At 46.0% G+C, this 72,089-nt stretch overlaps 1 protein-coding gene across 1 annotated transcript; it reads left to right on the top strand.

Moving 5' to 3' along the window:
* Positions 1-41,272: 41,272 nt before the first annotated feature.
* SAMD10 (sterile alpha motif domain containing 10) lies at positions 41,273-71,246 on the top strand. Its single transcript, XM_069751094.1, has 5 exons — positions 41,273-41,621; positions 50,197-50,378; positions 56,239-56,407; positions 67,900-68,040; positions 68,238-71,246. Exons 1-5 carry the CDS (start codon positions 41,537-41,539, stop codon positions 68,255-68,257), a joined length of 597 nt encoding a protein of 198 aa, XP_069607195.1. The 5' UTR covers positions 41,273-41,536; the 3' UTR covers positions 68,258-71,246.
* The last annotated feature ends 843 nt before the right edge of the window (positions 71,247-72,089 follow it).

The raw sequence follows: 72,089 nt of genomic DNA, 5'->3' as shown, positions 1-72,089 counted from the left end.
AAAGGAAGGGATCTTCCTGGTTTCAGTCAGAAGGACCTGGCGCCCATAAAGCTCAGAAGGGCTTAGGTGCCCGGAAACAAGATACCCCGCAATGTTGGTGCTTAAGCATAGTGGGCTGTTGTGAATTCTGTTGTCGAACTCCCTCCTGTGGTCGTGAATGGTACTTCCGTGAGTTCTGTCTATGGGCTCCCTCTGGTGGCTATGAGTGAAGCTGCTGCTTCTGAGGTTCCTTACACAGGTGACGTGGTTTATCCTTTGGTTGGCTGCTCTATTTAATTCCTCTCAGATCGTTACTCCATGCCAGCTGTCAATGTTTTTGCATTTGTTCAGTTCGCTCCTGGATCTCTCTGGTGACCTGCCTTCTCCTGCAGAAGCTAAGTTCCTGATAGTCATTATTTTTCACTGTTTTCTTGTCCAGCTGGTTATCATGATTTTGTCTTGCTAGCTGGAAGCTCTGGGATGCAGAGTGGCCCCTCCGCACCGTGAGTCGGTGCGGAGGTCCTTTTTGCACACTCTGCGTGCAGGGCCGTATTTGCCACTAGGCACTTGAGGGCACGTGCCTAGGGCGGCGGGATGCGGGGGGGCGCCCTTGAGCTAGGTTTTTTCCTTTTTTTTTTTTTTTTTATTTTATAAAACTCCGGGGTCAAGTTTCCGCCCCCCCTCCTCCCTCCACCCTTCCCGCCCCCCCCTCCTCCCTCCTTCCCGCCCCCTTCCCTCCCTCCCTGAAGACGTAATACTCACCTTCCTCCAGCGGTGGCTGCAACTGCGTCTCAGCGCCGTCCTGTCTTCAGCGGTCACATGGTACCGATCATTAAGGGTGATGAATATGCGCATATTCATCACCCTTAATTAGCGCTACCATGTGACCGCTGAAGACAGGAAGGAAGACGCTGAGATGCCAGGAAGTTCTGTGCTGCGCGCCGGTGAGAGGTAAGTATGACAGGGAAAAAAGTGGGGTGCCGTGCACACAGGGGAGGAGGATGGGGAGCCATGCATACAGGGGAGAAGGATGGGGAGCCGTGCATACAGGGGAGAAGGATGGGGAGTCGTGCATACAGGGGAGAAGGATGGGGAGCCGTGCACACAGGGGAGAAGGATGGGGAGCCGTGCATACAGGGGAGAAGGATGGGGAGCCGTGCATACAGGGGAGAAGGATGGGGAGTCGTGCATACAGGGGAGAAGGATGGGGAGTGTTATGGCTGGCAATCAGGCAACACAGCGTGCAGTAATCAGCGCACATACAGAGATCTGGCAATAACCCAAAACAATAGGACGAGCTCTGAGACGTGGAATCTCTGTAGACTGCAGTACCTGATCTATCCTCACACAACTGGAAGCAGCAGTGGATTGCGCCTATCAACTACCTATGCAACTCGGCACTGCCTGAGGAGCTGACTAGCCTGAAGATAGAAATACAAGCCTGACTTACCTCAGAGAAATACCCCAAAGGAATAGGCAGCCCCCACATATAATGACTGTTAGCAAGATGAAAAGACAAACGTAGGAATGAAATAGATTCAGCAAAGTGAGGCCCGATATTCTAGACAGAGCGAGGATAGCAAAGAGAACTATGCAGTCTACAAAAAACCCTAAAACGAAAACCACGCAAAGGGGCAAAAAGACCCACCGTGCCGAACTAACAGCACGGCGGTGCACCCCTTTGCTTCTCAGAGCTTCCAGCAAAAGATAATAACAAGCTGGACAGAAAAAACAGAAAACAAACTAGAAGCACTTATCTAGCAGAGCAGCAGGCCCAAGGAAAGATGCAGTAGCTCAGATCCAACACTGGAACATTGACAAGGAGCAAGGAAGACAGACTCAGGTGGAGCTAAATAGCAAGGCAGCCAACGAGCTCACCAAAACACCTGAGGGAGGAAGCCCAGAGACTGCAATACCACTTGTGACCACAGAAGTGAACTCAGCCACAGAATTCACAACAGTACCCCCCCCTTGAGGAGGGGTCACCGAACCCTCACCAGAACCCCCAGGCCGACCAGGATGAGCCACATGAAAGGCACGAACAAGATCTGGGGCATGGACATCAGAGGCAAAAACCCAGGAATTATCTTCCTGAGCATAACCCTTCCATTTGACCAGATACTGGAGTTTCCGTCTAGAGACACGAGAATCCAAAATCTTCTCCACAATATACTCCAATTCCCCCTCCACCAAAACAGGGGCAGGAGGCTCCACAGATGGAACCATAGGTGCCACGTATCTCCTCAACAACGACCTATGGAATACATTATGTATGGAAAAGGAGTCTGGGAGGGTCAGACGAAAAGACACCGGATTGAGAATCTCAGAAATCCTATACGGACCAATAAAACGAGGTTTAAATTTAGGAGAGGAAACCTTCATAGGTATATGACGAGAAGATAACCAAACCAGATCCCCAACACGAAGTCGGGGTCCCACACGGCGTCTGCGATTAGCGAAAAGCTGAGCCTTCTCCTGGGACAAGGTCAAATTGTCCACTACCTGAGTCCAGATCTGCTGCAACCTGTCCACCACATAATCCACACCAGGACAGTCCGAAGACTCAACCTGTCCTGAAGAGAAACGAGGATGGAACCCAGAATTGCAGAAAAATGGAGAGACCAAGGTAGCCGAGCTGGCCCGATTATTAAGGGCGAACTCAGCCAACGGCAAAAATGACACCCAATCATCCTGGTCAGCGGAAACAAAACATCTCAGATATGTTTCCAAGGTCTGATTGGTTCGTTCGGTCTGGCCATTAGTCTGAGGATGGAAGGCCGAGGAAAAAGATAGGTCAATGCCCATCCTACCACAAAAGGCTCGCCAGAACCTCGAGACAAACTGGGAACCTCTGTCAGAAACAATATTCTCAGGAATGCCATGTAAACGAACCACATGCTGGAAGAACAAAGGCACCAAATCAGAGGAGGAAGGCAATTTAACCAAGGGCACCAGATGGACCATTTTAGAAAAGCGATCACAGACCACCCAAATGACAGACATCTTTTGAGAAACGGGAAGGTCAGAAATGAAATCCATCGAAATATGTGTCCAAGGCCTCTTCGGGACCGGCAAGGGCAAAAGCAACCTACTGGCACGTGAACAGCAGGGCTTAGCCCTAGCACAAATTCCACAGGACTGCACAAAAGCACGCACATCCCGTGACAGAGATGGCCACCAGAAGGATCTAGCAACCAACTCCCTGGTACCAAAGATTCCTGGATGACCGGCCAGCACCGAACAATGAAGTTCAGAGATAACTTTACTAGTCCACCTATCAGGGACGAACAGTTTCTCGGCCGGACAACGATCAGGTTTATTAGCCTGAAATTTCTGCAACACTCTCCGCAAATCAGGGGAGATGGCAGACACAATGACTCCTTCCTTGAGGATACTCGCCGGCTCAGATAACCCCGGAGAGTCGGGCACAAAACTCCTAGACAGAGCATCCGCCTTCACATTTTTAGAGCCCGGAAGGTACGAAATCACAAAATCAAAACGAGCAAAAAATAACGACCAACGGGCCTGTCTAGGATTCAAGCGCTTGGCAGACTCAAGATAAGTAAGGTTCTTATGATCAGTCAAAACCACCACGCGATGCTTAGCACCCTCAAGCCAATGACGCCACTCCTCGAATGCCCACTTCATGGCCAGCAACTCTCGGTTGCCCACATCATAATTACGCTCAGCAGCAGAAAATTTCCTGGAAAAGAAAGCACATGGTTTGAACACTGAGCAACCAGAACCTCTCTGTGACAAAACCGCCCCTGCACCAATCTCAGAAGCATCAACCTCGACCTGGAACGGAAGAGAAACATCAGGTTGACACAACACAGGGGCACAGCAAAAACGACGCTTCAACTCCTGAAAAGCTTCCACGGCAGCAGAAGACCAATTAACCAAATCAGCTCCCTTCTTGGTCAAATCGGTCAATGGTCTGGCAATGCTAGAAAAATTACAGATGAAGCGACGATAAAAATTAGCAAAGCCCAGGAATTTCTGCAATCTTTTTAGAGATGTCGGCTGAGTCCAATCCTGGATGGCCTGAACCTTAACCGGATCCATCTCGATAGTAGAAGGGGAAAAGATGAACCCCAAAAATGAAACTTTCTGCACACCGAAGAGACACTTTGATCCCTTCACGAACAAGGAATTAGCACGCAGTACCTGGAAAACCATTCTGACTTGCTTCACATGAGACTCCCAATCATCTGAGAAGATCAAAATGTCATCCAAGTAAACAATCAAGAATTTATCCAGATACTCACGGAAAATGTCATGCATAAAAGACTGAAAAACAGATGGAGCATTGGCAAGTCCGAACGGCATCACCAGATACTCAAAATGACCCTCGGGCGTATTAAATGCCGTTTTCCATTCATCTCCCTGCCTGATTCTCACCAGATTATACGCACCACGAAGATCAATCTTAGTAAACCAACTAGCCCCCTTAATCCGAGCAAACAAGTCAGAAATCAATGGCAAGGGATACTGAAACTTAACAGTGATCTTATTAAGAAGGCGGTAATCAATACACGGTCTTAGCGAACCATCCTTCTTGGCTACAAAAAAGAACCCTGCTCCCAATGGTGACGACGATGGGCGAATATGTCCCTTCTCCAGGGACTCCTTCACATAACTGCGCATAGCGGTGTGTTCAGGTACGGACAAATTAAATAAACGACCCTTAGGGAATTTACTACCAGGAATCAAATCGATAGCACAATCACAATTCCTATGCGGAGGAAGGGCATCAGACTTGGACTCTTCAAATACATCCTGAAAGTCCGACAAGAACTCTGGGATGTCAGAAGGAATGGATGACGAAATAGACAAAAATGGAACATCACCATGTACTCCCTGACAACCCCAGCTGGTTACCGACATAGAGTTCCAATCCAATACTGGATTATGGGTTTGTAGCCATGGCAACCCCAACACGACCACATCATGCAAATTATGCAGTACCAAAAAGCGAATAACTTCCTGATGTGCAGGAGCCATGCACATGGTCAGCTGGGCCCAGTACTGAGGCTTATTCTTGGCCAGAGGTGTAGCATCAATTCCTCTCAACGGAATAGGACACCGCAAAGGCTCCAAGAAAAATCCACAACGTTTAGCATAATCCAAATCCATCAGATTCAGGGCAGCGCCTGAATCCACAAACGCCATGACAGAATACGATGACAAAGAGCACATTAAGGTAATGGACAAAAGGAATTTGGACTGTACAGTACCAATAACGGCAGAGCTATCGAACCGCCTAGTGCGTTTAGGACAATTAGAAATAGCATGAGTAGAATCACCACAATAGAAACACAGTCTGTTCAGACGTCTGTGTTCATGCCGTTCTACTTTAGTCATAGTCCTGTCGCACTGCATAGGCTCAGGCTTACTCCCAGACAATACCGCCAGATGGTGCACAGATTTACGCTCGCGCAAGCGACGACCGATCTGAATGGCCAAGGACATAGACTCATTCAAACCAGCAGGCATAGGAAATCCCACCATTACATCCTTAAGAGCTTCAGAGAGACCCTTTCTGAACAAAGCCGCTAGTGCAGATTCATTCCACAGAGTGAGTACTGACCATTTTCTAAATTTCTGACAATATACTTCTACATCATCCTGACCCTGGCATAAAGCCAGCAGATTTTTCTCAGCTTGATCCACTGAATTAGGCTCATCGTAAAGCAATCCCAGCGCCTGGAAAAATGCATCAACATTACTCAATGCAGAATCTCCTGGTGCAAGAGAAAACGCCCAGTCCTGTGGGTCGCCGCGCAAAAAAGAAATAATAATCAAAACCTGTTGAATAGGATTACCAGAAGAATGAGGTTTCAAGGCCAAAAATAGCTTACAATTATTTCTGAAGCTCAGGAACTTAGTTCTGTCACCAAAAAAACAAATCAGGAATCGGAATTCTTGGTTCTAGCATCGATTTCTGATCAATAGTATCTTGAATCTTTTGTACATTTACAACGAGATTATCCATTGAGGAGCACAGAGCCTGAATATCCATGTCCACAGCTGTGTCCTGAAGCACTCTAATGTCTAGGGGAAAAAAAAGACTGAAGACAGAGCTAAGAAAAAAAAATGATGTCAGGATTTCTTTTTTCCCTCTATTGGAAATCATTGAAAGGCTCCTTGTACTGTTGTGGCTGGCAATCAGGCAACACAGCGTGCAGTAATCAGCGCACATACAGAGATCTGGCAATAACCCAAAACAATAGGACGAGCTCTGAGACGTGGAATCTCTGTAGACTGCAGTACCTGATCTATCCTCACACAACTGGAAGCAGCAGTGGATTGCGCCTATCAACTACCTATGCAACTCGGCACTGCCTGAGGAGCTGACTAGCCTGAAGATAGAAATACAAGCCTGACTTACCTCAGAGAAATACCCCAAAGGAATAGGCAGCCCCCACATATAATGACTGTTAGCAAGATGAAAAGACAAACGTAGGAATGAAATAGATTCAGCAAAGTGAGGCCCGATATTCTAGACAGAGCGAGGATAGCAAAGAGAACTATGCAGTCTACAAAAAACCCTAAAACGAAAACCACGCAAAGGGGCAAAAAGACCCACCGTGCCGAACTAACAGCACGGCGGTGCACCCCTTTGCTTCTCAGAGCTTCCAGCAAAAGATAATAACAAGCTGGACAGAAAAAACAGAAAACAAACTAGAAGCACTTATCTAGCAGAGCAGCAGGCCCAAGGAAAGATGCAGTAGCTCAGATCCAACACTGGAACATTGACAAGGAGCAAGGAAGACAGACTCAGGTGGAGCTAAATAGCAAGGCAGCCAACGAGCTCACCAAAACACCTGAGGGAGGAAGCCCAGAGACTGCAATACCACTTGTGACCACAGAAGTGAACTCAGCCACAGAATTCACAACAGGGGAGCCGTGCACACAGGGGAGAAGGATGGGGAGCCATGTACACAGGGGAGAAGGATGGGGAGCCGTGCACACAGGGGAGAAGGATGGGGAGCCGTGCACACAGGGGAGAAGGATGGGGAGCCGTGCACACAGGGGAGAAGGATGGGGAGCCGTGCACACAGGGGAGAAGGATGGGGAGCCGTGTACACAGGGGAGAAGGATGGGGAGCCGTGCATACAGGGGAGAAGGATGGGGAGCCGTGCACACGGGAGAAGGATGGGGAGCCGTGCACACAGGGGAGAAGGATGGGGAGCCATGTACACAGGGGAGAAGGATGGGGAGCCGTGCACACAGGGGAGAAGGATGGGGAGCCGTGCACACAGGGGAGAAGGATGGGGAGCCGTGCATACAGGGGAGAAGGATGGGGAGCCGTGCATACAGGGGAGAAGGATGGGGAGCCATGAACGCAGGGGAGAAGGATGGGGAGCCATGAACGCAGAGTGGGAGGATGGGGGAGCCATGAACGCAGAGTGGGAGGATGGGGGAGCCATGAACGCAGGGGAGAAGGATGGGGGAGCCATGAACGCAGGGGAGAAGGATGGGGAGCCATGAACGCAGAGTGGGAGGATGGGGGAGCCATGCTTGCAGGGGAGAAGGATGGGGGAGCCATGAACGCAGGGTGGGAGGATGGGGGAGGCATGAACGCAGTGTGGGAGGATGGAGTATAAATATGGAGTATAAATACTGGGCCCTATAAGGGGGACACAGTGTGAGAGGACAGTGTGAAGAGGGGACTGGTATAGAAAGGAGAGGACAGTGTGAAGAGCATGTACCATAAGAGGGACAGTGTGGGGGTCATACTTTGTGCAGACAATATAGTGAGGGGCAATTTTTTATTTGGGAGCATTATAATGACACTTGTATCTTTAAGGGCGTCATGTGGAGACTTTCTGCAAAAGAGCGGCGAAGATGGAAGTCTGCAGAGACGGCTGTGGATGAGAAAACTCATCATGGGATCTGGACAAGATGAAGAAAAGGAGAACGGCTCCAGAGGCGACGTCATCTATCAGGTACCTGGATGTAAATGTTATTTGTGATGCTAACTCTCATGTTTTTATATATGTTAGGAGATTTAAAGGGACACTGTCACCTGAATTTGGAGGGAACAATTTTCAGCCATAGGGGTGGGGTTTTCGGGTGTTTGATTCACCCTTTCCATACCCGCTGGCTGCATGCTGGCTGCAATATTGGATTGAAGCTCATTCTCTGTCCTCCGTAGTACATACTGTACCTGCACAATCTGCAATCTTGCCTTGCGCAGGCGTGTACTATGGAGGACAGAGAATGAGCTTCAATCCAATATTGCAGCCAGCATGCAGCCAGCGGGTAAGGAAAGGGTGAATCAAACACCCGAAAACCCCACCCCTATGGCTGAAAATTGTTCCCTCCAAATTCAGGTGACAGAGTCCCTTTTAAAGGGGATGTCCAGGCTTGTGATGAGTCTGCAGTCATTCTTTGTGACTGCAGACTTCTGAATTCTCACAGTGCACACTGCACGCTGTCAGGATTCTCTCATGCTGGGGATTTACATTAATGCGATCACGTGCTGACTAGACATGCGTGACCTCCGTCAATGAAAATGAACTGAGCGAGGCCGGGCACATCTAGTCAGAATGTGGTCAGAAGTCTACAAATCACATACTTGTGCTGACATGACCGTCCACCGGCAAGGGAGAATCCTAAAAGTGCAGTGCATGCGTTGTGAGAATTCAGAAGCTGCGATGTCAGGATTCAGCTCTGCAAGTTCCAGTAGTCGTCACATGGACACGTCACTCATATGCGATTTTTCAGACTTAGGGTGTGTGTCCACGTTCAGGATTGCATCAGGATTTGGTCAGTATTTTACATCAGTATTTGTAGCCAAAACCAGGAGTGGGTGATAAATACAGAAGTGGAGCATATGGTTCTATTATAGTTTTCCTCTAATTGTTCCACTCCTGGTTTTGGCTACAAATACTGATGAAAAATCATGACCAAATCCTGATGCAATCCTGAACGTGGACACATACTCTTATGGTCCTGCGACATCGAGCTTCTCTTCTGCTTCTCTTAGTTTTTCACTGAACATTGAGAGCATTAGGGAGAGGAGCTCGTGGGCACATGACTGAGTGTGCAAATCACATATGTCCTTGGCGGAGGGGGGGCACCAAAATGAATTCTTTCCCCGGGTGCCAGAAACCCTAGATACACCTCTGCTGGTATGCTACTGCGAGCGGTGATTACCGGGTGCGGTGGAGGGTGGTCTGTGCACAGGCAGTGAGGCAGGGACTGAGGGTGTGCACAGAGAGGATGGAGACCCGGAGACTGCCCGTCCCAGTCTACGCCGTAGCCTAGAGCCCTCATTATCATAGGAATATGGCAGTTAATAAATTGCTTTTCTGAAGCTTTATAGTGTAGTTTTAGGTCAGGGAGGGTTGGATAGGGATGAGCTAGCAAGGTGCAGGGACAGGTAATGATGGCTACTTGCGAACATGTGCGGCAATTGCGGTTTTGCACTTACGATGATACATAAAACACTGCTAGTAGTGTTTTTTCTCATTGCTGCAAGTACCGCATTTGCCGGATGGCGGCAAAACCGCAAGAGCCGCACATGTCTGTAAGTCCCATAGGGAATGAATGAGGCCGAACGCAGTGTTGCCCTAAGTGATCCATTACGCGGCAGATGCGGAAAAACTGTCGGATCTGCTGCAAAAGGCGACTTTCACATCAGCGATTTTTGCCAAAGTCACTGCCGATAGTGTCATACTCACCAAAGGGGGAGGCAGCACTAAAAGTGCCTAGGGCAGCAGAAACTCTAAATACGGCCCTGTCTGCGTGGTCTTTTGTAGGTTTTTGTGCTGATCGCAAAATTACCTTTCCTATCCTCTGTCTATTTAGTAAGTCTGGCCTCCCTTTGCTGAAACCTGTTTCATTTCTGCGTTTGTGACTTTCATCTTTACTCACAGTCAATATATGTGGGGGGCTTCCTTTACCTTTGGGGAATTTCTCTGAGGCAAGGTAGGCTTTATTTTCTATCTCTAGGGCTAGATAGTTCTTAGGCTGTGACGAGGCGCCTAGGTCTGGTCGGGAGCGCTCCACGGCTATTTCTAGTGTGTGTGATGAGATTAGGGCTTGCAGTCAGCAGAGCTCCCACATCCCAGAGCTCGTCCTGTATGAGGTTTAACTATCAGATCATTCCGGGTGCTCCTAACCACCAGGTCATAACAGTACAGCTGGCCCAAAGTATTAATGCATCTCAATAGAGGGATAAGAGAACTTCTGAGACCATTTTTTTTTCTTTGCACTGAGTTTTGTCTTTCTTTTCCCCTAGACCTTTGGGTGGGGGTAGGTGAAGATATGGACATTCAAGGTCTGTCCTCTTGTGTGGATCATCTCACTGCAAGGGTACAAAACATTCAAGATTTTGTGGTTCAGAATCCGATGTTAGAGCCTAGAATTCCTATTCCTGACTTATTTTCTGGGGATACCGTATATACTCGAGTATAAGCCGAGATTTTCAGCCCAAATTTTTGGGTTGAAAGTGCCCCTCTCGGCTTATACTCGAGTCACAGTAGCGGTGGGGTCGGCGGGTGAGGGGGTGAGGGCGCTGAGGCATACTTACCTAGTCCCAGCGATCATCGCGCTGTCCCTGCCGTCCCACGTTCTTCTGTGCTGCAGCTTCTTCCCCTCTTCAGCGGTCACGTGGTACCGCTCATTAGAGAAATGAATAGGCGGCTCCACCTCCCATAGGGGTGGAGCCGCCTATTCATTTCTCTAATCAGCGGTAACGGTGACCGCTGATAGAGAAAGAAGCTGCGGCACCGAAGACAGCTGTGACAGGCGGGGAGCACCAGGATCGCTGGGACTAGGTAAGTATGTCATATTCACCTGTCCGCGTTCCAGCCGCCGGGCGCCGCTCCATCTTCCCGGCGTCTCTCCATCTTCCCAGCGTCTCCGCTCTGACTGTTCAGGTCAGAGGGCGCGATGACGCATATAGTGTGCGCGACGCCCTCTGCCTGATCAGTCAGTGCAGAGACGCCGGGACGAGACGCCGGAACCGGACGCTGGGAGCTGCAAGCAAGAGAGGTGAGTATGGCTTTTTTTTTTTTTATTGCAGCAGCAGCGGCCATGGCACAGATTTATGTGGAGCATCTATGGGGATATATGAACGCTGCAGAGCACTATATGGGGCACAGCTATGGGGAGATATGAACGCTGCAGAGCACTGTATGGGGCACAGCTATGGGGAGATATGAACGCTGCAGAGCACTATATGGCACAGCCAAGGGGGAATATGAACGGTGCAGAGCACTATATGGGGCACAGCTATGGGGAGATATGAACGCTGCAGAGCACTATATGGGGCACAGCTATGGGGAGATATGAACGCTGCAGAGCACTATATGGCACAGCCAAGGGGGAATATGAACACTGCAGAGCACTATATGGGGCACAGCTATGGGGAGATATGAACGGCGCAGAGCACTATATGGCACAGCTATGGGGAAATAATGATCTATTTTTATTTTTGAAATTCACCGGTAGCTGCTGCATTTCCACCCTAGGCTTATACTCGAGTCAATAGGTTTTCCCAGTTTTTTGTGGCAAAATTAGGGGGGTCGGCTTATACTCGGGTCGGCTTATACTCGAGTATATACGGTAGATCTAGGTTCTTGAATTTCAAAAATAATTGTAAACTGTTTCTAGCTTTGAAACCCTGCTCCTCTGGTGACCCCGTTCAACAGGTAAAAATCATTATTTCTTTGTTGCGTGGTGATCCTCAAGACTGGGCATTTTCCCTTGCGCCAGGAGATCCTGCATTGCGTGATGTTGATGCGTTTTTTCTGGTGCTTGGATTGCTTTATGATGAACCAAATTCAGTGGATCAGGCAGAGAAAATCTTGCTGGCTTTGTGTCAGGGTCAGGATGAAGAGGAGGTGTACTGGTGTTGCATAATCTGCATGATGTGGTCGTTTTGGGGTTGCCATGGCTACAGGTCCATAATCCAGTGTTGGATTGGAAATCTATGTCTGTGTCCAGCTGGGGTTGTCAGGGGGTACATGGTGATGTTCCATTGCTGTCAATTTCGCCTTCCACTCCTTCTGAAGTCCCTGAGTTTTTATCAGATTACCGGGATGTATTTGAAGAGCCCAAGTCTGGTGCCCTACCTCCTCATAGGGATTGCAACTGTGCTATTAATTTGGTTCCTGGTAGTAAGTTTCCTAAGGGCCGTCTGTTTAATTTATCTGTGCCAGAGCACGCCGCTATGTGGAGTTATATAAAGGAATCCTTGGAGAAGTGTCATATTCACCATTGGGAGCAGGGTTCTTTTTTTGTGGCAAAGAAGGATGGTTCTTTGAGACCTTGTATTGATTACTGCCTTCTTAATAAGATCACAGTCAAATTTCAGTATCCTTTGCCGCTGCTGTCTGATTTATTTGCTCGGATTAAGGGGGCTAGTTGGTTCACGAGGATAGATCTTCGTGGTGCGTATAATCTTGTGCGAATTAAACAGGGTGATGAATGGAAAACGGCATTTAATACGCCCGAGGGTCATTTTGAGTACCTGGTTATGCCATTCGGGCTTTCTAATGCTCCATCTGTGTTTCAGTCCTTTATGCATGACATCTTCTGAGAGTACCTGGATAGATTCATGATTGTATATTTGGATGACATTTTGGTCTTTTCGGATGATTGGGAGTCTCATGTGAAGCAGGTCAGAATGGTGTTCCAGGTCCTTCGTGCGAATTCCTTGTTTGTGAAGGGGTCAAAGTGTCTCTTTGGAGTTCAGAAGGTTTCATTTTTGGGTTTCATTTTTTCCCCTTCTACTATCGAGATGGACCCTGTTAACGTTCAGGCCATTTACGATTGGACTCAGCCGACATCTGTGAAGAGCTTGCAGAAATTCCTGGGCTTTGCTAATTTTTATCGTCGCTTCATCGCTAATGTTTCCAGTATTGCTAAACCGTTGACTGATTTGACCAAGAAAGGTGCTGATGTGGTCAATTGGTCCTCTGCGGCTGTAGAGGCTTTTCAGGAGTTGAAGCGTCGTTTTGCTTCTGCCCCTGTGTTGTGCCAGCCACATGTTTCGCTCCCTTTTCAGGTTGAGGTTGATGCTTCTGAAATTGGAGCAGGGGCTGTTTTGTCGCAAAGAAGTTCTGATTGCTCGGTGATGAAACCCTGTGCCTTCTTTTCTAGAAAATTCTCGCCTGCTGAGCGCAATTATGATGTGGGCAATCGGGAGTTGTTGGCCATGAAGTGGGCATTTGAGGAGTGGCGACATTGGCTTGAAGGAGCTAAACATCGTGTGGTGGTCTTGACGGATCACAAGAATTTGACTTATCTCGAGTCTGCCAAACGGTTGAATCCTAGACAGGCTCGATGGTCGCTCTTTTTCTCCCGTTTTGATTTTGTGGTTTCATACCTTCCGGGATCTAAGAATGTGAAGGCTGACGCCCTGTCGAGTAGTTTTGTGCCTGACTCTCCGGGTGTTCCGGAGCCGGCGGGTATTCTTAAAGGGGTAATTTTGTCTGCCATTTCCCCTGATTTGCGGCGTGTGCTGCAAAAGTTTCAGGCTGATAGACCTGACCGTTGTCCTACGAAGAAACTGTTTGTCCCTGATAGATGGACTAGTAGAGTTATCTCTGAGATTCATTGTTCAGTGTTGGCTGGTCATCCTGGAATCTTTGGTACCAGAGATTTGGTGGCTAGATCCTTTTGGTGGCCTTCTTTGTCACGGGATGTGCGTTCTTTTGTGCAGTCCTGTGGGACTTGTGCTCGGGCTAAGCCCTGCTGTTCTCGTGCCAGTGGGTTGCTTTTGCCCTTGCCGATCCCGAAGAGGCCCTGGACGCATATTTCTATGGATTTTATTTCTGATCTCCCTGTTTCTCAAAAGATGTCGGTCATTTGGGTGGTTTGTGATCGCTTCTCTAAGATGGTCCATTTGGTACCCTTATCTAAATTGCCTTCCTCCTCTGATTTGGTGCCTTTGTTTTTCCAGCATGTGGTTCGTTTGCATGGCATTCCAGAGAACATCGTCTCGGACAGAGGTTCCCAGTTTGTTTCGAGGTTTTGGCGGTCCTTTTGCGCTAAGATGGGCATTGATTTGTCTTTTTCTTCGGCTTTCCATCCTCAGACTAATGGCCAAACCGAACGAACTAATCAGACTTTGGAGACATATCTGAGATGCTTTGTTTCTGCTGATCAGGATGATTGGGTGTCCTTCTTGCCTTTGGCTGAGTTCGCCCTTAATAATCGGGCCAGCTTGGCTACTTTAGTTTCTCCTTTTTTCTGTAATTCTGGTTTCCATCCTCGTTTTTCTTCAGGGCAGGTCGAGCCTTCGGACTGTCCTGGTGTGGATGCGGTGGTGGACAGGTTGCAGCAGATTTGGACTCATGTGGTGGACAATTTGACATTGTCCCAGGAGAAGGCTCAACGTTTCGCTAACCGCCGGCGTTGTGTGGGTCCCCGACTTCGTGTTGGGGATTTGGTTTGGTTGTCATCTCGTCACGTTCCTATGAAGGTTTCCTCTCCTAAGTTTAAGCCTTGTTTCATTGGGCCATATAAGATTTCTGAAGTTCTTAATCCTGTGTCATTTCGTTTGGACCTTCCAGCTTCTTTTGCCATCCATAATGTGTTCCATAGGTCGTTGTTGCGGAGATACGTGGCGCCTATGGTTCCCTCCGTTGATCCTCCTGCCCCGGTGTTGGTCGAGGGGGAGTTGGAGTATGTGGTGAAGATTTTGGATTCTCGTGTTTCGAGACGGAAACTCCAGTACCTGGTCAAGTGGAAGGGTTATGGTCAGGAAGATAATTCCTGGGTTTTTGCCTCTGATGTTCATGCTGCCGATCTTGTTAGTGCCTTTCATTTGGCTCATCCTGATCGGCCTGGGGGCTCTGGTGAGGGTTCGGTGACCCCTCCTCAAGGGTGGGGTACTGTTGTGAATTCTGTTGTCGAACTCCCTCCTGTGGTCGTGAATGGTACTTCCGTGAGTTCTGTCTATGGGCTCCCTCTGGTGGCTATGAGTGAAGCTGCTGCTTCTGAGGTTCCTTACACAGGTGACGTGGTTTATCCTTTGGTTGGCTGCTCTATTTAATTCCTCTCAGATCGTTACTCCATGCCAGCTGTCAATGTTTTTGCATTTGTTCAGTTCGCTCCTGGATCTCTCTGGTGACCTGCCTTCTCCTGCAGAAGCTAAGTTCCTGATAGTCATTATTTTTCACTGTTTTCTTGTCCAGCTGGTTATCATGATTTTGTCTTGCTAGCTGGAAGCTCTGGGATGCAGAGTGGCCCCTCCGCACCGTGAGTCGGTGCGGAGGTCCTTTTTGCACACTCTGCGTGGTCTTTTGTAGGTTTTTGTGCTGATCGCAAAGTTACCTTTCCTATCCTCTGTCTATTTAGTAAGTCTGGCCTCCCTTTGCTGAAACCTGTTTCATTTCTGCGTTTGTGACTTTCATCTTTACTCACAGACAATATATGTGGGGGGCTTCCTTTACCTTTGGGGAATTTCTCTGAGGCAAGGTAGGCTTTATTTTCTATCTCTAGGGCTAGATAGTTCTTAGGCTGTGACGAGGCGCCTAGGTCTGGTCGGGAGCGCTCCACGGCTATTTCTAGTGTGTGTGATGGGATTAGGGCTTGCGGTCAGCAGAGCTCCCACATCCCAGAGCTCGACCTGTATGAGGTTTAACTATCAGGTCATTCCGGGTGCTCCTAACCACCAGGTCATAACAGTGGGCAGCACGGTGGCACAGTGGTTAGCACTGCAGCCTTAGAGAGCTGGAGTCCTGGGTTCTAATCCCACTCAGGACAACATCTGCCAAGAGTTTGTATGTTCTCTCCGTGTTTGCTTGGGTTTCCTCCGGGTACTCCGGTTTCCTCCCATATTCCAAAGACATACTGATAGGGAATTTAGATTGTGAGCCCCAACGGGGACAGCGATGATAATGTGTGCAAACTGTAAAGCGCTGCGGAATATGTTAGCGCTATATAAAAATAAAGATTATTATTATGATAGTGCCCAGCCATCCAGCACCCCCATTACCAGCTTGGCCAGAGCCATGCCAGCGTCAGCAGCTTCTGGACAAAAGCTTTATTTACCAGTAGACATGGTAGGAAAGACGGGCAGGTTGCTCACCATGTGGCAGATGATTGCGTGGGCTGATGCCCTTAGAGCCGAGGCTGCTGAGGGAACCCCACATGAGGCAAGAAAACTGGACAGGGAGGAAGCTGAAATACCATATGAGACTGTAGGCCCCGGACTCGAGCTGTGTGAGGAGGAAAGGAGTGAAGGGAAAGCTGAAATGACATGACATGCAAACTCGGCTTTGGGAAAATGGCCGCCGCGATCTCTTCTGTGCACGTGCGGAATCCCGCGGCCATTTTCCTGAAGCCCCGTGCAGCAGAGCACTCCATCTGTTCACGCGTGGCCTCAGGAAGATGGCCACCCCCACCGATGACAAGGGTAATAGCGCAGATCGCGCGCTTTTTCTTCACCTGCGCGCAGTGGATTCGGCACTTGGACATGCGCACACCACTACGCCACCAACGGAAAGCTGGGGAAGAAACAGCGATGTCACCACGCCCACCCGACCTGACCAGCCTGATTGACAGGCGAAAACGGCGACTTTGGTAATGTATTTCGCAGCATAGGTGGGGAATCAGGGTACACTACATACACTATTGTAACGCACAGCGCAGGCCCTATTTAACAGTATTTTTATCTCAATCTGAAAAAACGGGGTGACAGGTTCCCTTTAATGGCAGAGTGGCCCGACGGAAGCCTCTCCTCAGTGCAAGACATATGAAAGCCTGCATAGAGTTTGCTTAAAAAACACATGAAGGACTCCCAGAGTATGAGAAATAAGATTCTCTGGTCTGATGAGATGAAGATAGACCTTTTAGGTGATAATTCTTCACCTGCCCAATCCCAACAGTGAAACATGGTGGGGCAGCATCATGCTATAGGGGTGTTTTTCAGCTGCAGGGACCTGACAACTCGCTGTCATTGAAGGAAACATGAATGCGGCCAAGTACAGAGATATCCTAGATAAAAACCTCTTCCAGAGTGCTCTTGACCTCACACTTGGCTGTAGGTACACATTCCAACAAGACAATGACCCTAAGCACACAGCTAAAATAACAAAGGAGAGGCTTCAGAAGAACTCTGTGACCATTCTTGACTGGCCCAGCCAGAGCCCTGACCTAAACCCAATTGAGCATCTCTGGAGAGACCTGAAAATGGCTGTCCACCAACGTTCACCGTCCAGCCTGAGGGAACTGGAGAGGATCTGCAAGGAAGAATGGCAGAGGATCTCCAAATACAGGTGTGAAAAACTTGTTTGATCATTCCCAAGAAGACTCGTGGCTGTACTAGCTCAAAAGGATGCTTCTACTCAATACTGAGCAAAGGATCTGAATACTTATGACCATGTGATATTTGTTGTGAATTCCGTTCTTGGGCTCCCTCCGGTGGTTGTAAATGGCACTTTTGTGAATTCTGCCCTTGGGCTCCCTCTGGTGGTTTTGAGTGGAACTGCTGCTCCTTGGGTTTAGCTTTAGCAGCTGCTTTCACTAATCATCTCTCCTGGCTCTGCTATTTAACCTGGCTCTAGTCTTCAGCCTATGCCACTTGTCAATGTTTTCTGGCTGGATTCACATCTCTGCTTGGATTCTCCTGGTTTCCTGACCAGTTCTGCTAAGATAAGTTCTGGCTTTGCTCATTTCAGTCCACATGTTGTGGACTTATTGTTCTGTGCATTCTATTTTTGTCCAGCTTGTCATTATGGATTTTTTCTGTTAGCTGGAAGCTCTGGGAAGCAGATTTACCCTCCACACCTTTAGTAAGGTGTGGAGATTTTGTAAACTCTGTGTGGATTGTTTTGTAGTTTTTATACTGACCGCACAGTATCCTTTCCTGTCCTATCTATCAAGCTAGACTGGCCTCCTATGCTAAAATCTGATTTCATCTCTGCGTATGTTATTTTCCCCTCCTCTCACCGTCAATATTTGTGGGGGGCTATCTTTCCTTTGGGGATTTTCTCTGAGGCAAGATAGGTTTCCTGTTTCCATCTTTAGGGGAAGTTAGATCTTAGGCTGTGCCGAGGGGTCTAGGGAGCGTCAGGTACCCCCCACGGCTATTTCTAGTTGCGCTGCTAGGTTCAGGGTCTGCGGTCAGTACAGATACCACCTCCTTCAGAGCTTGTCTCATGTTGTTCCTAAACCACCAGATCATAACAGTACAAGTGGCCAAAAATGAATTAAATGTATCTCAAAAGAAGGAAAAGAAAGTTCTGAACCATTTTTTTTTCTGTGCTCTGGTTTGCCTCTTTTTTCCTCTTGATATCTGGATGGTGCAGGATATATGCTCTGGCATGGATGCTCAGGGTTTGTTTTCTCGTGTGGATCAACTGGCTGCAAGAGTACAGAGTATCCAGGACTATGTTGTCCAGACTCCGGCTTTAGAGCCCAGAATTCCTACTCCGGATTTGTTCTTTGGGGACAGATCCAAGTTTTTGAACTTTAAAAATAACTGCAAATTGTTTTTTGCTTTGAAACCCCGTTCTTCAGGTGATCCCATTCAGCAGGTGAAAATCATCATATCCTTGCTGCGTGGTGATCCGCAAGACTGGGCTTTTTCTCTTGAAACAGGGGATCCGGCATTATTGAATGTAGACGCATTTTTTCAAGCGCTCGGATTATTATATGATGAACCTAACTCTGTAGAGTATGCTGAGAAAACACTGTTGGCCCTGTGTCAAGGTCAGGAAGCGGCAGAGTTATACTGCCAGAAATTTAGAAAATGGTCTGTGCTCACTATATGGAATGAAGAGGCTCTGGCTGCTATTTTCAGAAAAGGTCTTTCTGAAACCCTTAAAGATGTTATGGTGGGCTTTCCTACACCTGCCGGTTTGAACGAATCTATGTCTCTAGCCATTCAGATTGATCGGCGTCTGCGCGAGCGCAAAGCTGTGCACCATATGGCAGTATCCTCTGAGCATAGTCCTGAACCTATGCAATGTGATAGGATTTTGACTAGAATAGAACGGCAGGAATTCAGACGTCAGAATAGGCTGTGTTTTTACTGTGGTGATTCGGCTCATGTTATCTCTGATTGCCCTAAGTGTACTAAGAGAGTCGCTAGGTCTGTTACCATTAGTACTATACAGCCTAAATTTCTCTTATCTGTGACCCTGATTTGCTCATTGTCGTCCTTGTCTGTCATGGCATTTGTGGATTCAGGCGCTGCCCTGAACTTAATGGACTTAGAATTCGCCAGGCGCTGTGGTTTTTCCTTGCAGCCTTTGCAGAGCCCTATTCCTTTGAGGGGCATTGATGCTACACCCTTGGCCAAGGATAAACCTCAGTACTGGACACAGATGACTATGTACATGGCTCCTGCACATCAGGAAGATTGCCGTTTTCTGGTGTTGCATAACCTGCATGATGTTGTTGTGCTGGGATTTCCATGGTTACAGGAACATAATCCGGTGCTGGATTGGAAAACTATGTCTGTGACTAGTTGGGGTTGTCAAGGGGTACATAGTGACGTTCCTTTGATGTCAATTTCCTCTTCCCCCTCTTCTGAGGTCCCTGAGTTTTTGTTGGATTTCCAGGATGTATTTGATGAGCCCAAGTCCAGTTCCCTTCCTCCACATAGGGACTGTAATTGTGCTATTAACTTGATTCCTGGTTGTAAGTTCCCTAAGGGCCGACTTTTCAATCTGTCTGTGCCAGAGCATGCCGCCATGCGGAGCTATGTTAAGGAATCTTTGGAGAAAGGGCATATTCGGCCCTCTTCGTCACCATTGGGAGCGGATTTATTTTTTGTTGCTAAGAAGGATGGCTCCTTGAGACCCTGTATTGATTATCGTCTTCTTAATAAGATCACGGTCAAATTCCAATACCCCTTGTCTTTGCTTACTGATTTGTTTGCTCAGATTAAGGGGGCTAGTAGGTTTACTAAGATTGACCTCCGAGGGGCATATAATCTTGTTCGTATTAAACAGGGTGACGAATGGAAAACTGCATTTAATATGCCCGAAGGCCATTTTGAATACCTTGTGATGCCATTTGGGCTCTCTAATGCTCCATCTGTGTTCCAGTCTTTCATGCATGATATTTTCCGCAATTATCTTGATAAATTCATGGTCGTATATTTGGATTATATTTTGATTTTTTCCAATGATTGGGAGTCTCATGTGAAGCAGGTCAGGATGGTGTTCCAGATCCATCGTGATAATGCTTTATTTGTGAAGGGGTCTAAGTGCCTATTCGGAGTTCAGAAGGTCTCTTTTTTTGGGTTTTGTTTTTTCTCCCTCGTCTATAGAAATGGATCCTGTTAAGGTCCAAGCTATTCATGACTGGATCCAACCCACATCTGTGAAGGGTCTTCAAAAATTTTTGGGCTTTGCTAATTTCTATCGCCGTTTCATTGCCAACTTTTCCAGTGTGGTTAAGCCCCTTACTGATTTGATGAAGAAAGGCGCTGATGTGACGAATTGGTCCTCTGAGGCTGTTTGGGCCTTTCAGGAGCTTAAACGCCGATTTACTTCTGCCCCTGTGTTGCATCAACCGGATGTTTCTCTTCCTTTTCAGGTTGAGGTCGACGCTTCTGAGATTGGGGCAGGGGCCATCTTGTCTCAGAGGGAGTCTGATGGTTCTTTGATGAAACCGTGTGCTTTTTTTTCCAGAAAGTTTTCGCCTGCGGAACGCAATTATAATGTCGGCAATCGGGAGTTGTTGGCTATGAAGTGGGCATTTGAGGAGTGGCGACATTGGCTTGAGGGAGCTAAACACCGTGTTGTGGTCCTGACCGATCATAAGAATCTGATTTACCTTGAGTCGGCCAAGCGGCTGAATCCTAGACAGGCTCGATGGTCCCTTTTTTTCTCCCGTTTTGATTTTGTGGTCTCGTATCTTCCGGGATCTAAGAATGTTAAGGCTGATGCCCTCTCTAGGAGTTTTTCGCCTGATTCTCCTGGAGTCCTTGAGCCGGTTGGCATTCTTAAGGAGGGGGTGATTCTTTCTGCCATCTCCCCTGATTTGCGGCGGGTGCTTCAGGAATTTCAGGCTGATAGGCCTGACCGCTGTCCAGTGGGGAAGCTGTTTGTTCCTGATAGATGGACAAGTAAGGTAATTTCTGAGGTTCATTGTTCAGTGTTGGCTGGTCATCCTGGGATTTTTGGTACCAGAGATTTGGTTGCTAGGTCCTTTTGGTGGCCTTCCTTGTCTCGCGATGTGCGTGCTTTTGTGCAGTCCTGTGGGTCTTGCGCCCAGGCCAAGCCTTGCTGTTCTCGCGCTAGTGGGTTGCTTTTGCCTTTGCCGGTCCCTGAGAGGCCCTGGACGCATATTTCCATGGATTTTATTTCGGATCTTCCTGTTTCCCAGAAGATGTCTGTTATCTGGGTTGTTTGTGACCGGTTCTCTAAAATGGTCCATCTGGTACCTTTGCCTAAGTTGCCTTCCTCCTCAGATTTGGTTCCATTGTTTTTTCAAGCATGTGGTTCGTTTGCATGGCATTCCAGAGAATATTGTGTCTGACAGAGGTTCTCAGTTTGTCTCTAGGTTTTGGCAGGCCTTTTGTGCTAGGATGGGCATTGATTTGTCTTTTTCTTCGGCGTTTCATCCTCAGACTAATAGCCAAACTGAGCGAACTAATCAGACCTTGGAGACCTATTTGAGATGCTTTTTGTCTGCTGATCAGGATGATTGGGTGGCTTTCTTGCCGTTGGCCGAGTTTGCTCTTAATAATAGGGCTAGTTCGGCTACTTTGGTTTCACCTTTCTTTTGTAATTTTGGTTTTCATCCTCGTTTTTCTTCGGGGCAGGCTGAGCCTTCTGATTGTCCTGGTGTGGATTCTGTGGTGGACAGGCTGCAGCAGATTTGGACTCATGTGGTGGACAATTTGACGTTGTCTCAGGAAAAGGCTCAACGTTTTGCTAACCGCCGTCGGTGTGTTGGTCCCCGGCTTCGTGTGGGGGATTTGGTTTAGTTGTCTTCTCGTCATGTTCCTATGAAGGTTTCTTCCCCTAAGTTTAAGCCTTGGTTTATTGGTCCTTATAAGATTTCTGAAATTATCAATCCGGTGTCTTTTCGTTTGGCTCTTCCAGCCTCTTTTGCCATTCATAATGTTTTCCATAGATCTTTGTTGCGGAGATATGTGGTGCCCGTTGTTTCCTCGGTTGATCCTCCTGCCCCTCTGTTGGTTGAGAGAGAGTTGGAATATGAGGTTGAGAAAATTTTGGATTCTCGTTTTTCGAGGCGGAGGCTTCAGTATCTTGTCAAGTGGAAGGGTTATGGCCAGGTGGATAATTCTTGGGTTGTTGCCTCCGATGTCCATGCCGCCGATTTGGTTCGTGCTTTTCACTTGGCTCGTCCTGATCGGCCTGGGGGCTCTGGTGAGGGTTCGGTGACCCCTCCTCAAGGGGGGGGGGGGGGTACTGTTGTGAATTCCGCTCTTGGGCTCCCTCCGGTGGTTGTAAGTGGCACTTTTGTGAGTTCTGCTCTTGGGCTCCCTCCGGTGGTTTTAAGTGGAATGGATGCTCCTTGGATTTAGCAGTCTGCAGCTGCTTCCACTGATTGTCTTTCTGCTCGGCTATTTATGCCTGGCTCTTTCCTTCAGCCAGTGCCACTTGTCCATGGTTCCTGGTTGGATTCACATCTCTCTTGGATTTCCCTGATATCCTGACCAGTTCAGCAAAGATAAGTCCTTGCTTTGCTCTTTTCTGTCCACATGTTGTGGACTTATTCGTTCTGTGCATTCTATGTTTTGTCCAGCTTGTCAGTATGGATTAATTCAGTTAAGCTGGAAGCTCTGGGAAGCAGATTTACCCTCCACACCTTTAGTCAGGTGTGGAGATTTTTGTAAACTCTGTGTGGATTTTTGTCGTTTTTAATACCGACCGCACAGTATTCTATCCTGTCCTATCTATCTAGCTAGACTGGCCTCCTGTGCTACATCCTGGTTTCATTCTGTGTATGTCTTTTCCATCTCCACTCACAGTCATTACTTGTGGGGGGCTATCTATCCTTTGGGGATTTTCTCTGAGGCAAGATGGTTTTCCTGTTTCTATCTTTAGGGGTAGTTAGTTCTCAGGCTGTGACGAGGTGCCTAGGGAGTGACAGGAGCATCCCACGGCTACTTCTAGTGTTGTGTTGAGCTTAGGGACTGCGGTCAGTACAGGTACCACCTCCTTCAGAGCTCGTCCCATGTTGCTCCTAAACCACCAGTTCATAACAGGAAAGGTCTTTAAGGGGATTTGTAATGTCTATGTTCGTGATGCCACCTGTGGTTTTCGGTCAGCAGAGACCGATGCTGCTTAAAGGGGTCCTCTGGGGTGATGCTATGCAGCAAGATGGTGACGCTTCCCACAGGTGAAGCGGGTCTCCAGGGCTTCCCAGGTGTAGGGCACCGATGGTGTGGTGGATGCTATGGCAAAGAACGAGGACACAGGTTTCCAGTCTTTACCTGGTTTACTAATGATAGCAGTCCTCAGTCCAGGGTACCAAGTGCAGAGTAGCTTTGGTCCGGCCGGCAATAGGGGATCCCTCTCCTAGGTGAGGTCCGTAAGCCTTTCCTACTTGCACTACTTTAGTTGGCGAGGTCCCTTGTTATGTTTGCTAATGACAGGTGTTATGAAGGTAATCCAGAAACACAGTGTGCTTAGCGATCAGAGCGCACACAGTGATCTGACAAATACCCAAAAATACAAGAACGAGCTCTGAGACGTGGAAACTCTGTAGACTGCACACCTGATCCTATCCTAAACACAACTAAAAGCGGCTGTGGATTGCGCCTAACAACTACCTAGGCAACTCGGCACAGCCTAAGAAACTAGCTAGCCTGAAGATAGAAAAATAGGCCTGACTTGCCCCAGAGAAATTCCCCAAAGGAAAAGGCAGCCCCCCACATATAATGACTGTGAGTAAGATGAAAAGACAAAACGTAGGGATGAAATAGATTCAGCAAAGTGGGGCCCGATATTCTAGGACAGAGCGAGGACAGTAAAGCGAACTTTGCAGTCTACAAAAAACCCTAAAGCAAAACCACGCAAAGGGGGCAAAAAAAACCCACCGTGCCGAACTAACGGCACGGCGGTACACCCTTTGCGTCTCAGAGCTTCCAGCAAAAACAAAAGACAAGCTGGACAGAAAAAAAGCAACAAAAAAACAAAAAGCACTTAGCTATACAGAGCAGCAGGTCACAGGAACAATCAGGAGAAGCTCAGATCCAACACTGAAACATTGACAAGGAGCAAGGATAGCAGCATCAGGCGGAGTTAAGTAATGAAGCAGTTAACGAGCTCACCAGAACACCTGAGGGAGGAAGCTCAGAAGCTGCAGTACCACTTGTGACCACAGGAGTAAATTCAGCCACAGAATTCACAACAGTACCCCCCCCTTGAGGAGGGGTCACCGAACCCTCACCAGAGCCCCCAGGCCGACCAGGATGAGCCGCATGAAAGGCACGAACAAGATCGGAAGCATGAACATCAGAGGCAAAAACCCAGGAATTATCTTCCTGAGCATAACCCTTCCATTTAACCAGATACTGGAGTTTCCGTCTAGAAACACGAGAATCCAAAATCTTCTCCACAATATACTCCAATTCCCCCTCCACCAAAACCGGGGCAGGAGGCTCAACAGATGGAACCATAGGTGCCACGTATCTCCGCAACAACGACCTATGGAATACATTATGTATGGAAAAGGAGTCTGGGAGGGTCAAACGAAAAGACACAGGATTGAGAACCTCAGAAATCCTATATGGACCAATAAAACGAGGTTTAAATTTAGGAGAGGAAACCTTCATAGGAATATGACGAGAAGATAACCAAACCAGATCCCCAACACGAAGTCGGGGACCCACACGGCGTCTGCGATTAGCGAAAAGTTGAGCTTTCTCCTGGGACAAGATCAAATTGTCCACTACCTGAGTCCAGATCTGCTGCAACCTATCCACCACAGAATCCACACCAGGACAGTCCGAAGACTCAACCTGTCCTGAAGAGAAACGAGGATGGAACCCAGAATTGCAAAAAAATGGAGAAACCAAGGTAGCCGAGCTGGCCCGATTATTAAGGGCGAACTCAGCCAACGGCAAAAAGGACACCCAATCATCCTGGTCTGCAGAAACAAAACATCTCAGATATGTTTCCAAGGTCTGATTGGTTCGTTCGGTCTGGCCATTAGTCTGAGGATGGAAAGCCGAGGAAAAGGATAGGTCAATGCCCATCCTACCACAAAAGGCTCGCCAAAACCTTGAAACAAACTGGGAACCTCTGTCAGAAACAATATTCTCAGGAATGCCATGCAACCGAACCACATGCTGAAAGAACAAAGGTACCAAATCAGAGGAGGAAGGCAATTTAGCCAAGGGCACCAGATGGACCATTTTAGAAAAGTGATCACAGACCACCCAAATGACTGACATCTTTTGAGAAACGGGAAGGTCAGAAATGAAATCCATCGAAATATGTGTCCAAGGCCTCTTTGGGACCGGCAAGGGCAAAAGCAACCCACTGGCACGAGAACAGCAGGGCTTAGCCCTAGCACAAATCCCACAGGACTGCACAAAAGTACGTACATCCCGTGACAGAGATGGCCACCAGAAGGATCTAGCCACTAACTCTCTGGTACCAAAGATTCCAGGATGACCAGCCAACACCGAACAATGAAGTTCAGAGATAAGTTTATTAGTCCACCTATCAGGGACGAACAGTTTCTCTGCTGGACAACGATCAGGTTTATTCGCCTGAAATTTTTGCAGCACCCACCGCAAATCAGGGGAGATGGCAGACACAATGACTCCTTCCTTGAGGATACCCGCTGGCTCAGATAAACCCGGAGAGTCGGGCACAAAACTCCTAGACAGAGCATCCGCCTTCACATTTTTAGAGCCCGGAAGGTACGAAATCACAAAGTCGAAGCGGGCAAAAAATAACGACCAACGGGCCTGTCTAGGATTCAAGCGCTTGGCAGACTCGAGATAAGTCAAGTTCTTATGATCAGTCAATACCACCACGCGATGCTTAGCTCCTTCAAGCCAATGACGCCACTCCTCGAATGCCCACTTCATGGCCAGCAACTCTCGATTGCCCACATCATAATTACGCTCAGCGGGCGAAAACTTCCTGGAAAAGAAAGCACATGGTTTCATCACTGAGCAATCAGAACCTCTCTGTGACAAAACCGCCCCTGCTCCAATCTCAGAAGCATCAACCTCGACCTGGAACAGAAGAGAAACATCTGGCTGACACAACACAGGGGCAGAACAAAAACGACGCTTCAACTCCTGAAAAGCTTCCACAGCAGCAGAAGACCAATTAACCAAATCAGCACCCTTCTTGGTCAAATCGGTCAATGGTTTGGCAATGCTAGAAAAATTACAGATGAAGCGACGATAAAAATTAGCAAAGCCCAGGAACTTTTGCAGACTTTTCAGAGATGTCGGCTGAATCCAATCCTGGATGGCTTGGACCTTAACTGGATCCATCTCGATAGTAGAAGGGGTAAAGATGAACCCCAAAAATGAAACTTTCTGCACACCGAAGAGACACTTTGATCCCTTCACAAACAAAGAGTTAGCACGCAGGACCTGAAAAACCATTCTGACCTGCTTCACATGAGACTCCCAATCATCTGAGAAGATCAAAATGTCATCCAAGTAAACAATCAGGAATTTATCCAGATACTCACGGAAGATGTCATGCATAAAAGACTGAAACACAGATGGAGCATTGGCAAGTCCAAACGGCATCACTAGATACTCAAAATGACCCTCGGGCGTATTGAATGCAGTTTTCCATTCATCTCCTTGCCTGATTCTCACCAGATTATACGCACCACGAAGATCTATCTTAGTGAACCAACTAGCCCCCTTAATCCGAGCAAACAAGTCAGATAACAATGGCAAGGGATACTGAAATTTAACAGTGATCTTATTAAGAAGGCGGTAATCAATACACGGTCTCAGCGAACCATCCTTCTTGGCTACAAAGAAGAACCCTGCTCCCAGTGGTGATGACGATGGGCGAAAATGTCCCTTCTCCAGGGATTCCTTCACATAACTGCGCATAGCGGCATGTTCGGGCACGGATAAATTAAATAATCGACCTTTAGGGAATTTACTACCAGGAATCAAATTGATAGCACAATCACAATCCCTATGCGGAGGTAGAGCATCGGACTTGGGCTCTTCAAATACATCCTGATAATCAGACAAGAACTCTGGGACCTCAGAAGGGGTGGATGACGAAATCGACAAAAATGAAACATCACCATGTACCCCCTGACAACTCCAGCTGGATACCGACATGGAATTCCAATCCAATACTGGATTATGGGTTTGTAGCCATGGCAACCCCAACACGACCACATCATGCAGATTATGCAACACCAGAAAGCGAATAACTTCCTGATGTGCAGGAGCCATGCACATGGTCAGCTGGGCCCAGTATTGAGGTTTATTCTTGGCCAAAGGTGTAGCATCAATTCCTCTCAATGGAATAGGACACCGCAAAGGCTCCAAGAAAAACCCACAACGTTTAGCATAATCCAAATCCATCAGATTCAGGGCAGCGCCCGAATCCACAAACGCCATGACAGAAAACGACGACAAAGAGCATATCAAGGTAATGGACAGAAGGAATTTGGACTGTACAGTACCAATGACGGCAGACCTAGCGGACCGCTTAGTGCGCTTAGGACAATCAGAAATAGCATGAGTGGAATCACCACAGTAGAAACACAGACCATTCAGACGTCTGTATTCCTGCCGTTCAACTCTAGTCATAGTCCTATCGCACTGCATAGGCTCAGGTTTAACCTCAGGCAGTACCGCCAAATGGTGCACAGATTTACGCTCGCGCAAGCGTCGACCGATCTGAATGGCCAAAGACAAAGACTCATTCAAACCAGCAGGCATAGGAAATCCCACCATGACATCCTTAAGAGCCTCAGAGAGACCCTTTCTGAACAAAGCTGCCAGCGCAGATTCATTCCACTGAGTGAGTACTGACCATTTCCTAAATTTCTGACAATATACTTCTATATCATCCTGACCCTGGCACAAAGCCAGCAAATTTTTCTCAGCCTGATCCACTGAATTAGGCTCATCGTACAGCAATCCGAGCGCCAGGAAAAACGCATCGACACTACTCAATGCAGGGTCTCCTGGCGCAAGAGAAAATGCCCAGTCTTGAGGGTCGCCGCGCAAAAAAGAAATAATAATCAAAACCTGTTGAATAGGATTACCAGAAGAATGAGGTTTCAAGGCCAGAAATAGCTTACAATTATTTTTGAAACTTAGAAACTTAGTTCTATCTCCAAAAAACAAATCAGGAATAGGAATTCTTGGTTCTAACATAGATTTCTGATCAATAGTATCTTGAATTTTTTGTACATTTATAACGAGATTATCCATTGAAGAGCACAGACCCTGAATATCCATGTCCACACCTGTGTCCAGAATCACCCAAATGTCTAGGGGAAAAAAAAAAGTGAACACAGAGCAGAAAAAAAAAAAAATGATGTCAGAACTTTTTCTTTCCCTCTATTGAGAATCATTAGTTTGGCTCCTTGTACTGTTATGTTTGCTAATGACAGGTGTTATGAAGGTAATCCAGAAACACAGTGTGCTTAGCGATCAGAGCGCACACAGTGATCTGACAAATACCCAAAAATACAAGAACGAGCTCTGAGACGTGGAAACTCTGTAGACTGCACACCTGATCCTATCCTAAACACAACTAAAAGCGGCTGTGGATTGCGCCTAACAACTACCTAGGCAACTCGGCACAGCCTAAGAAACTAGCTAGCCTGAAGATAGAAAAATAGGCCTGACTTGCCCCAGAGAAATTCCCCAAAGGAAAAGGCAGCCCCCCACATATAATGACTGTGAGTAAGATGAAAAGACAAAACGTAGGGATGAAATAGATTCAGCAAAGTGGGGCCCGATATTCTAGGACAGAGCGAGGACAGTAAAGCGAACTTTGCAGTCTACAAAAAACCCTAAAGCAAAACCACGCAAAGGGGGCAAAAAAAAACCACCGTGCCGAACTAACGGCACGGCGGTACACCCTTTGCGTCTCAGAGCTTCCAGCAAAAACAAAAGACAAGCTGGACAGAAAAAAAGCAACAAAAAAACAAAAAGCACTTAGCTATACAGAGCAGCAGGTCACAGGAACAATCAGGAGAAGCTCAGATCCAACACTGAAACATTGACAAGGAGCAAGGATAGCAGCATCAGGCGGAGTTAAGTAATGAAGCAGTTAACGAGCTCACCAGAACACCTGAGGGAGGAAGCTCAGAAGCTGCAGTACCACTTGTGACCACAGGAGTGAATTCAGCCACAGAATTCACAACAGTCCCTGCCGCTTGAAGCTTGGTTGCAAAGTCCCCCTCTCCTGTCCTAAGACAGATGTATGTACAATAGGCAGTGCGAGCCGGTTTATAGGGACTCTATCATGACCCGGGCTCTCAGTTTACTGCTTCACCTCAGACTTGATGCGGGCAATTGACATACAGTCCTATTACCTATGGTTCTGTCACACGTCCTGGAGAACAACACGACCTCGGGCTCCCGGTACCCGCTTTCCGTGCTCCAGCTCCTAGGATGTCCTTCCGCTGTTCCCCTACTGAGCCTCTTCCTGCTCTGTGCTTCTTCCCTCTAAGCTCCTCCACTATTCAACTCCTTCAAGTTCTCACTCTTTCCAGGGGCCACAGCTCCTATGTGGCTTTCCAGCCCCTCTGTCTCTTCCAGACATCCTTCTTCTCTCTCTCCCTCCTGGAGACTAACTGTCTCTGTCCACTGTCTCTCCCAGACTGGCTGACTCCTCTTCCAGAACAGGATACCTAAAGTCTAAGGAAGCTCCCCTGAATCCGAGTCCTGAGCTCCCCCTCCTGGCCAAGATTCAGAAGTGTTGAATGTCAGTGCCTTACCTGATAGAGAGAATCTCCCTTGCCTCCAAGCGTGACATCACCCTCCCCGAAAGGAAGGCAACATCACTGTAAAAACCGGTTCCTGGGGTGTTGCACATGCGTTTAAATTCTGCATGTGTACCAACTTAAGTCAAGCTCAATTTTTGTGTTTTTTTATATCTTTGAGAGAGACAGCTCGCCAATAGCACTAGTAATCTACAGTAGAGACTACACACATCTGAGACAGTTCACCAATAGTAGTGTTCCAGAGACTACATATCTCTGAGACAGCTCACCCATAGCACTAGCGATCCAGAGATTACATATCTGAGACAGCTCACCTATAGCAGTAGTAATCAAGAGACTACATATCTGAGACAGCTCACCAAAAGCACTAGTGATCAAGAGACTACATATCTGAGACAGCTCACCAAAAGCACTAGTGATCAAGAGACTACATATCTGAGACAGCTCACCAAAAGCACTAGTGATCAAGAGACTACATATCTGAGACAGCTCACCCATGGCAGTAATGATCAAAAGATTACATATCTGAGACAGCTCACCCATAGCAGTAGTGATCAAAAAACTACATATCTCTGAGACAGCTTGTGAATACCATTGATCACGAGAGTTCATATCTCTGAGACAGCGCACCAAGAGCAGAGTGATCAGAAGACTGGTCATATCAGGAATAGTACTAGGGACCATTAGACAGCATCTCCCATAGAGACAGCTCATGTCATTGCAGCGCCCCAGAGTCCTGGTTCGTTGCAGTAATGTTATTCTTCCACCAGGGGGAGTGATGTTACATCTGAAGGCAATGAAGGAGATCTTCTGTCCAGGTATCACAGCCACACACACACTTCACACTCCAGACCACCAGGGGGAGCAAAGGTTCTATCTACTAGGCCACTCCTCACATTAGGGTAAAACTGGTGGGTTGGGGAGGAAGTTAGGGAGTTCCTGGCTGGGGACCGACGAGCAGGGCCGGCTCCAGGTTTTTGAGGGCCCCGGGCGAAAGAGTCTCAGTGCCCCCCCCCCCCCCCCCCCTTTAACACATACCACGATTCATGATGCCCAGATACAGCAGAGAAATATAGGTATAGTCCAATGCCATAATTCACTTCTTACATGAGTGATAGCTATTGTAAATTCTGCAGTGTATATATACAGGACAGGAGGAGTGGTACTGTGCGGTGTATATATACAGGGGAGAGGTACTGTGCGGAGTATATATAGAGGGGAGTGGTACTGTGAGGTGTATATATACAGGGGAGAGGTACTGTGCGGTGTATATATAGAGGGGAGAGGTACTGTGCGGTGTATATATACAGGGGAGAGGTACTGTGCGGTGTATATATACAGGGGAGAGGTACTGTGCAGTGTATATATACAGGGGAGAGGTACTGTGCGGTGTATATATACAGGGGAGAGGTACTGTGCGGAGTATATATAGAGGGGAGTGGTACTGTGCAGTGTATATATACAGGGGAGAGGTACTGTGCGGAGTATATATAGAGGGGAGTGGTACTGTGCGGTGTATATATACAGGGGAGAGGTACTGTGCGGTGTATATATACAGGGGAGAGGTACTGTGCAGTGTATATATACAGGGGAGAGGTACTGTGCAGTGTATATATACAGGGGAGAGGTACTGTGCGGTGTATATATACAGGGGAGAGGTACTGTGCAGTGTATATATACAGGGGAGAGGTACTGTGCGGTGTATATATACAGGGGAGAGGTACTGTGCAGTGTATATATACAGGGGAGAGGTACTGTGCGGTGTATATATACAGGGGAGAGGTACTGTGCAGTGTATATATACAGGGGAGAGGTACTGTGCGGTGTATATATACAGGGGAGAGGTACTGTGCAGTGTATATATACAGGGGAGAGGTACTGTGCGGTGTATATATACAGGGGAGAGGTACTGTGCGGTGTATATATAGAGGGGGAGAGGTACTGTGCGGTGTATATATACAGGGGAGAGGTACTGTGCAGTGTATATATACAGGGGAGAGGTACTGTGCAGTGTATATATACAGGGGAGAGGTACTGTGCAGTGTATATATACAGGGGAGAGGTACTGTGCAGTGTATATATACAGGGGAGAGGTACTGTGCAGTGTATATATACAGGGGAGAGGTACTGTGCAGTGTATATATACAGGGGAGAGGTACTGTGCAGTGTATATATACAGGGGAGAGGTACTGTGCAGTGTATATATACAGGGGAGAGGTACTGTGCAGTGTATATATACAGGGGAGAGGTACTGTGCAGTGTATATATACAGGGGAGAGGTACTGTGCAGTGTATATATACAGGGGAGAGGTACTGTGCAGTGTATATATACAGGGGAGAGGTACTGTGCAGTGTATATATACAGAGGAGAGGTACTGTGCGGTGTATATACTTCAACAGCCGCTCAGCCCAGGCCCCCAGCACCTGTCCTGTATATATATTATATACACTGTATCTATACAGGCTGTGCTGGGGGCTTGGGCTGGGCGGCTGCTGTAGTATATATATATATATACAGGTCCTTCTCAAAAAATTTGCATATAGTGTTAAATTTCATTATTTACCATAATGTAATGATTACAATTAAACTTTCATATATTACTGACCATGGTATTACTGTGCTCAATTGGCCTGCCAACTCTCCTGACCTGAACCCCATAGAGAATCTGTGGGATATTGTGAAGAGAAAGTTGAGAGACGCAAGACCCAACACTCTGGATGAGCTTAAGGCCGCTATTGAAGCATCCTGGGCCTCCATAACATCTCAGCAGTGTCACAGGCTGATTGCCTCCATGCCACGCCGCATTGAAGCAGTCATTTCTGCCAAAGGATTCCCGACCAAGTATTGAGTGCATAACTGAACATTATTATTTGATGGTTTTTTTGTTTGTTATTAAAAAACACTTTTATTTGATTGGATGGGTGAAATATGCTAATTTATTGAGACAGGTTTTTTGGGTTATCAGGAGTTGTATGCCAAAATCATCAGTATTAAAACAATAAAAGACCTGACAAATTTCAGTTGGTGGATAATGAATCTATAATATATGAAAGTTTAATTGTAATCATTACATTATGGTAAATAATGAAATTTAACACTATATGCTAATTTTTTTGAGAAGGACCTGTATATATGTCAGCTGCAGCCGCCCAGCCCATGGCCGCCCCCCCAGGTCACCCAGACTGTCAGAATATACAGCGATATAGCATGGCACTCACTCAGGTGCCGGTAGCAGCTCCTCCAGTCCAGAATCTGCCTGTGCCTGATTAGTTCAGCACTGCACACAGCCAGGAGAGCAGAGCAGGAGAACTCTCCGCCCACAATGTCACGCTGGCTGTGTCCTTAACCCCTATGTGCCTGGCCCCGCACTGACTGAGAAGATGCTTGTGCCAGGCAGGGCAAATTGAAAGGGTAGAAAGGGTTAAAGCGGCCAGATGGATGTATGACTGTGTGAGTGGGCCCCCCCTGTCTTGTCAGGGCCCCGGCACTTGCCCGGGTGCGCCCGCCGGGTGCTGACGCCGGCCCTGCCGACGAGGAAAGGTCTCCAGGTCGAGCTGACTAGTGATCTCTAGTCAGATCCAGACTACGGTCTGAGGAGGACGAGGGTACACGGCGCTGCGCCTGCATCCCATGCGGCAGCATCCCAGGAAAGGACACAAAGAGAATTGTGCTGTAGTGAGTGAGAAAAGAAGTCATAGCAACAGAAGTGAAACATCAGTGGGAGACCAGCTAGAAGCAGGCTGCCTCCATCTGAAGCGCAGATCCGGTAGCCAGAACACCGAGGGAGTAAAGAGCTCTATGCCGTTACTTCAGAGACTGGCAGGACAGTCAATTCCAAGTTGGCTGCCCGACCTTTATACCTAAGAAGACACAGTGGCAACTTGTGGGGGCCGGGGCGTCTCTAGGGTCCCTATAAAAAGCCTCAGGCCATCAGTCATACGGGTTTTGTTCTATCCGACCACGGGGAACAGTGAGAGGAGTAATAACAGTGAGGACCTTATTGGAGCTTATGCAAGTAGGGACCTACTGTGTTACTGTGCGCTAGGGAAAGGCTATTGAATTCCTCCTGGATAAGGGGACTCTGGATTTGCCTTCAGACCGGCCAGACTCTGCCTACCCTGTGGTCCCTACCCTGGACTGTGGATGCTGAAGCCTTCAGTAAAGGTAAAGAGACTGCACCCTTGTGTCCTCATTATTCACTGCACCTTGCATCATCCACCATCCACCATCTACACTCTGGGAAGCCCTGGGGACATACTTCACCTGTGGGAAGGTATACCATCTAGCTGCCATAACATCACCCCAGTGGACCCCTAAGCAGCGTCGGTCACCCTGACCGAATACCACAGGTGGCGTCACGAACATTATCCCCTTAAAGACCTTTCCCCCCATTTCATCAACGGACCTCCCGAGGGCCACGGACCGGGTCAACCATCGTGACATCCCCATTGACTACAGAAGGGCCCGGATCCGAGTACCCCACGGCCCACGGGGGCGCTCCATCATCACTAGCACTTAGGATGATAGGCCTGCAGTTCTCTGGAGGAAACACCTGGCCATCACAGGCAGCCTCTGATATGGAGACATGTCTACAGAAGGAAGGTGTCACCCGCATCCAACAAGCCCTGACAGAGCGCTGCACAACACCTCCAAACAACATCAAAGTGATAGCCAGAGTGTTACTGAGGATCTGCCCGCAGAGCATTGCACCCAGCTGCGCAACATCATGGCTCTGTAAGCTGCAGAGCATCTCAGGAACCCAGGAGACCTGGAAGAGAAATAGGAGATCTTGTGAGTGCAGGATATCAGTGCGACATGCAGAGCATTTATGAGGACGGGCACCAGTGAAAAGTGCAGAGCATCTCATGTGGTCAAGACACCATTCTAGGTTGCAGAGCATCTCATGTGGACAGGACACCATTCTAGGCTGCAGAACATCTCATGTGGACAGAACACCATTCTAGGCTGCAGAACATCTCATGTGGACAGAACACCATTCTAGGCTGCAGAGCATCTCATGGGGACAGGACACCATTCTAGGCTGCAGACCATCTAATTTGGACAGGACACCATTCTAGGCTGCAGAGCATCTCATATGGACAGGACACCATTATAGCCTGCAGAGCATCTAATGTGGACAGGACACCATTTCAGCCTGCAGAGCATCTCACAAGATGGTTTTATAGACACTTGAATCCTGTTTTATTTTTACTAGGCTACAGAGCATCTCATGTGGACAGGACACCATTCTAGGCTGCAGAACATCTCATGTGGACAGGACACCATTCTAGGCTGTAGAGCATCTCATATGGACAGGACACCATTCTAGGCTGCCAAGCATCTCATGTGGACAGGACATCAAGCAGGCTGCAGAGCATCTCATGTGGACAGGACACCATTCTAGTCTGCAGAGCATCTCATGTAGACAGGACACCATTCTAGGCTGCAGAACATCTCATGAGGACAGGACACCATTCTAGGCTGCAGAGCAACTCATATGGATAGGACATCATTCTAGGCTACAGAGCATCTCATGTGAACAGGGGACCATTCTAGGCTGCAGAGCATCTCATGTAGTCAAGACACCATTCTAGGCTGCAGAGCATCTCATATGTACAGTAGACCATTCTAGGCTACAGAGCATCTCATGTGGACAGGACACCATTCTAGTCTGCAGAGCATCTCATGTGGAGAGGACACAATTCTAGGCTGCAGAGCATCTCATGTGGAGAGGACACAATTCTAGGCTACAGAGCATCTCATGTGGACAGGACACCATTCTAGGCTGCAGACCATCTCATGTGGACAGAACACCATTCTAGGCTGCAGAGCATCTCATATGGACAGGACACCATTCTAGGCTGCAGAACATCTCATGTGGACAGGACACCATTCTAGGCTGCAGAACATCTCATGTGGACAGGACACCATTCTAGGCTGCAGAGCAACTCATGTGGACAGGACACCATTCTAGGCTGCAGAGCATCTCATGTGAACAGGGGACCATTCTAGGCTGCAGAGCATCTCATGTAGTCAAGACACCATTCTAGGCTGCAGAGCATCTCATATGGACAGGACGCAATTCTAGGCTGCTGAGCATCTCATGTGGACAGGACACCATTCTAGGCTGCAGACCATCTCATGTGGACAGGAGACCATTCTAGCCTGCAGAGCATCTCATGTGGAGAGGACACAATTCTAGGCTACAGAGCATCTCATGTGGACAGGACACCATTCTAGGCTGCAGAGCATCTCATATGGACAACACCATTCTAGGCTGCAGAGCATCTCATATGGACAGGACACCATTCTAGGCTGCAGACCATCTCATGTGGACAGGACTCCGGTCTAGCCTGCAGAGCATCTCATGTGGACAGGACACCATTCTAGCCTGCAGAGCATCTCATGTGGAGAGGACACCATTCTAGGCTGCAGAGCATCTCATATGGACAGGACACCATTCTAGCCTGCAGAGCATCTCATATGGACAGGACACCATTCTAGGCTGCAGAGCATCTCATTTGGAGAGGACACCAGTCTAGCCTGCAGAGCATCTCATGCGGTCAGGACACCATTCTAGCCTGCAGAGCATCTCATGTGGACAGGACACCATTCTAGGCTGCAGAGCATCTCATATGGACAGGACACCATTCTAGGCTGCAGAGCATCTCATGTGGACAGGACACCATTCTAGGCTGCAGAGCATCTCATGTGGAGAGGACACCATTCTAGGCTGCAGAGCATCTCATGTGGAGAGGACACCATTCTAGGCTGCAGAGCATCTCATATGGACAGGACACCATTCTAGGCTGCAGAGCATCTCATATGGACAGGACACCATTCTAGCCTGCAGAGCATCTCATATGGACAGGACACCATTCTAGCCTGCAGAGCATATCATATGGACAGGACACCATTCTAGCCTGCAGAGCATCTCATGTGGACAGGACACCATTCTAGGCTGCAGAGCATCTCATATGGACAGGACACCATTCTAGGCTGCAGAGCATCTCATGTGGAGAGGACACCATTCTAGGCTGCAGAGCATCTCATATGGACAGAACACCATTCTAGGCTGCAGAGCAACTCATATGGATAGGACATCATTCTAGGCTACAGAGCATCTCATGTGAACAGGACACCATTCTAGGCTGCAGAGCATCTCATGTAGTCAAGACACCATTCTAGGCTGCAGAGCATCTCATATGTACAGTAGACCATTCTAGGCTACAGAGCATCTCATGTGGACAGGACACCATTCTAGTCTGCAGAGCATCTCATGTGGAGAGGACACAATTCTAGGCTGCAGAGCATCTCATGTGGAGAGGACACAATTCTAGGCTACAGAGCATCTCATGTGGACAGGACACCATTCTAGGCTGCAGACCATCTCATGTGGACAGAACACCATTCTAGGCTGCAGAGCATCTCATATGGACAGGACACCATTCTAGGCTGCAGAACATCTCATGTGGACAGGACACCATTCTAGGCTGCCGAGCATCTCATGTGGACAGGACACCATTCTAGGCTGCAGAACATCTCATGTGGACAGGACACCATTCTAGGCTGCAGAGCAACTCATGTGGACAGGACACCATTCTAGGCTGCAGAGCATCTCATGTGAACAGGGGACCATTCTAGGCTGCAGAGCATCTCATGTAGTCAAGACACCATTCTAGGCTGCAGAGCATCTCATATGGACAGGACGCAATTCTAGGCTGCTGAGCATCTCATGTGGACAGGACACCATTCTAGGCTGCAGACCATCTCATGTGGACAGGAGACCATTCTAGTCTGCAGAGCATCTCATGTGGAGAGGACACAATTCTAGGCTACAGAGCATCTCATGTGGACAGGACACCATTCTAGGCTGCAGAGCATCTCATATGGACAACACCATTCTAGGCTGCAGAGCATCTCATATGGACAGGACACCATTCTAGGCTGCAGACCATCTCATGTGGACAGGACTCCGGTCTAGCCTGCAGAGCATCTCATGTGGACAGGACACCATTCTAGCCTGCAGAGCATCTCATGTGGAGAGGACACCATTCTAGGCTGCAGAGCATCTCATATGGACAGGACACCATTCTAGCCTGCAGAGCATCTCATATGGACAGGACACCATTCTAGGCTGCAGAGCATCTCATTTGGAGAGGACACCAGTCTAGCCTGCAGAGCATCTCATGCGGTCAGGACACCATTCTAGCCTGCAGAGCATCTCATGTGGACAGGACACCATTCTAGGCTGCAGAGCATCTCATATGGACAGGACACCATTCTAGGCTGCAGAGCATCTCATGTGGACAGGACACCATTCTAGGCTGCAGAGCATCTCATGTGGAGAGGACACCATTCTAGGCTGCAGAGCATCTCATGTGGAGAGGACACCATTCTAGGCTGCAGAGCATCTCATATGGACAGGACACCATTCTAGGCTGCAGAGCATCTCATATGGACAGGACACCATTCTAGCCTGCAGAGCATCTCATATGGACAGGACACCATTCTAGCCTGCAGAGCATATCATATGGACAGGACACCATTCTAGCCTGCAGAGCATCTCATGTGGACAGGACACCATTCTAGGCTGCAGAGCATCTCATATGGACAGGACACCATTCTAGGCTGCAGAGCATCTCATGTGGAGAGGACACCATTCTAGGCTGCAGAGCATCTCATATGGACAGGACACCATTCTAGGCTACAGAGCATCTCATGTGAACAGGACACCATTCTAGGCTGCAGAGCATCTCATGTAGTCAAGACACCATTCTAGGCTGCAGAGCATCTCATATGTACAGTAGACCATTCTAGGCTACAGAGCATCTCATGTGGACAGGACACCATTCTAGTCTGCAGAGCATCTCATGTGGAGAGGACACAATTCTAGGCTGCAGAGCATCTCATGTGGAGAGGACACAATTCTAGGCTACAGAGCATCTCATGTGGACAGGACACCATTCTAGGCTGCAGACCATCTCATGTGGACAGAACATTCTAGGCTGCAGAGCATCTCATATGGACAGGACACCATTCTAGGCTGCAGAGCATCTCATATGGACAGGACACCATTCTAGGCTGCAGAGCATCTCATGTGGACAGGACACCATTCTAGGCTGCAGAGCATCTCATGTGGAGAGGACACCATTCTAGGCTGCAGAGTATCTCATGTGGAGAGGACACTATTCTAGGCTGCAGAGCATCTCATATGGACAGGACACCATTCTAGGCTGCAGAGCATCTCATATGGACAGGACACCATTCTAGCCTGCAGAGCATCTCATATGGACAGGACACCATTCTAGCCTGCAGAGCATATCATATGGACAGGACACCATTCTAGCCTGCAGAGCATCTCATGTGGACAGGACACCATTCTAGGCTGCAGAGCATCTCATCTGGAGAGGACACCATTCTAGGCTGCAGAGCATCTCATGTGGAGAGGACACCATTCTAGGCTGCAGAGCATCTCATATGGACAGGACACCATTCTAGGCTGCAGAGCATCTCATATGGACAGGACACCATTCTAGCCTGCAGAGCATCTCATATGGACAGGACACCATTCTAGCCTGCAGAGCATATCATGTGGACAGGACACCATTCTAGCCTGCAGAGCATCTCATGTGGACAGGACACCATTCTAGGCTGCAGAGCATCTCATATGGACAGGACACCATTCTAGGCTGCAGAGCATCTCATGTGGACAGGACACCATTCTAGGCTGCAGACCATCTCATGTGGACAGAACACCATTCTAGGCTGCAGAGCATCTCATATGGACAGGACACCATTCTAGGCTGCAGAGCATCTCATGTGGACAGGACACCATTCTAGGCTGCAGAGCATCTCATGTGGAGAGGACACCATTCTAGGCTGCAGAGCATCTCATGTGGAGAGGACACTATTCTAGGCTGCAGAGCATCTCATATGGACAGGACACCATTCTAGGCTGCAGAGCATCTCATATGGACAGGACACCATTCTAGCCTGCAGAGCATCTCATATGGACAGGACACCATTCTAGCCTGCAGAGCATATCATATGGACAGGACACCATTCTAGCCTGCAGAGCATCTCATGTGGACAGGACACCATTCTAGGCTGCAGAGCATCTCATCTGGAGAGGACACCATTCTAGGCTGCAGAGCATCTCATGTGGAGAGGACACCATTCTAGGCTGCAGAGCATCTCATATGGACAGGACACCATTCTAGGCTGCAGAGCATCTCATATGGACAGGACACCATTCTAGCCTGCAGAGCATCTCATATGGACAGGACACCATTCTAGCCTGCAGAGCATATCATGTGGACAGGACACCATTCTAGCCTGCAGAGCATCTCATGTGGACAGGACACCATTCTAGGCTGCAGAGCATCTCATATGGACAGGACACCATTCTAGGCTGCAGAGCATCTCATGTGGACAGGACACCATTCTAGGCTGCAGACCATCTCATGTGGACAGAACACCATTCTAGGCTGCAGAGCATCTCATATGGACAGGACACCATTCTAGGCTGCAGAACATCTCATGTGGACAGGACACCATTCTAGGCTGCCGAGCATCTCATGTGGACAGGACACCATTCTAGGCTGCAGAACATCTCATGTGGACAGGACACCATTCTAGGCTGCAGAGCAACTCATGTGGACAGGACACCATTCTAGGCTGCAGAGCATCTCATGTGAACAGGGGACCATTCTAGGCTGCAGAGCATCTCATGTAGTCAAGACACCATTCTAGGCTGCAGAGCATCTCATATGGACAGGACGCAATTCTAGGCTGCTGAGCATCTCATGTGGACAGGACACCATTCTAGGCTGCAGACCATCTCATGTGGACAGGAGACCATTCTAGTCTGCAGAGCATCTCATGTGGAGAGGACACAATTCTAGGCTACAGAGCATCTCATGTGGACAGGACACCATTCTAGGCTGCAGAGCATCTCATATGGACAACACCATTCTAGGCTGCAGAGCATCTCATATGGACAGGACACCATTCTAGGCTGCAGACCATCTCATGTGGACAGGACTCCGGTCTAGCCTGCAGAGCATCTCATGTGGACAGGACACCATTCTAGCCTGCAGAGCATCTCATGTGGAGAGGACACCATTCTAGGCTGCAGAGCATCTCATATGGACAGGACACCATTCTAGCCTGCAGAGCATCTCATATGGACAGGACACCATTCTAGGCTGCAGAGCATCTCATTTGGAGAGGACACCAGTCTAGCCTGCAGAGCATCTCATGCGGTCAGGACACCATTCTAGCCTGCAGAGCATCTCATGTGGACAGGACACCATTCTAGGCTGCAGAGCATCTCATATGGACAGGACACCATTCTAGGCTGCAGAGCATCTCATGTGGACAGGACACCATTCTAGGCTGCAGAGCATCTCATGTGGAGAGGACACCATTCTAGGCTGCAGAGCATCTCATGTGGACAGGACACCATTCTAGGCTGCAGAGCATCTCTTAAGCACCTGACACCTCTGAAAGCTGCAGAGCAACTCATGAGCTCAGGACATCTGTAGCAGAAGCAGCAGCTGGCTGGGTGATAGTGACCGCGGTGTCCACCCTCCATCCATCCTCCCTCCTCCTCCTCCCCGGGTCCTGTGTCTGCTGCTGGAGGAGGGAGGCAGCCCAGCACCCGGCTGTCTGTGACCCGGACTCCCGATGTTCACTGACCTTCGAGCTCGGATCGGTGAGAGGGAGCCCTCGGGGAGAGGGGACTACAGCCCGGAGAGGGGCGGCATGGACGGTGAGTACAGCCGGGGATGAATGGGAGTGATAGAGGACAGGACACGTATGGCATGGAGGAGAATGCATGGGAAGGGAGAGAGCTGCTCCGGTGGGTGCAATCCTGGGCATGGTGGGACTGACAGAGACCATGGAATAATGGGAGTACATGGGTATAGGGCAGTATGTGATGGATGATGTATATGGGGTAGGTGTGGACAGTACATGTGTATAGGGCAGTATGTGATGTATGGGTGTATATGGGGTAGGTGTGGGTAGTACATGTGCATAGGGCAGATTATGGTGTATGGGTGTATATGAGGTAGGTGTGGATAGTACATGTGTATAGGGCAGTATGTGATGTATAAGTGTATATGGGGTAGGTGTGGATAGTATATGTGCATAGGGCAGATTATGGTGTATGGGTGTATATGGGGTAGGTGTGGGTAGTACATGTGTATAGGGCAGGATGTGATGTATGGATGTATATGGGGTAGGTGTGGATAGTACATGTGCATAGGGCAGATTATGGTGTATGGGTGTATATGAGGTAGGTGTAGATAGTACATGTGTATAGGGCAGTATGTGATGTACGGGTGTATATGGGGTAGGTGTGGGTAGTACATGTGTATAGGGTATAATGTATGATGTATATGGGATAGGTGTGGATAGTACATGTGTATAGGGCAGTATGTGATGTATGGGTGTATAGTACATGTGCATAGGGCAGTATGTGATGTATGGGTGTATAGTACATGTGCATAGGGCAGATTATGATGTTTGGGTGTATATGCGGTAGGTGTGGTTAGTACATGTGTATAGGGCAGATTATGGTGTATGGGTGTATATGGGGTAGGTGTGGTTAGTACATGTGTATAGGGCAGTATGTGATGTATGGATGTATATGGGGTAGGTGTGGGCAGTACATGTGTATAGGGTATAATGTATGATCTATAAGTGGTAGGTGGGGGTAGTATACAGTATATGTGTAGGGCAGTATCTGATGTATGGGCGTATGTGGGGTAGGTGTGGATAGTACATGTGTATAGGGCATTATGTGATGTATGGGTGTATATAGGGTAGGTGTGGATAGTACATGTGTATAGGGTATTGTATGGGTTTATATGGGGAAGGTGTGGATAGTATATGTGTATAGAGCAGTATGTGATGTTCGAGTGTATATGTAGCAGGTGTGGATAGTGCATGTGTATAGGGCAGGATGTGATGTATGGTGTATATGAGGTACGTGTGGATAGTACATGTTTGTAGTGCAATATATGAAATACGGGTGTATATGGGGTAGGTGTGGATAGTACATGTATATAGGTAATGATATATGGGTGTATATAGGGTAGATGTGGATAGTACATATGCATAGCAGAGTGTCTGATGTGATCTAAGGCTGTATATGGGGTAGGTGTGGATAGTACACATGTATAGAGCAGTATATGATATATGGATATATATAGGGTAAATGTGGATAATACATGTGGATTGGGCTGTGTATGATACATGGGTGAATGTGGGGTAGTTGTTAGTATGCATATATAGGGCAGTGTATGATACAATGTACAGGATATATGGAGTTAGTGTGAATCGAACACGTGTTTAGGATGGTATATGATATGATGTGCAGCCTCAAGTGTACATGAGACAGAATAGGTGTAGATAGTGCATGTGTTTAGGGCTGTGAATGATAAGATGTACATGTGGACATAGAGAAATTAAATATGCATGTGTATAGGGCAATGTATGATATGATGTACTAGGGTGTATTAGGATGTCTTGGACTGTGCATGTGTATATGAAAATGTATAGATTGATTTAAAGGTGTATATGGGGCAGATTGTAGAGTTGTGTGTTTTATCAAGTAAAAGTGTGTATGGGAAATGTGTGGATATTGCATATGCATATGTCATATACTGGTGTATTTGGGGTAGTTGTATATCACACTATACAAGTGTATATAATACATGTGTGTATGTACTGTGTGTATGTACAGGTGTGTATAATACATTTGTATATGTGCAGGTATGTATAATATATGTACATACAGGTGCTTTTCAAAAATTAGAATATCATCAAAAAGTTAATTTATTTCAGTTCTTCAATACAAAAAGTGAAACTCATATTATATAGAGTCATTACAAACAAAGTGATCTATTTCACATGTTTATTTCTGTTAATGTTGATGATTATGGCTTACAGCCAATGAAAACTCAAAAATCATTTTCTCAGTTAATTAGAATACTATATAACACTAGCTTGAAAAATTATTGTAAAATCCGAAATGTTGGCCTACTGAAATGTATGTTCAGTAAATGCACTCAATACTTGGTCGGGTCTCCTTTTGCATCAATGACTGCATCAATGCGGTGTGGCATGGAGGTGATCAGCCTGTGGCACTGCTGAGGGGTTATGGAAGCCCAGGTTGCTTTGATAGTTGCCTTCAGCTCGTCTGCATTGTTGGGTCTGGTGTCTCTCATCTTCCTCTTGACAATACCACATAGATTCTCTATAGGGTTAAGGTCAGGCGAGTTTGCTGGCCAATCAAGCACAGTGATACTGTTGTCTATAAACCAGATATTGATACTTTTGGCAGTGTGGACAGGTGCCAAGTCCTGCTGGAAAATGAAATTTCCATCTCCAAAAAGCTTGTCGTCAGAGTCAAGCATGAAGTGCTCTAAAATTTCCTCGTAGACGGCTCCTCTGACTTTGGTCTTGATAAAACACAATGGACCTACACCAGCAGATGACATGGCTCCCCAAACCATCACTGATTGTGGAAACTTCACACTAGACCTCAAGCAGCTTGGATTGTGGCCTCTCCACTCTTCCTTCAGATTCTTGGGACCTTGATTTCCAAATGAAATGCAGAATTTGCTTTCATCTGAAAACAACACCTTGGACCACTGAGCAACAGTCCAGCTCTTTTTCTCCGTGGCCCAGGTAAGACGCTTCTGGCGTTGTCTATTGGTCATGAGTGGCTTGACACAAGGAATGCGACACTTGTAGCCCATGTCCTGGATACATCTGTGTGTGGTGGCTCTTGAAGCAAAGACTCCAGCAGGAGTAAACTCCTTGTGAATCTCCCCCAAATTTTTGAATGGCCTTTTCTTAACAATCCTTTCAAAGCTGCGGTTATCCCGGTTGCTTGTGCACCTTTTTCTACCACACTTTTTCCTTCCACTCAACATTCTATTAATATACTTGGATACAGCACTCTGTGAACAGCCAGCTTCTTTAGTAATGACCTTTTGTGGCTTACCCTCCTTGTGGAGTGTGTCAATGACTGCCTTCTGGACATCTGTCAAGTCAGCAGTCTTCCCCATGATTGTGGATCCTACTGAAGCAGACTAAGGGACCGTTTTAAATGCTTAGGCCGGGGTCACACTTGTGATTGCAATGCGAGAAACTCGCGCATCAATACCCGGCACTGCCGCCGACACTCGGGACCGGAGTGTGCGGCTGCATGTATTTCTATGCAGCTGTACACTCCAGTCCCGAATGCCGGTGGCAGTGCCGGGTATTGATGCGAGAGACTCGCTCGAGTTACTCGCATTGCACACACAAATGTGAACCCGGCCTTAGAAAACCTTTGCAGGTGTTTTTTGTTAATTATTCTAATTTACTGAGATAATGACTTTTGGGGTTTCATTGGCTGTAAGCCATAATCATCAACATTAACAGAAATAAACACTTGAAATAGATCACTCTGTTTGTAATGACTCTATATAATATATGAGTTTCACCTTTTGTATTGAAGAACTGAAATAAATTAGCTTTGTGATAATATTTTAATTTTGTGAGAAGCACTTGTATCTACTAGTGTGTATAATACATGGGTGTATATAGATGTGTATAATACAGTAGATTTGTATATGTGCAGGTGTGTATAATAACTGTGTGTATAATACATGTGTATATGTGTTTATCTAGTAAAAGTGTGTACAATACATGTGTGTATGTTTTATGTAGGGTAAGTGTGGATATCTGATAAAGTAGTGCATGATATGTGCTAGTGTATCTGGGGGGATTGTACATGCGTGTAGGGAACAGTGAATGGTATATTATACAGGTGTGTCACTGTATAGGACAGGGAAGGACAGTATACAATAATACAGGGGTAAATAGAAAAGTATGATATGACGTACAGGTGTATATGGGGTCTGTGGGGGGAGTACATATATGTCTGGGTAGTGTATGATATGAAATATGTATATCTAAGCCTCTCCTGTGTGACACTGTCTATTGAGTTTGTGCATCTAAGTTTCTCCCATGCGATTCTGTTTCCTGAGCCTGTGTAACTAAGTCAATCGTGTGTGTCTACTGAGCCTGTGTATATAAGTTTCTCCAGTGTGATACTATCTACTGAGTCTGTGTATCTAAGTTTCTCCTGTGTGATACTATCTACTGAGCCTGTGTATATAAGTTTATCCTGTGTGATACTATCTACTGAGCCTGTATATATAAGTTTCTCCTGTGTGATACTATCTAGGGAGCCTGTGTATCTAAGTTTCTCCTGTGTGATACTGGATCGCCCCCCAGTAGCGCAGTGGGGAACTCGGAGCCGGGCCCTTCTGTTCTCAAGGGGGATGTCACAGTGGCTGACCCGGTCCGTGGCCCTAGGGGTCGTCCGTTAATAAATGGGGGGAAAGGTCTTTAAAGGGATAGTGTTCGTGACGCCACCTGTGGTATTCGGTCAGGGTGACCGACGCTGCTTAGGGGTCCGCTGGGGTGATGTGATGGCAGCTAGATGGTATACCTTCCCACAGGTGAAGTATGTCCCCAGGGCTTCCCAGAGTGTAGATGGTTTATGGTGTGAGGCGCAGTGAAGAACAAGGAAACAAGATTGCAGTCTCTTTACCTTTTTACTAAAGGGTTCAATGTCCTCAGTCCAGAGCACCGGATCACAGGGCAGGCAGAGTCCGGCCGGTCTGAAGGCAAATCCAGAGTCCCCTTATCCAGGTGGAAATCAGTAGCCTTCCTCTAGCGCCGGAGTGTTGTAGTCCCTCCCTGCTGAGCTTCTCGGTGAGGTCCTCACAACTATTGTAGATGTTAAGTTTCTTTCGCTCTGTCCCCCTGATGGATAGGATAGGACAAACTCGTATGACTGATGGCCTGAGGCTTTTTACAGGGACCCTATCACGCCCCAGCCCCCACAAGTTGCCACCGTGCCTCCTGGGTATAAGGTCGGGCAGCCAACGTGGAATTAACTGTCCTGCCAGTCTCTGAAGTAAAGCGTAGAGATCCTTACTCCCTTGGTGTTCTGGCTACCGGAATCCTGCGCCTCAGAAAGGAGGCAGCCTTTTACAGGGCAGATCTCCTTCTGGTTTCCTCTCCTTTTGCTATGACTTTGTTTCTCACTCACTACAAGACAATTCCCTTCTGATGTCTCTTTCTTAGGATGCTGCCGCACGTGGGGCAGGCGCAGCTCCGTGGAGCCTCTGTCTAGGCCTCTGACAGGATCCCACCCCTGTCAGGGACCCACAACCTGAGAGGAGCTCAGATAGCAGCTAACTGGGTGAAGCCTAGCTCACTTCTGCCTCTCTTCCTGTCCAAACCACCAGTTTTACCTAATTGTGAGGAGTGCCCTAATAAATAGAAGCATGGCTCCCCCTGGCGGCCTGGAGTGTGATGTGTGGTGTGTGGTTTGTGATACCTGGCAAAGAGATCTCCTTCATTGCCTTCAGACGTAATATCACTCCCCCTGGTGGAATAATGACATTACTGCAATGACCAGGACCCTGGGGCACTGCAATACTATCTACTGAGCCTGTGTATATAAGTTTCTCCTGTGTGATACTATCTACTGAGCCTGTGTATCTAAGTTTCTCCTGTGTGATACTATGATTGGCGTCTTTCCATCAGCCACTGGTTATACGCAGTTACTATTCATATATGTAACATTCCTCCCTCACAGAAACAATCTTATTTCTATATCAGTCACTTTGAATTAAGCCCTTTGGAAGCAATCACTGGTGGAAGCCGAGAGTCGTCCTTAACCCTTTCAGTGAACGCTCCCGCAGCCACAACATTCTATCCCAGTATCACAGGGCTCAGTCTGGCAAATATGTGTCATAGAGATCACAAGCTGCTACATCGTAGAAACCACAAAACACTATGACTGCAACTGCAAGAAGGTCTATACTGCTGAGCAATATGATGCATTACATGGCCAAAAGTATGTGAACCCTGATCATGACAGCAATAGGTGCTGGACTGTAGGTTAGCTGCATTGTGCCCAAAGCACGGGAATTATTAAGAAGTTCGTCCTCCTTCAGAAATCAGGCAGAAGACCCCCGTTGATAGGGCCCGTCTTGTTTCCGTTATGTGTCCAACTGAAAAAAATTCTGCTTTTTTTTTTTAAATTCTTAAAACTGATGCATAAAGGAAATCGGATGGACCTCACAATAATTAATGCTTCTGTGTGTATCAGGCAAGCAACAGATTTGTTATTGGACATGAATTACACTTGTTTGTTCCCTAAAAAAAGAACAGACAAATAGAATGCCAAAATGCAAGTGTTAAACCTAGCCATAGCAGCAGGAAAAGCGGAGGGGCTTTATACAGATTTCCACAGCATGTAGAGGAGGAAAGTATCTCAGAGAGGGCAGAGAAAAGAGGTTATAGAAAAGGAGGACTGCATATGAAGAGGAAATAAGCACAGGATAGAAGCTGTGCCAATAAAAGAGCTAATAAAGATAATAGTACCATGGATACACAGAATACAGTAATAGAAAGTTTTCAGCAAACCGAAATCTATTCATGTTAGAGACTCCATAACATGGACAGTGCAAAGTAGAAACACTCCATTGTGAAAAGGGCACTATATCCATTTTAGAAAGGCAGCCATATCCTGTGGCACCTCGGGGAAAAATATGTTAGAAATGAGAACCTTTATTTCTTTCCATTAAAAGAAATTACAGCTGACAAACAGTAATGATAGAAGGCTGGCCTATGCATTTTGGATTAATCATTCCTAGATACACAGATCTCACATCCAACCTGTATTACTGGGAGAGACACTCCCAACAGAGAAAAATCTGAAACTTAAATAAGGATGCAAACTGCATATCAGGGGGACTGAATGTATAAGGGAATGAAGATTACAGACTGAAGGATACCAGTAACATATGTAAAAACAAAAAAATACTTTTTTTCCATGTCAAAAGGGCCCACAGCCTTTAATGTTCTCAGGTCTCTGACTACGATAGAAATCCTGATTTATGAAGCTGCTGAAAGTGGCTGTGTTGACGCTGCCTCGAGATGAAATTTGGTCCAGGGTGGTGGGTGCTGGAACTAGCGATGGATGACTTTTGCACCTTTTACCATAAAAGCTGACCTATAGCAGAGGTGGTATCCTATAAATGTGCCACCAGGACAGCGATTCTAGTGCTAGTGGTTATCTATGGAGACTGTACTCTACTTTGTGCTCCTGCTAGCTGTAAAAGGGGCTGACATTATTAAATGCCCTAATAACAAGGGGTTCACTTACTTTTCTGCATATAGGGAAATGAGGCTCAGTCTAAAGCCAGATGTTCTTTTTTGACCAGGGATTTGCCTTTAAAGTCTAGTCCATGGTTCACATGAATATAGTAATTGGATTTGCATTTTTTTTCTTTTACACCCTCTCCTCCTCCCCCTGTAACTCGATTTCATGCCTGAGGCGTTGCTGTGAAAATGGCACTGAGAAAATAAAAGTATGGAGAAGAGCAGCTTTGTTCTCCGCTGCTGTACGGTCCCCTATAATCAGTTCGCTTCCCCAGTATTCTCGTCACATCCTCGCATGCTGCAGACAATGGGTCAGGTGATCCTCTGCTTGTCAGCGACCTTGTCCCCCCTCTCCGCCAGGCCTGGAATATGTACAGCTGCAAGGTCCTGAGGATGCAGTCACATGTTGCAGCAGTGTTTATAGAGTTCACACTAAAAAAATGAAATACTTATACAGTATATTCGCTATTTCACATTTGCACCCATGCAGTCATGGATGTGATGTCTCATGGGCGCAACCAACATCACCCTTGGAAATCAGGGGGTATACAGTCATGGCCGAAAATGTTGGCTCCCTTCAAATTGTTCCAGATATTTTAGTATTTCCCCCTGAAAATTATTGTAATTATACGATTTGTTATACAAATTTATTTCCTTTGTGTGTACTGGAACAAAACTAAAAAAGAAACGAGGAGAGATAAAAAAAAGAAAAAAGGCAAATTGGACATAATTTCCTACAAACCACCCACAATTTGACAAAATTGTGGGTTAAAACTTTGTTTCAAGCATGTGATGCTCGTTCAAACTCACCTGTGGCAAGTAACAGTTGTGGGCAATATGAGAATCACATCTTAAACCAGATAAAAGGGGAGAAGTTGCCTCAAGCTTTGCATTGTGTGTCTGTGTATGCCACACTAAGCATGGAGAACTAAAAGAGGATAAGAGAACTGTCTGAGGACTTGAGAACCAAAATTTTCTATGTCGTAAGCTTCAATTTCCCACCAGTGCCACACAGAAGTCAGCAATTGTAGCCCACCCCCTGATGCCACATGTAGCTCAGTGGTCATCGCCCACTCTTGACCTCCGTATGTTTTCATTGACAGCTGCCGCTCACTTCAGGTTTTGTCGAAATCTCCTGGAACACACAGTTTCTGCTGAGAACTTGAACCATCGTTTTCGCCGAGAGATTGGCAACAGCCTGACATGGCATGACGGCCGGGGGCACCGACCGGCTGGAAGTAGGACCATCAAACTGCTTAAACAGCCTGGGACAGAAGTGTCACAGGTATTCATCGATCATTAATCTCATTTTCTCTCTGCTCTAGTTGTGTATTTACCATATATGCGTCATGTCTTCAACTCCAGTCACATCCAGAGCTGCAGTCATAACTCATATCTCACCACTGCTGTCTTGTGGATCAGTGTACGTACAGAAATGTCCCTGATATAGTGCATTGCAAGAAATACTTGAAGGGCTGTCTGGTCTTAAACTACAAGTCTGCAGTTACTCTATGTCACTGCAGACTTGTAAATCCTCACATCGCGCACACTGAGGGCTGTGAGGATTCTCAGGGGTTATGTGATCGCAAGTATGCAATATAAATATTACCAGCCACATTCCAACTAGATGGTCTCACATAGAGTGACTGCAGACTTGTAGTTTAAGACTGAACAACCCTTTTCATTTCAATTCCTTGCCATCTTAAATATCTTGGGTTGCTTTCAGTAACTGAGAACAATTTGTTTACATAGGATGAGACTGAAAACCTGTACAGACTTTTATATTTCTCTCAGTTGAAAGTTTGCTGCAATTGTATCAGGTCTACGTTCATGGCCAAAAGTTTTGAGAATGACCCACAACTTGGTTCTCACAGTTTGCTGCTTCAGCGTTTTTACCTCTTTGAATCGGATGTTGCTATGGTTACTGAAGTACAATTATTAGCATTTCATAAGTCTTTACACTTTTATTGACAAATTCATCAAGTTTATGGAAAGACTCGGTATTTACAATGTTGTCCATTATTTTTCATGACTTCTGACCTTTGCCCCTGGCGGTTGAATATCGGCTTCTGGGCCAAATCCTGACTGATGACCGCCCATTTTTGTCTCAACGGTGCTTGGAGCTTATCACAATTTCTGTAGTTTTATTCGCCCTTGCGCTTTTTGAGGATTTATCACATTTGTCTTGTGACATGGTCTCCATCATGCTGGAAAAAGCACTGTTTATCCCCAAGCTGGATGGTTGGGAGAAGTTGTTCTTGGAGGATGTTCTTTATTCACGGCCGTGTTCTTAGGCAAAATTGTGAGTGAGCCCCCTCCATGGATGAGAAGCCCCCACACATGAATGGTCTTAGGATGCTTTACTGTTGGCAGATACAGGACTCATAGTAGTGCTTACATTTTCTTCTCCAGACAATCATTATTCCAGATATACCAAATTGTCTGAGGGGGCTTCATGAGATAAAATAGCTTTACCCCTGTCCCCTGCAGTACTTGCTATACCGTAGAATGTCAGTCTGCCCTTGATCTTTTTCTTAGAGAGAAGTGGCGTTTTTGCTATCCTTCTTCACACCAGGCAGCCTCCGAAAGCCTTCCCCTCTCAGTGTGTCCAGATGTGCTGATACTCGCTTGCTACTATTCCTGCACTTGTTTTCAACCGATCCCTTAGCTGAATCCTCTTTGATAGAGGGTTCTGGCACTTGCTGGACTTTCTTGGGTGCCCTGAAGCCTTCTTCACTGCTTCACTGTAATTGACCCTCTCTGTTTGAAGTACTTGATGATCTGATAAGTGGTTGATATAAGAGCAATGTCCTTGCCTGTAAATCCATCTTGTTGCAAAGCAATGATGACTGAACAGATTTCCTTGGAACAGAAGAAGACAATGATTTCAAGCACCAGCCATTGGAGGTAACAGTGGACACTGGTTAGCAAAAAAAAAAAATTAATTGATTTCAAGCACCAACCCCCTTTTAATGCAACTAGTCTGGTCTTATAATTAAATCACAATGGCAAAGCGATATCAGCTGCCTTGTCCTCGATAACACTTTCTCCTGAGCTAACGAGAAAAACACTGAAATGATGTAAGTAGCTCATTTTGTGGCAGAACTGAAATTAAGTTAATTTTCGTGAAATGGAATGTCTTAGCAATTTTTTACAATTCATCTGATCATTCTTCATATCAATCCGGAGTCAATGCAAATTACTGTTATAAAAACGGAAGCAGCAAACTTTGTGAAACCAAAAGTTTTATCAGTCTCAAAACTTTTCGCGACGAGTGTAGACAAAATTCTATGTACTAAACAACCTGGGCTGAAGGCAAATACATGTTACCGGCACTGATACAATGTAGCAAATTCTTAGAACAGAAGACAGTATTGTGCTGCTGATGTGTATAACAGAGTTTTGATATAATCTTAGCAAAATGAGAAGCATTAGATCAGGAGTGGAAACAATAAAATTCTATTCTTTATATGCAAGCAGAGTCATTGAGTTTTTCATTAAATTATAATGAAGCATTTTCTATGAAAAAAAAAGTTGAAAACCCGATAAATTCAATTTGAGGAGCAGGAGACTGATAATATACAAGATAATTGGTAATGAGGGCACAGTGTGGAATGCCACAGTCAGGAGGAGGGGGCTCTGCTGGACAGCTCATGTGTGACCTCCTTGAGCAAGGAGGATAATTGGGTACTGTAATTATTAGCCGCTGTACTGTCACACAGATATTACCCCTGTGCGGAGGTATTTCACTAACAGACCAGATATCGTGATGCATGAAATGAGGGAGGCGCAGTGCGGCAAATCTACAGTTAAATCCAGTCAGCCACACGTACAGTGCTGGACATTACTGTCCTGTACTTCGGAGAAAGGGACAAGTCATACCGCCATATAGTATACAGTGCCCATTATTAATATGAAAGATGCTATAGACGTAAAAAGTAAGTTACAGTGCTGCACAAAAAATAAGTGTACCCACCATACATTAGGACACTACACCAAGCCAAGGTCATACCTTCAGTATTTGGTCAGTATTTTACCTCAGTATTTGTAGTCCAAATTCAGGAGTGGGTGATAAATGCAGAAGTGGTGCATATGTTTCTATTATACTTTTCCTCTGATTGTTCCACTCCTGATTTTGGCTTACAAATACTGAGGTAAAATACTGACCAAATACTGATAGTGTGACTGCAGCCTAATACTAGGTACAGGCCGTAGTGATCACATTCAGGGACTCCTAGAGATGAGCAGTGAGGGACATGTGATAGATATACTACATGGAGGAAAGTATAGGATGCCTCCACATTACACATACAGGAGCTTTTATCACACCCCATTATAAATCCATTAATTTGGGGTTGGCCTTTTGCAGTTATCAAAACTCCCACTCTTCCGGGAAGAATTTCTACAAGATTTTGGAGGTGTCTATGAGAATTTTTACCTATTCATCCAGAAGAGCATTTGTGAGGTCAGACCCTGATGTTGGAGGAGAGGTCAGGCTCACAAGTTCCATTCTAGTTCAACATTGGATGGGGTTGAGGTCTGGCTCTATGAGAGCAGTCATGTTCTTCCCACCAAACTCCCCCAACCATGTCTTTATAGACCTCACTTTGCGCACTAGGCACAGTTGTGGTAAACAAAAAAAAACGGCCTTCTCCAAAACTATTCCCACAAAGTTGGAAGCTACAATTGTCCAAAATGTCTTGGTATAATGATGCATTCAAATTTCCTTTAACTGGAAATAAAGGCACACTTGTTTCACAAATTGTATGCAGTTTAAACAGGCTGCCAATCATTTGTTGGGTAAAATTATCTTTTGTTTTGCACAACAGATCATCGTTCTCGGCAGCACATTGTATCAACACTACTTGAGTCACTGAGAACAATGGCTGTCTATGTGCAGAACCCTCTATTACAGATAATTCCATGCACATCTGAGGTGCCTGGTCTGTCTGTGGAAACTATACTATCAAACGACCACCAATCAGCAAATAAATAGCTGATCGGTGGTCGCGTAGTGCCGCTGGTCAACTGGTGTGAATAGAACTTTAGGACCTATGCCATACCCTAAAAACGACCTTATAGCATCATCCTTCCTTCACTAAACTGTACATCTGGCACAATGCTGTCAGGTAACGTTCTCTTGTCATTCACCAAACCCTGACTTGTCCATGAGATGCCAGTAGAGAAGTGTGATCCATCACTGCACAGAACACATTTCTGCTTCTCCAGAGTCCAGTGGTGGCGGCTTTATACCACTCCATCCAACACTTAGCATTGTGCTTGGTGATGTAAGGCTGCATGCAGCTGCTCGGCCACGAAGCTCTGGGCGGGAGCACAGTTTAGTTTTGATGGTAATAGCAGAGGAGGTTTGGACTCTCCAGTTATGGAGTCAGCAGGGCGTTGGTGACTTTTACCACAAGACTTGGTGGCTTTTGAGGTCGGATTGTTGCACTTCCTTCCATTTTTTCATAATACCTCTACCAGTTCAATATCTAAGGCCGGTTTCACACGTCAGTGGCTCCGGTATGTGAGGTGACAGTTTCCTCACGTACCGGAGACACTGACTCACGTAGACACATTGAAATCAATGTGTCTCTGCACATGTCAGCGTGTTTTCACGGACCGTGTGTCCGTGTGCAAAACACGGAGACATGTCAGTGTTCGTGGGAGCGCACGGATTACACGGACCAGTCAATGGGTCTGTGTAAAACACGTACCGCACACGGACGCTGCCCGTGTGCAGTCCGTGTGCCATGCAGGAGACAGCGCTACAGTAAGTGCTGTCCCCCCCACATGGTGCTGAAGCCGCCATTCATATCTTCTCTCCAGCAGTGTTTGCTCGAGAGAAGATATGAAAAATCCTTTTTTTTTTTTTTCTCGTGTTTAAAATAAAGATCCCTGTCCCCACCCCCCTCCCACCCCCTGTGCGCCCGCCCGCTGTTAATAAAATACTCACCCGGCTCCCTCGCAGTGTCCTGTCCTCGCCGCAGCTTCTCCTGTATGCGGTCATGTGGTGCCGCCGATTAGAGTCATGAATATGCGGCTCCACCTCCCATAGGGGTGGAGCCGCATATTCATTACTGTAATGGGGGCCCCACGTGACCGCTCTTACAGGAGAAGGTGCGGCGAGGACAGGACACTGCGAGGGAGCTGGGTGAGTATTTTATTAACAGCGGGCGGGCGCACAGGGGGTGGGAGGGGGTGGGGACAGGGATCTTTATTTTAAACATGAGAAAACCAAAAAAAAAAAAGGATTATTCATATCTTCTCTCCAGCGAACGCTGCTGGAAAGAAGATATGAATGGCGGCTTCAGCACCAGATGCAGGGGACAGCGCTTATCTCTAGCGCTGTCTCCTGCACGCTCCGTGTGGTACCCAGTCAGCACACGGGCGGCACACGTGTGCCGCACGTGTGCCACACTGATGTGCCACATAAACGCACGGGCACACGGACAATTCCGGTACCGATTTTTCCGGTACCGGAATTATCTGGACGTGTGAGACTGCCCTAAGGGGGAAGAAATGTTATGAACGGACATGCTATAATGGTGGCGCTCTATTAAAGAACCATGCAAGAATTCAGGGAGTTCTCTAGATTGAGACATTTTTTCCCAATTTTTATTAGCTACCTGTGGCAATGAAAAACCTGAATACTTTTGGCCATACATTGTATGTGCAGTGCATGTTATGTAAGTGTGCGGTGCATATTATTCTGCACAGACATAGAATACACCTTGGTTAAGAGGGTTGCCCAGAGAAAACACACACAATGTAAGTGATAGCTTATTGATTGATTGGGGGTCCGACCCCCAATCAGGAGAGCGGGTCCCCGATAGAATGGAGCAGCAGTGTACATTCACCCCTACTTGGCGTTTTCCATAAGCCCCGTAGTGAATGAATAGAGCTGCTGTTGGGTATATAAGATTAAATATGCCACTTGGGGATTAAAGTTCCCCGTTCTGCATATCGGTGCCGGTCCCAGTGGTCAGACACCACTGATCAATAAGCTACTACCGATCCTGCACATACTGTAGGTTATAACTTTTTTTTGCCAGACCCCTTTAAGAATGGGATAATAGACGGATGTAATGTTTGGTGCTGTGTCTTGTCTGCATTGAGTAATTCACAATTTGTCCCCTGCGCAGGTCAGACCCAGCGATCAATATGGCATATATCACACCAGTCCGTCCTTCAGCTGCCTCACGAAACCCGTCGTCCTGTGGACTCAGCAAGACGTGTGCAAATGGCTGAAGAAACATTGTCCACACAACTATCTCACTTACGTGGAGGCCTTCTCTCACCACGCCATCACAGGTAGCTCGGCCTGGCTCATTCACACTTCTGTAGGTTACTTATTCTATGGCCGGGGTCAGACATAACGTATAAAAATACGGTCCGTTTTTTACAGACCAAATACGCAGAAATGTTCCCTGAACAGTGATCTGTATGTCATACGTAGGCAGGGTGTGGCTGCGTATTTTGCGCATGTAAACCTCCGTATGGCATCCGTATTGCGTTTTTTTCTTGCAACCTTGCAAAATGGACATATAATGGATACATAGGTTCAAATATTCGTGAAAACATATATACAGTCTATATATATATATATATATATGTCAGTGAGACATATATATATATATATATATATATATATATATATATACACACACACACACAGTATATATATATATATATATATATACAGTATATATACCTATTCTATGTGTAGACATTTATTTGATCTATTCTACTCTAACCTGTCAGTGTGATTTTACTGTACACCGCACTGAATTGCCGTGTTTTCTATAGGACACCAGTGCGCATTTCTCGCAAGGCAGATGTGTGGTCCATGTGTAATCCGTATTTTTCTCGCCCCCATAGACTTTCATTGGCGTATTTTTCTCGGAATACGCTGACAATCCCAGCATGCTGCGATTTTCTCAGCCCGTAAAATACGGCCGAGAAATATACGGCTGATGGAAGCTGCCCCATAGAGAAACATTGGTCCGTGTGCAATGCGTTGTTTTTGCGCCTCTCCCTCGTCCGTATTTCTCGCTAGTGTGACGCCGGCCTATGTCAGTGGTTTACTGCTTGTTGTGAAGCTACTACCCCCATCATCCGCTAACACACCCTCCCTGTCAGGGTATGCCATAGGTCGGGTCCTAGCCTGTGGTACGATGCCCCTCTTTCTGAATGTCAAATGTTCATGCTATGAAGTCAGCTGCCTGGTATATTTGTGGAGCCGGCGGGCTGCACGTCACGGCCATTGTGTGCCGTCTTACAGTCCTGCGCATCTGACTGCTGTAAAATCCCTGCAGACACGCACCAGCAGACACTGTGAGAACTGTATCCCGAGGCCGCGCCGGCTAAAAGTCTTAATGTACAGCGCGGATAAAATACTGAAAGGGGGCAATCCACCCCCAGGAGATAGCGATGAAGATTAGGAAGAGGGGAGGGAAGGGGAAGACTCAAGTGGACCAGTGAAATTATGAACTGAAGGGGAGGAAAAAACTCAGATAAGAAGAAGCGAATTATAAGCTGCAAAGGGAGGAGAATTAAGTTCCATAGGGATCATAAAATAAGCACTTATAGGAAGAAGAGCGAATATGGATCTAGAGAAAGAAGAGGGAATCAGAATCTATCGAATGAAGAGAGAATAACGATATATAGAATGAGGAGGGAACAAGATCTATAGCAAGAAGAGGGAATAGAGGTCTATAGGAAGAGGAGAGAATCAGGATCTATAGAAAGAGGAGGGAACAAGATCTATAGAAAGAAGAGCGAATAGAGGTCTATAGGAAGAGGAGGGAACAAGATCTATAGAAAGAGGAGGGAACGAGATCTATAGAAAGAAGAGCGAATAGAGGTCTATAGGAAGAGGAGAGAATCAGGATCTATAGAAAGAAGAGGGAATCAGTATCTATCAAATGAAGAGAGAATAACGATATATAGAAAGAGGAGGGAACAAGATCTATAGAAAGAAGAGCGAATAGAGGTCTATAGGAAGAGGAGAGAATCAGGATCTATAGAAAGAGGAGGGAACAAGATCTATAGAAACAAGAGCGAATAGAGGTCTATAGGAAGAGGAGAGAATCAGGATCTATAGAAAGAGGGGGGAACAAGACCTATAGAAACGGGAGGGAACAAGATCTATAGAAAGAGGAGGGAACAAGATCTATAGAAAGAAGAGCGAATAGAGGTCTATAGGAAGAGGAGAGAATCAGGATCTATAGAAAGAAGAGGGAATCAGTATCTATCAAATGAAGAGAGAATAACGATATATAGAAAGAGGAGGGAACAAGATCTATAGAAACAAGAGCGAATAGAGGTCTATAGGAAGAGGAGAGAATCAGGATCTATAGAAAGAGGGGGGAACAAGACCTATAGAAACGGGAGGGAACAAGATCTATAGAAAGGGGAGGGAACAAGATCTATAAAGAAAGAAGAGGGAACAAGGATCTATAAAAAGAAGAGTGAATAGAGGTCTATGAAAAGAAGAGGGAATAAGGATCTATAGAAAGAGGCGGTTATAAGATCTATAGAAAGAAGAACAAATAGAGGTCTATAGGAAGAGGATGGAACAAGATCTATAGAAAGAGGAAGGAACAAGATCTATAGAAAGGGGAGGGAACAAGATCTATAGAAAGAGGAGGGAACAAGATCTATAGAAAGGGGAGGGAACAAGATCTATAGAAAGAGGAGGGAACAAGATCTATAGAAAGGGGAGGGAACAAGATCTGTAGAAAGAAGAGGGAATAAGGGAAAGAGGAGGGAACAAGATCTATAGAAATACGAGGGTACAAGATCTATAGAAAGAGGAGGGAACAAGATCTGTAGAAAGAGGAGGGAACAAGATCTATAGAAAAAGGAGGGAACAAGATCTATAGAAAGAGGAGGGAACAAGATCTATAGAAAGAGGAGGGAACAAGATCTATAGAAAGAGGAGGGAACAAGATCTATAGAAAGAGGAGGGAACAAGATCTATAGAAAGAGGAGGGAACAAGATCTATAGAAAGAGGAGGGAACAAGATCTATAGAAAGAGGAGGGAACAAGATCTATAGAAAGAAGAGGGGATAAGGGAAAGAGGAGGGAACAAGATCTATAGAAAGAGGAGGGAACAAGATCTATAGAAAGAGGAGGGAACAAGATCTATAGAAAGAAGAGGGGATAAGGGAAAGAGGAGGGAACAAGATCTATAGAAAGAGGAGGGAACAAGATCTATAGAAAGAGGAGGGAACAAGATCTATAGAAAGAGGAGGGAACAAGATCTATAGAAAGAGGAGGGAACAAGATCTATAGAAAGAAGAGGGGATAAGGGAAAGAGGAGGGAACAAGATCTATAGAAAGAGGAGGGAACAATATCTATAGAAAGAGGAGGGAACAAGATCTATAGAAAGAGGAGGGAACAAGATCTATAGAAAGAGGAGGGAACAAGATCTATAGAAAGAGGAGGGAACAAGATCTATAGAAAGAGGAGGGAACAAGATCTATAGAAAGAAGAGGGGATAAGGGAAAGAGGAGGGAACAAGATCTATAGAAAGAGGAGGGAACAATATCTATAGAAAGAGGAGGGAACAAGATCTATAGAAAGAGGAGGGAACAAGATCTATAGAAAGAGGAGGGAACAAGATCTATAGAAAGAGGAGGGAACAAGATCTATAGAAAGAGGAGGGAACAAGATCTATAGAAATAAGAGGGAATAAGGGAAAGAGGAGGGAATAAGATCTATAGAAAGAGGAGGGAACAAGATCTATAGAAAGAGGAGGGAACAAGATCTATAGAAATAAGAGGGAATAAGGGAAAGAGGAGGGAACAAGATCTATAGAAAGAGGAGGGAACAAGATCTATAGAAAGAGGAGGGAACAAGATATATAGAAAGAAGAGGGAATAAGGGAAAGAGGAGGGAACAAGATCTATAGAAAGAGGAGGGAACAAGATCTATAGAAAGAGGAGGGAACAAGATCTATAGAAATAAGAGGGAACAAGATCTATAGAAAGAGGAGGGAATAAGGATCTATAAAAACAGGAGGGAACAAGATCTATAGAAAGAAGAGTGAATAGAGGTCTATGAAAAGAAGAGGGAATCAGGATCTATAGAAAGAGAAGGAAACAAGATCTATAGAAAGGGGAGTGAACAAGATCTATAGAAAGGGGAAGGAACAAGATCTGTAGAAAGAAGATCGAATAGAGATCTATAAAAAGAGATGGAAACAAGGATCTATAGAAAGAAAATAACTAGGATCTATAGAAAGAAGAAAGAAAAAGGATCTATAGAAAGAGGAACAAAAAAGAGATCTACAGAAAGAAGAGAGAAAGGGATATATAGAAAGAAGCGCAAATAGAGATCTATAAAAATAATCAGGATCCATAGAAAGAGGGGAGAATGGAAATCTGTAGAAAGAGGAAAGAACAAGGATCTAAAGAATCTATATAAAGAGGGGAAATAAGGGATTTATGATAGAGGAGAGAAAAGGGATCTATAGAAAGAGGAGAAACTAGGAACTATAAAAAGGGGAGAATAGGGATCCATAGAAATAGGAGGGACCAAGGACCTATGAAAACTTGAGAATCTAGATCTATAGAAAACGAGGGAATTAGGATCTATAGATGCAGGAGTATACCTGTACAGAGGAATGATGAGACAAGGCTTTATTAAAGAAGAGAGACTGCAGATCTCTAGGGAACATAATCCACATATAGGAATCCATGGAAAGGAGAGAATAGATGTTAAGGCTCCATACACATTAGACTAATGTCTGCTGAACCTGCCAATATACAGTTAGGTCCATATATATTTGGACAGAGACAACATTTTTCTAATTTTGGTTATAGACATTACCACAATTAATTTTAAACAAAACAATTCAGATGCAGTTGAAGTTCAGACTTTCAGCTTCCATTTGAGGGTATCCACAATAAAATTGGAAGAAGGGTTTAGGAGTTTCAGCTCCTTAACATGTGCCACTCGGTTTTTAAAGGGACCAAAAGTAATTGGACAATTGACTCCAAGGCTATGTCATGGACAGGTGTGGGCAATCCCTTCGATATGTCATTCTCAATTAAGCAGATAAAAGGCCTGGAGTTGATTTGAGGTATGGTGCTTGCATTTGGAAGGTTTTGCTGTGAAGTAAACATGCGGTCAAAGGAGCTCTCCATGCAGGTGAAACAAGCCATCCTTAAGCTGCGAAAACAGAAAAAACCCATCCGAGAATTTGCTACAATATTAGGAGTGGCAAAATCTACAGTTTGGTACATACTGAGAAAGAAAGAAATCACTGGTGAACTCATCAATGCAAAAAGACCTGGGCGCCCACGGAAGACAACAGTGGTCGATGATCGCAGAATAATCTCCATGGTGAAGAGAAACCCCTTCACTACAGCCAACCAAGTGACCAACACTCTCCAGGAGGTAGGCGTCTCAATATCCAAATCTACCATAAAGAGAAGACTGCATGAAAGTAAATACAGAGGGTTTACTGCACGGGGCAAGCCACTCATAAGCATCAAGAATAAAAACGCTGGACTGGACTTTGCTAAAAAACATCTAAAAAAGCCAGCACAGTTCTGGAAGAACATTCTTTGGACAGATGAAACCAAGATCAACCTCTACCAGAATGATGGAAAGAGAAAAGTATGGCGAAGGCGTGGTACAGCTCATGATCCAAAGCATACCACATCACCTGTAAAACACGGCGGAGGCAGTGTGATGGCTTGGGCATGCATGGCTGCCAGTGGCACTGGGTCACTAGTGTTTATTGATGACGTGACACCGGACAGAAGCAGCCGAATGAATTCTGAGGTATTCAGAGCCATACTGTGTGCTCAGATCCAGCCAAATGCAGCCAAACTGATTGGTCGTCGTTTCATACCACAGATGGACAATGACCCAAAACATAAAGCCAAAGAAACCCAGGAGTTTATTAACCCCTTAGCGACCGCCGATACGCCTTTTAACGGCGGCCGCTAAGGGTACTTAAACCACAGCGCCGTTAATTAACGGCGCTGTGGAAAAAGTCCATAGCGCCCCCCAGAGGCCGATTTTCTCCGGGGTCTCGGCTGCCGAGGGTAGCCGAGACCCCAGAGAACATGATTTGGGGGGTTTTTAACCCACCCCGCATTTGCGATCGCCGGTAATTAACCGTTTACCGGCGATCGCAAAAAAAAAAAAAGCGATCTCTTTTTAATTTCTCTGTCCTCCGATGTGATCGCACATCGGAGGACAGAGAAAAGGGGTCCCAGGTGGCCCCCCAATACTCACCTAGCTCCCCCGATGCTCCTCGTGTCTCCCGGTGGGCGCCGCCATCTTCAAAATGGCGGGCGCATGCGCAGTGCGCCCGCCGGCCGGCACCGGGAGAATCTTTGGGGTCTCGGCTGCCGGGGGTAGCCGAGACCCCAAAGAGCATGATCGGGGTCGGTATTACCGACCCCTGTTTTGCGATCGCCGGTAATTAACTGTTTACCGGCGACCGCAAAAAAAAAAAAAAAAAAGTAAAGTGTAATTCTCTGTCCTCAGAAGAGGACAGAGAAATAGGGGGATTCGGGGACCCTAGCATACTCACCTAGGTCCCTGGATCCTCTTGCTGCTCCTCCTGGCCGCCGGCAGCAGAACATGGCATGCCCAGTGCGCCCGCCATCTGTCTCCATCTGCCGGCCGGCAGGAGAACAGCAGTTGGGGCTAAAATTAGGGGTAGGGTTAGGGTTAGGGGTAGGGTTAGGGGTAGGGCTAGGGCTAGGGCTAGGGTTGGGGCTAAATTTAGGGTTAAGGTTGGGGCTAAACTTAGGGTTAGGCTTCTTTCACACTTACGTCGGTACGGGGCCGTCGCAATGCGTCGGCCCGACATACCGACGCACGTTGTGAAAATTGTGCACAACGTGGGCAGCAGCTGTAGTTTTTCAACACATCCGCTGCCCAATCTATGTCATGGGGAGGAGGGGGCGGAGTTACGGCCACGCATGCGCGGTCAGAAATGGCGGATGCGACGTACAATAAAACGTTTCATTGAACGTTTTTTTGTGCCGACGCTCCGCCAAAACACAACTGATCCAGTGCACGACGGACGCGACGTGTGGCCATCCGTCACGATCCGTCGGCAATACAAGTCTATGGGCAAAAAACGCATCCTGCCGGCACATTTGCAGGATCCGTTTCTTGTCCAAAACGACGGATTGCGACGGAATGCCAAACGACGCAAGTGTGAAAGTAGCCCTAGGGCTAGGGTTAGGGTTGGGGCTAAAGTTAGGGCTAGGGTTGGGGCTAAAGTTAGGGTTAGAGCTGGGATTAGGGTTAGGGTTTGGATTAGGGTTGGTATTAGGGTTAGGGTTGGCATTAGGGTTACGGTTAGGGTTGTGATTAGGGGTGTATTGGGATTAGGGTTAGGTTTGAGGTTAGGGTTGAGATTAGGATTAGGGGTGTGTTGGATTTAGGGTTTTGATTAGGGTTATGGTTAGGGTTGACATTAGGGTTGTTTGGGGTAAGGGTTGTGATTATGGTTAGGGTTAGTGATTAGGATTATGGATGAGGTTGGGATTAGGGTTAGGGGTGTGTTGGGGTTAGGGTTGGAGCTAGAATTGGGGGGTTTCCACTGTTTAGGTACATCAGGGGGTCTCCAAACACGACAGCCAATTTTGCGCTCAAAAAGTCAAATGGTGCTCCCTCCCTTCTGAGCTCTGCCGTGCGCCCAAACAGTGGGTTACCCCCACATATGGGGCATCAGCGTACTCGGGATAAAATGGACAACAACTTCTGGGGTCCAATTTCTCTTGTTACCCTTGTGAAAATAAAAACTTGGGGGCTACAAAATCTTTTTTGTGAAAAAAAAAAATATTTTTTATTTTCACGACTCTGCATTCTAAACTTCTGTGAAGCACTTGGGCATTTAAAGTTCTCACCACACATCTAGATAAGTTCCTTGGGGGGTCTAGTTTCCAAAATGGGGTCACTTGTGGGGGGTTACTACAGTTTAGGTACATCAGGGGCTCTGCAATCGCAACATAATGCCCACAGACCATTCTATCAAAGTCTGCATTCCAAAAAGGCGCTCCTTCCCTTCCGAGCTCTGCCGTGCGCCCAAACAGTGGTTTACCCCCACATATGGCACATCAGCGTACTCGGGATAAATTGAACAACAACTATTGCAGTCCAATTTCTCCTGTTACCCTTGTGAAAATAAAAACTTGGGGGCTACAATATCTTTTTTTGTGGAAAAAAAATATTTTTTATTTTCACGGCTCTGCATTATAAACTTCTGTGAAGCACTTGGGCATTCAAGGTTCTCACCACACATCTAGATAAGTTCCATGGGGGGTCTAGTTTCCATAATGGGGTCACTTGTGGGGGATTTCTACTGTTTAGGCACATCAGGGGCTCTCCAAACGCGACATGGCGTCCGATCTCAATTCCAGCCAATTCTACATTGAAAAAGTAAAACGGCACTCTTTCTCTTCCAAGCTCTGCGGTGCGCCCAAACAGTGGTTTACCCCCACATATTGGGTATCGACGTACTCAGGAGAAATTGCACAACAATTTTCGTGGTCTAATTTCTCCTGTTACCCTTGTGAAAATAAAAATTTGTGGGCAAAAAATCATTTTTGTAGAAAAAATGCAATTTTTTTTTTTCACGGCTCTACGTTATAAACTTCTGTGAAGCACATGGGGGTTCAAAGTGCGCGCCACACATCTAGATAAGTTCCTTAAGGGGTCTAGTTTCCAAAATGGTGTCACTTGTGGGGGGTTTCCACTGTTTAGGCACATCAGGGGCTCTCCAAACGCGACATGGCGTCCAATCTCAATTCCAGCCAATTCAACATTGAAAAAGTAAAACGGCGCTCCTTCACTTCCAAGCTCTGCGGTGCGCCCAAACAGTGGTTTACCCTCACATATGGGGTATCGACGTATTCAGGAGAAATCGCACAACAACTTTTGTGGTCTAATTTCTCCTGTTACCCTTGTGAAAATAAGAATTTGTGGGCGAAAAGATCATTTTTGTGTAAACAAAAGCGATTTTTTATTTTCACGGCTCTACGTTATAAACTTCTGTGAAGCACTTGGGGGTTCAAAGTGCTCACCACACATCTAGATAAGTTCCTTAAGGGGTCTAGTTTCCAAAATGGTGTCACTTGTGGGGAGTTTCCACTGTTTAGGCACATCAGGGGCTCTCTAAACGTGACATGGTGTCCGATCTCAATTCCAGCCAATTCTGCATTGAAAAAGTCAAACGGCGCTCCTTCACTTCTAAGTTCTGTGGTGCGCCCTAACAGTGGTTTACCCCCACATATGGGGTATTGGCGTATTCAGGAGAAATTGCATAACAAAATTTATGGTTACATTTCTGTTTTTACACTTGTGAAAATAAAAAAAATGGTTCTGAATTAAGATGTTTGCAAAAAAAAGTTAAATGTTCATTTTTTCCTTCCACATTGTTTCAGTTCCTGTGAAGCACGTAAAGGGTTAATAAACTTCTTGAATGTGGTTTTGAGAACCTTGAGGGGTGTAGTTTTTAGAATGGTGTCACAATTCATTATTTTCTATCATATAGACCCCTCAAAATGACTTCAAATGTGATGTGGTCCCTAAAAAAAAATGGTGTTGTAAAAATGAGAAATTGCTGGTCAACTTTTAACCCTTATAACTCCCTAACAAAAAAAAATTTTGTTTCCAAAATTGTGCTGATGTAAAGTAGACATGTGGGAAATGTTATTTATTAACTATTTTTCATGACATATCTCTCTGATTTAAGGGCATAAAAATACAAAGTTTGAAAATTGCAAAATTTTAAAAATTTTCGCCATATTTCCGTTTTTTTCATAAATAATCGCAAGTAATATCGAAGAAATGTTACCACTAACATGAAGTACAATATATCACGAAAAAACAATCTCAGAATCAGCGGGATCCGTTGAAGCGTTCCAGAGTTATAACCTCATAAAGTGACAGTGGTCAGAATTGCAAAAATTGGCCTGGTCATTAAGTACCAAATTGGCTCTGTCACTAAGGGGTTAAAGCAAAGAAGTGGAATATTATTGAATGGCCAAGTCAGTCACCTGATCTCAACCCAATTGAGCATGCATTTTACTTGTTAAAGACTAAACTTCAGACAGAAAGGCCCACAAACAAACAGCAACTGAAAACCACCACAGTGAAGGCCTGGCAGAGCATCAAAAAGGAGGAAACACATTGTCTGGTGATGTCCATGAGTTCAAGACTTCAGGCAGTCATTGCCAACAAAGGGTTTTCAACCAAGTACTAAAAATGAACATTTTATTTAAAATTATTTAATCTGTCCAATTATTTTTGGTCCCTTTCAACACAGGGTGGCACATGTTAAGGAGCTGAAACTCCTAAACCCTTCATCCAATTTTAATGTTGATACCCTCAAATGAAAGCTGAAAGTCTGAACTTCAACTGCATCTGAATTGTTTTGTTTAAAATTCATTGTGGTAATGTCTATAGCCAAAATTAGAAAAATGTTGTCTCTGTCCAAATATATATGGACCTAACTGTAGATAGTTGGATATGTTGATCTTTTCGATCTTCTGATCGCATTGTTGTCCCTGAGATAATCTGACGGCCGATGTGTCAGTCGACGGCTTTTTCATAGAGAACACAGGAGCTCATGGCCGAACAAGCCCTTCTGGACATGGGAGAGACGGCTGATATGGCTGTCAGCCGAGCGATCAGCTGCAGCATTGTTCACCCGACAGCCATCTAATGTGTATGGCCGGCTCTAGAAACGCTTCAGATCTGTTGAGAGGAGAGAACCTGCATCTACAGGAAGGCATCAGGATCTACAGAGATTATCATTACGACCTATAAAGGCTTCTCTGCAGACCCATACACCCTATGCTGGGGCTACATGGCGACTGTGGCTGCAATCCCGAAATCGTCAGGTTCAGCCGACCTCCATTTAATGCGTATGACACATTTATAGAACTTTAGGCCAAATTCTGGTTCGGCTCCCAGCTATTTCTCCCATTGCTTCCATACTCTGCCTGTCCGACTGGTTATGTGTTTCAGTCACTTTTCAGACAGCTCTGGTAGCCACCTAATTATTGTGGGTACCAGCAATTTGGCTCATTGAGCTCCAGTATGTTTTGTACTTTCTTTACCTAATGTGTAAGGCCACTTCTTATGTTTATGGCCACCGCAGACATCAGATTGTCAGCACATCTCACCAGATATACCTGGATCTGCTGATGAATAAAAAATTATACTAATCACACTCTGTGATACGATTTTCTTAGATGAGGAGAAGATAGATATAAAAAAATGGCTCCATCTTCTCCATTCTGTCAGTCAGTGAAAATCGGACTGCACTCAGATGTCATCCAAGTGCAGTCCAATTTTTTTTGACCGACCCATTGACTTGCACGGCTGAGTGTGATACGAATATTGGATGCAAATCGAACACGCTGCAATTTTTTTCCTTGGACAGACTTGGTCCAAGAAAAAAATCAGACATATGCACGGCCCCATAGAATAACATTGGTCCGAATGCCATCTGATGTTTTGTCGGATCTCACTCGGACTTAAAACATGGTCGTGACTGTGCACGAGTCCTTATGATGGCTAATTTTACGTGCTACACGGAGTCACATATACTGTACATACATAACCCTAGTGGATCATGGACCAGGAGTCAGATGAGATCACCTGGATCCCGCACTGTAGAAACTGAGAGTCGTCTGTTTACCGTTCCATTCGGCACGCTCCATTTACTACGATGTATTATACATAATTTATTAAGCATTTAGTAACCTCGCCAGCAGAGGAATCTCACATTCCCCTCCATGTTTCCTCCCCTCTCAGGCCGAGCTCTGCTGAGGCTCAACGCTGAGAAGTTACAGCGCATGGGGATCATCCATGAGTCTCAGCGGCAAGAAGTTCTGCAGCAGGTATTACAGCTGCAAGTACGCGAGGAAGTCCGCAATCTGCAGCTGCTTAGTCAAGGTATACAAGAGGTTAACGCATGGAAACGTGAATCAATATGAATAAATTGCCAGACCTTGCTTCATGTTTTATACCCTAGTAACATCCAGAGCTGCATTCATAATTCTGTTCACTTTCTGTGCAGAACTTCACTCTGGTCCATTGTTGGAGATTTATATAGTTATTCATTTTTTGTTTTTTTTGTCTTTTCTTTATAGCTTCGTTTGGAAATTTCTAATAGGACGAATTAATGAGGACACTGACAGGCACAAACCAGCATCAAACCAGCAGTGACATATGGGACACTGGGACAGACTGGGAGGCCGGACTCCCTTGTATCCGTCATGGGCATCGGTTTATATAAATACACTGGATCATGTACAACCTATGGGGGAATCAACATCTCCCACTAAATGTACCTGTGGGGGTGTCCTTGTGTTGGGCTCGATACGCCATACCGCATTACTCCACCTACTGACTAGGGTATTTCCAGTCCACAGCTTTCATAGTAAGTGCCAAATACAAAATCTTACATTGCTGCACTCAAAACTATCATTTTGGTAGTTGCACTGCAGTCTGAGGATGATGGGAGTGATACATTATGGTGCGATTTCTGGTCTAGGTAAAATGTAATTAATATTTTTAGTACTAAGGGAGAACGGTTTGCACCATAAAGGGTCCAATAATGTGTTCGAAAACTCCCCCAGTAATAATGAGGTACTGCCACAAGGGGGCGCTGTTACACTTAATGTATTATTCTAACTATACAGCATTGATGTGTTACTAGCAATACTGCAGACACCAACAACAACTATATAAAAGGTGGGCATCCTTATTGCCAGGAGTGACAACAGTTTGTAAATAGCAAATTGTAATCCTGTAATATATATGATTTCAGACAGTTTCTTAGCAATAACATACAGTACAGCCCCATCTGCAGGCTATAAGGTAGAACTGCATAAAGTGCCACCCTTGCTACATGGACAAGTCGTATCATCTAATCTATGCATCATATTTATGTGGAGAAACCTTCAGCTTTCGGAGATGTGATACGTCCCGGACGCTTCTATCACCATGTGATCCGATTTGTGTTGCTCCACCATCATTCTTTGTGGCGTCACCATGATGACCGTGCATATAAAGGATAAAACAAGGCTCATTTGGAAAGTGTAGCAGAGGTAACCTTGTATATCCAGCAGTCAGTAATCCAGATTTTTGCAAATGGGGGCGCTGTTCCATTGCCGTTTAGGGGAAATCTTTGCATTGGATGTGGTGGAACTTGGAACTGCATGTTACAGAAATTAAAGGGGCTCTTTATATTTCATATACAAAGAGAAAACACAATTTAAAAAGAGGTTGTCCACTACTTTAATATTGATGATCTATCCTTAGGATAGGTCATCAATGTCTGATCGGTCGGGGTCCCGCCGATCAGTTATTATCAGCGGTGACCAACGGCCGGAAATACTTGCAGAGCTGCTCCGTCTTCTGATAGTAGCCGCGGCAGGGTACTGCACATCCGATCCGCCTCCTATTGATTTGAGGATAGGTCATCAATGCTAAAGTAGTGAACAACTTCTTTAAAAGCAGAAAGCCGATGCAAGGATCAATCTGTTCTGCCAATTTGATGCCATTGTAATTTTATTACATTGTCATGTAATGCTCCACAATGAAGAACATTAAAAGGAATTTGTCAGAAGGTTTTTGCTGTGTAATCTGAGAGCAGCATGATATAGGGGAAGAGAGCCTGATTCCAGCAATGTGTAACTTAATTGGCTGTACTGAGCTGTTTCAATAAAATCACTGTGTTATCCATAGGGTATCATCACTACAGGACCAGCTGCCTCGTGCATCCTTGTCCAACCACAACCCACCACTGATTAACAGCTTTCTGTCAATATATAGTGTGCACAGAAAGTTACCAATCAGTGATGTGGGTAATACAGGGCTCAGCATTAGAGAACTGGTAGATCGGCAGCAGAGAATACAAGGATTGTATCAAAATGACAGCAAGTGACACATCACTGGACTCAGGGTCTCTGTCTCCTCATCATGCTGGTGTCAGATTACACAGTTAAAACTGGCTGACAGTATAGTGGGAACCCCTTTAAAAAAATTTAGCTTGACACTTTTCCTTCCTGTCCCTTTTCAATGTTAACATTGATCACTGAAATGATTGATGGAAAAAAAATAGAACCTTTGCTAATCCTTGCAAATGAGGACAACTTCAACTTCAATTTTAGATGGAGTTCCCCTTTTAATCTAGCAATATAGGACAACATGCTTATTTTGTAAAAATTGAAATTGAGCTTTTTACGGTAAAATACACATCATGTGACATTACCAACCGTGACTATTTCAGCAATAGGAGATTCTATAATATATATAATGTAAGGTATATGTAAATATTGGCTCTGTATACACTATTTATTCCTGGGACATTAGTCCCTTTAAGTTGTAGGCTCTGCTGGATTTAGCCGGGCTGTATAATAATTACTATATAAATATATGGATAATATAGCTACATGCTATTGTTTTAGATAGTAGTATATGATATATGTAATACACAAGGCGTACTGTAGATACTGGCATTTCACAGCCGTGTATAGAAACACACTGAGACGTGAATATATCAAGGTTATTAAATCCCCCAACACTATGTCAGATTCTGGAAAAGAATCATTGTCTTCCTCTTGCCCACAAAAGTGTTATGAAGAATGACTTCGGAATGTCTCTGTCATTAGAAATACCATGTTTCACCCTTTCAGCCTGTGGGAGCTTAGTATAGATAGGCTGCTATTATATTACCATTACTTTGAGGAATCATATTATTGTGAACAGTTTTCCTGTCACTGTGAATATATCTTCTGCACTGAGGAAGCAGACACTGGGGCTTTTAATGCTAAGTCATGTGGGTGCCTGTGCCATAACATATAACATATTTCACCCTCTGAGTCTATGGGAGTTTTGTACAGTTAGGAAATTGATCCAGCAAATTCTTCTGGGGAATATCATAATTTTAATGTGGGCAGACTTCCTATCACTGTGATATTATTTCCTGCACTGAGACGGACAGAGGGGCTTTACCCCTGCAACAAGTTAAAGTGCCTCCACTAGCCAGTATGGCATTTCCTGATGGTGAATGTTCCTGGTAATATGGGGTCCCCTCGTTGGAGTTCTTCCTTTTTTTTATATTGTTTTCTGAATAAACATGCATTGATATTCTGGAGGCTTATCTTTCTTACTTGCATTTTTGGATTAATATCTGCCAACAAAGCCTATGAGCACACACCTGACACTGAACAGATTCAGTTCTTTTAAAAGGACAATTTTGCAAATGTTTAATATTCACCTGAAATGGTCTGCAAGAACAGCTAGTACGAATGCTCTAATTTTAATGTTGCCCATGTTGTAGCTTCTGCTGGGTGCCGCTCTAGGGGTAACAGTGTGTGCGAGAAGTGCTAAAAGAGTATCATCAACTCTGGATGCCCCAAAAAAGGAGTTGAACAACTTTCACAAATACTCCTCACTATATTCTGTAAGCGATTGAGAATATTCTTATAGCTTCACAGACTGTATATAGGTTGAGTATGAGGTGTAGAAGACGTAAATGATCCTGCTATACGCAAAGGTGTAGCTAGAGGTTATAAACATAGCTAGGGGTTAGGAACGAGGGGGTGAAACAGATATGAGGTATCTGGTTTGGGGACACACTCAGATTTATAAAGCCAAAGGAATACCCTTTTAAAGTAATAATTCTCCTTCAGAGCTCCCCTACTAAGTAACAATGGCCAGAGTGCTACTTTAGTAAGTAGTGTCCAGATTGTGTCATAAAAATGAATAATATATCCTAGCTGGCTCTGAAAATGATGATTACTTACTGGTCATCAGATTTTCCAGAACCCACGACAGCACCATAGAGAGAGAGGATCCGCCCCAAAGACAGGAAACCCTATAGCTTAAAAAGGCGGAACCCTCCAGTACGCTTCAATGGTTTACAGAGCATGAGAGGAACACCATTTGGTTAGTTTAGTAGACATACATACATACAAGTTTAGTAATACATGTTA

Source organism: Ranitomeya imitator, chromosome 2 (assembly GCF_032444005.1).
Source record: "Ranitomeya imitator isolate aRanImi1 chromosome 2, aRanImi1.pri, whole genome shotgun sequence".
In the NCBI taxonomy this organism is placed as follows: Eukaryota; Metazoa; Chordata; class Amphibia; order Anura; family Dendrobatidae; genus Ranitomeya; species Ranitomeya imitator.
This window is presented reverse-complemented; position numbering and strand designations above follow the sequence as displayed.

Bases quoted from the DNA above. Each gene is read 5' to 3' on its own strand.
- SAMD10 (XM_069751094.1), top strand. From the start codon at position 41,537: ATGTTCACTGACCTTCGAGCTCGGATCGGTGAGAGGGAGCCCTCGGGG. The intron at 56,408-67,899 runs GTAGCTCGGCCT...CTCCCCTCTCAG, and splicing joins CTCTCACCACGCCATCACAG to GCCGAGCTCTGCTGAGGCTC. The intron at 68,041-68,237 runs GTATACAAGAGG...TTTTCTTTATAG, and splicing joins TCTGCAGCTGCTTAGTCAAG to CTTCGTTTGGAAATTTCTAA.